This window comes from Rhinolophus sinicus, chromosome 4 (genome assembly GCF_057876585.1).
Source record: "Rhinolophus sinicus isolate RSI-liver-muscle chromosome 4, RSI-T2T, whole genome shotgun sequence".
Classification (NCBI taxonomy): domain Eukaryota; kingdom Metazoa; phylum Chordata; class Mammalia; order Chiroptera; family Rhinolophidae; genus Rhinolophus; species Rhinolophus sinicus.
In genome coordinates, this window is record NC_142504.1 from 49,388,821 (window position 1) to 49,460,909 (window position 72,089).

The window sequence follows — 72,089 nt, forward strand, 5'->3', positions numbered from 1 at the left end:
ATTTTAAGAGTCTAGGTATATATTGCAAAATAGCCCAGCAGAATATGGGCTCCTGAATTGCAGGAATAGTACACGCATCATATCTCTCTGTCTTGCATCTAACAGAGTGCCTAGCACTTAGCAGATATTTAATCAATGTTTGTTGGATGAAATTGTTTTCCAGAAAGGTTATTAGCTATTTGTGTTTCTGCTTTAAATGTTATGCATTTACTTGTTTAATAAGTCTGAAATTTATTTTGAGAAATTGTATGAGTCTCACATGTTTTTCCCTAAGTATCTAGTTTTCTCAATACCAGTTATAGAATGATGCTTCCATTATCCATTGACTTCTGACATTTCCTTTTATTCTAAGTCATTATTTTTAAATGGTATATTTCAAGGCTAGTTACTGTATAATATGTCATAAATAAACTGCTTTTATTTTTTATTTACTTATTTTTTTAAAGATTTCTTTTGTTGGGGGAAGGGGAACAGGACTTTATTGGGGAATGGTGTGTACTTCCAGGACTTTTTTTTTCCAAGTCAAGTTGTTGTCCTTTCAGTCTTAGTTGTGGAGGGCGCAGCTCAGCTCCAGGTCCAGTTGCTGTTGCTAGCTACAGGGGGCACAGCCCATCATCCCTTGCGGGAGTCGAGGAATCGAACTGGCAACCTTGTGGTTGAGAGCCCACTGGCCCATGTGGGAATCAAACCAGCAGCCTTCAGAGTTAGGAGCACGGAGCTCTAACCGCCTGAGCCACCGGGCCGGCCCTAGTTATTTCTTTTAAAAGTAACAATTACTCCTCAGCTCAAAACTCTGCAAAGGGTTCTTATTTCACTAAGAGTAAAAGCACAGTCCTGACAATGGCCTTATATAAGACACCTTATGACCTGGACTCCAACATACATCTCTGATCTCATCTCTTACTACTTTCCCCCATGCTCACCCAGCCTGGCCACATTGGCTTTCTTGCTCTTCGTCGTTGTGATTTTTAGTGTCAACTTAGTAAAATTTGAACTACATGCCTCAGAATTCCCTTCTCTTCCGCTTGGCAATGGCCTCAAGGGAACTTAGTATGGTATCTGCAAGGCAGCAGTGAAACAGCCACCAGGATGCTGTGAAGGGAGGTGTAGGGTGCCAAGCCCCGCTGCAGCTCATGCGTGTTGTTGCTGACCAGCTGGCTCACTTTGTTGATGTGGGCCAGCTCCTCCACCTGCTGCCAGATTTCCTTCATCTTCTCTGAGTCCTGAGTCAGGTGTGTGCAGCTCTGCAGTGAAGGCCAAGGCTGCCTCTGCAGCTCACCTGTGCAGCTGAGGTAGGAAGAGAAAGATGGGGTTCTGGTTTGGCTTTAGATTCCAGTTGTTCTACTGTTTCCTATTTCTTCTGTTTCATTTCTTCAGCTTTCCTTCCCGACTACTGGTCCTGCTGTTCTACCATGACTTCATATCTACCGCCAGATGCAGAGGCAACCTCATTCCACACGTTTTCATCAGCTCTCAAGATTGCAAGAGGCCCAATTCTTTTAATAAATCCCGTATTCCATATCACTCATAGTGGTTCTGTGTTTCTGACTGAACTCTGATACTTATACACGTGAGACATGTTTCCACCTCAGCATCTTTGTTCTGGCTCTTCCCTCTCCTTGGACGCTTTTCTCTAAGACAACATTGTCACCAACAGCGTCACTTCCTTCAAGTATTCACTCTCCCTTTCCAATGATGCCTGTCTTAATCATCTACTCAAAATTTCAGTCTCTCTTCTCCAAACCTTCCTCAAACTCTCGAACCTTCTTTTTTCCTCCTCTTTTGTTCCTGTCATAAAATATTACACTTTTTTTTTTTTTTTTTTTTTAAGATTTTATTGGGGAAGGGGAACAGGACTTTATTGGGGGAACAATGGTCAAATTGTTGTCCTTTCAATCTTAGTTGTGGAGGGTTCTGTTCAGCTTCAAGTTGTTGTTCTTTCAGTCTTAGTTGTGGAGGGCGCAGCTCAGCTCCAGGTCCAGTTGCTGTTGCTAGTTGCAGGGGGCGCAGCCCACCATCCCTTGCGGGAGTCGAACCGGCAACCTTGTGGTTCAGAGGACAGGCTCCAACCAACTGAGCCATCTGGGAGCTCAGCGGCAGCTCAGCTCAAGGTGCCGTGTTCAATTTTAGTTGCAGGGGGCGCTGCCCACCATCCCTTGCGGGACTCGAGGAGTTGAACCAGCAACCTTGTGCTTGAGAGCCCACTGGCCCATGTGGGAATCGAACCGGCAGCCTTCGGAGTTAGGAGCACGGAGCTCTAACCGCCTGAGCCACCGGGCCGGCCCTATTACACTTTTTTTTTAACTTACTGAGATTATGTGTGTTCTTTGTTGTTTGTCTTTCCCTCTAGAATGTAAGCACCATGAGGCACTTTATCGGTTTTGCTTATGGATGTATCCCTGGCACAAAGCAAATATTTAATCAATATTTGAATATATTATTATAGTATATTTACATTTTAAATAATTATGGGGGGCATAAAAAACATGTCCATTACTTAAAAAACAAAAAGCCACAACATTTTAAAGAAGACAATGATTGGTTGAACAAATCAGTACAGGACTTTTTCCTCTCTGTTCCGTATTTCTTCTGATAAATCATCTAATCACCACAGCCAGGTAGCATAATTAACTACAACTAAAACCTCACCCATATGTATAAGTAATTTTTCTTTTTTTCTCTTCAGTAAATTACAATGTATATGAGTATCTTTTGCAGGGGGGAGGGGTGGGAAAGGAGTGATTGTGATTTTTTTGCCCCTGAAGGCAGAATTCGACCCATAGAGAACGGAATAATATGTGTATATGTGATGGAGGAGAAGGCAGAACTAAGTTCCTGCTATGTCTAGGCAGTCAGAGAAAACACTGTAACTCAATCCAAATGGCAGGGACAAGAGTGGTTTGGGTAGTTACAGGGAGGGGGACAGAGTAGAGGCAGGAAGGCCATTGGAGGATGGCCAGTACCTTGTCTTGAACAAGGCGATGGACGTAGAAAAGAAGCAGAATGGTCTGCATGAGCAGGACAATGTTAAGTAGATAGTAAACAATGAGGTAAGATTTGTGATTACTGTAAACAATGAGTTAAGCTGAGAAAAGCCATAGGTGGGCATTGCCTCCATTCATGGCAGTTGTCTACAAGTCTCATTGGGCATATGTTAACCACGTATTTTAATTTTGCTTTTCTCCCCTGAAATGTTTTTATTATGTAATATTTGATACATCCCAAAGAGTTTATGTAACATCTTTCATTATGAAGTATAACAATAAATCAAACACAGATGAACCCACCCCCAATTTATGAACGAGAGCAGTACCAGAGCTTTTGAAACCCCCATGTGGTCCTTCTAGGTCCCAATCCTTTTCTCCCTCCAAGGTGAGCATGCTTTCAATTTTATGTTTATTATTCCCTTGCTTTTTTAGAAAAAAAGTTTTTAACCAAATATCAACATGTATCTACACAATAGTTTGCTTTGCTTCTTCTTGAGCTTAATAAAAACAGAATTATATTATATTTAGTTTTTTGTAATTTGCTCTTTTCACTTAGCATTTTTTATGAGATATATGTGTTGTTGCATGTAGATGTAACTTCTTCATTTTCACTGCAGTGAAGACCTTAACTTTCATCTAGTTGATATAGTTGAATTTGACAATTATCTCATTTGTCCCAAACAAGGTGAACTCAAAAAGGCCCACACCAAGACACATCATAATTAAAATGTCAAAGGTTAAAGACAAAGAGAATCTTAAAAGCAGCAAGAGAAAAGCATTTAGTTACCCACAAGGGAGCTATCCACTGATTTCTCAACAAAAACAGAAATCCTTCCTTACCCTAAAGTCTGAAAGATACTGTTACATAGTCTGTTTAAAAATTTTTTAAGTTTTATCTTTCACATTTAGGTTTCTAATTTATCCGAAACTGATTTTAATTATGGTTTGATGGAGGAATCTAATTTTTTTAATACGCATAACCAATTGTCCAAGCATCAAGTATTAAAGAGCTTATTCTTTTACTACTCATGCATTTATCCCAACATTAATTCAAAAAAATGTATACCGAACACCTAGTATGTACTAGGCACATTTTAGGCACTGAAACTGCAATATCACCTGTGTCATGTATCAAATTTACATATTTACATAGGTTTCTTTCTTAAATATTTCTCTTATTTCACTGGTCAGTTTGTCTCTCCTTCACATTATACCATATTAATTGTATTATAGTTTTAGTGTTGCCATTTATTAGGGCAAATCCCTCTACGACCTTCTTCTCTAGGATTGTCTTGGTTATTTGGGGTTTTTTACTATTCTATAACATAAGAATCCATAACATAAGAATTAGCTTGTCAAGGTTTTCCAAAAACTTTGGAATTTTGATTGTAATTCAGTTAAACCTGTAAACCAGATAGAGGAATTTTATAGTATTTTTAGTAACAAACTTGTGTATTTTATTAGCTTTATTTCTTGCTTCCTAATCATTTTTGTTCCTTTAGATGATATATTTTCTTAAATTGCGCTTAATAACTGTTCTTATATAGTATATTGATCATATCTTCAGCTATCTTTCTAAATCATTAATTTTAGTACTTGGTATATCATTTTCGATTGTCTATGTGAACACATACTATGTGTTAATAACAATTTAGTTTCTTGCTTTCTATTATTTATGACATATTTTGGTCTTACTGTGTCGGTTAAGATCGCCAGTACAATCTTACTAATTTTCATGAGGTCTGACAAGTTAGCAAACTTGTTGCAATGATGTTGCTAACGTTTTTTGATATCAGAGGTATTATTCATTATGAATTTGTATCAACTGGACAGTTAACCAAGTTTACTATTTGGAAGTGCTGAAAAGGCTGCGTGAAAAAGTTAGACAACCTGAACTTTTTGCCAACAATTTATGGCTCTTGCATCATGACAGTACACCAGCTCACACGGCACTATGAGGGCATTTTTAGCCAGTAAACAAATAACTGTATTGGAACACCCTCCCTACTCACCTGATCTGGCCCCCAATGACTTCTTTCTTTACCCAAAGATAAAGGAAATATTGAAAGGAAAACATTTTGATGACATTCAGGACATCAAGGGTGATATAACGATAGCTCTGATGGCCATTCCAGAAAGAGTGCCAAAATTGCTTTGAAGGGTGGAGTAAGTGCTGGCACTGGTGCATAGCTTCCCAAGGAGAGTACTTCAGAGGTGACCTTAGTGATATTCAGCAATGAGGTATGCAGCACTTTTTCTAGGATGAGTTCGTGAACTTAATTGTCAGACCAAATGGAAATGCATTCCATTTTATTTGTTCTCTTCTATTCAAAAATCTACACTTTCTCTTTACTTATCCTCAGTTGATGACCTTGCTTATTTTGCAAAGAAAACAGATGCAAAGAGAACTTTCTTAGTCTGATTACCACCACATCTGCAAACAAACCTTTAAAAGTTCTGCTTTTCTCTCCTTAAAAACATGCTATCGTAGCTTAAATCTTAAAAGCACATGGAAAATGCCTCCCTTGACCCCAACCCACATCCTCCTTCAACCCTTCAATTCTCTGCTTCACTTTACAGCAAAATACCTCAAAAGTCATTCATACCTGTGTTTTTTCAATTTCTCACCTCAAATCATTTTGTTGGACTTCTTTAATTAGGCTGTTGTTCCCAGAATTCCACTGAAATAGCCCTTGTCAAAGACAATACATTCCACATTATCAAATGCAATGGTTGATTCTCAGTACTTAATCTCTCAGCAGCATTTGACAGAGTTGATCACACGTGCATGTAGGAGAGGTAAATACATTGGGTTTGTACATTAATTCATAATACATTTTTTCAGAGGTACAGGTAAAGCATTTCATTGCATAATACAGATAAACCTCTGTAAACTACTAAAGTATTTTTTCTGTTATTTGCAACATAATGCATTCCCTACTGATTTACCATTTCCCCGAAAATAAGACCTAGCCGGACAATCAGCTCTAATGCATCTTTTGGAGCAAAAATTAACATAAGACCTGGTATTATATTATACTATATTACATTATATTATATTAAGACCCGATCTTATAGTAAAATAAGACCAGGTCTTACATTAATTTTTGCTCCAAAAGACGCATTAGAGCTGATTGTCTGGCTAGGTCTTATTTTCGGGGAAACACAGTATAAGTTTATATTATCTTCCTAGAAGTTCCAACAAAAGAAACCCTGTTATTAAAGCATCATGGTACATCAGGGGGGAAAACTGAATTGAAAGTCCAGGTTTACTTCCCATTTGGGACTAGACTGAGTGTTATTTCCACTCAAGCTTGCTGTACTTCAGATCCCATTTGTAAACTGAGAAAGTTATAGCTCTAATAAAATAATTTTTTAATTTTTCAATTACAATTGACATACAATATTAGTTTCAGGTGTACAACCTAGTGATTAGACATTTTATATAACTTCCGAAGTGATCACCCTGATAAATCTAGTACACATCTGACACCATAGTTATTACAATATTAATGACTATATTCCCTATGCTGTACTCTACATCCCCATGACTATTTTCTAACTACTAATTTGTACTTCTTAATTCCTTTTCCTTTTACACTCATTCCCCCAAACCTCCTCCCATTTGGCAACCCTCAAAATGTTCTCTGTATCTATGAGTTTATTTCTGTTTTGTTAATTTATTTTGTTCTTTAGATTCCACATGTAAGTGAAATCATATGGCATTTGTCTTTCTCTGTCAGACTTACTCCACTCAGCACAATATTTTCTAGGTCCATCCATGTGGTTGCAGATGGCAAGATTTCATTCTTTTGCATAGCTGAGTAATATTCTATTTATATATGCACCACCTCTTCTTTATCCATTCATCCATTGATGGAGACCCTGGTTGCCTCCACATATTGGCTATTGTAAATAATGCTGGAATGAACATATGGATGCACATGTCCCTTCAAAGTAAGGACATATACCGAGAAGGGGGATTACTGGGTCCTTCTTTGTCTCTTGTTATAGGCTTTGTTTGGTAGAAGTATTGCTACCTCAACATTTTGCTTATTTTCATTTTCATGAAATATCTTTTCACCCCTTTACTTTCAGTCTGTGCATGTCCTTCGATCTCAGGTGAGTCTCTTGTAGGCAGCATATGTAAGGGTCTTGTTTCCTATCCATTGAGTCACCCTATCTTTTGATTGGTGAATTTAATGCATCTACATTGAAAGTAATTATTGATAGACATGTAGTTATTGCCACTTTATTAATATTTTGTTTTTTCTTCTTAAAGAAGTCCCTTTTGGGCCGCCGGTTGGCTCAGCAGTTAGAGCGCAGTGCTCATAACACCAAGGTCGCCAGTTCAATTCCCACATGGGCCAGTGAGCTGTGCTCTCCACAACTAGATTGAAAACAATGACTTGACCTGGAGCTGCACTGCGCCCTCCACAACTAGATTGAAAAACGACTTGACTTGGAGCTGATGGGTCCTGGAAGACACACTGTTCCCCAATATTCCCCCCACCCCCCACCAAAAAAAACTAAAAGAAAAAAAAGTCCCTTTAACATTTCTTGTAATACTGGTTTGATGGTGATGAACTCCTTTAGCTTTTTCTTGTCTGGGAAGCTCTTCACCTGTCCTTCAATTCTAAATGACACCTTTGTTGGGTAATTTTGTTTGTAGGTCCTTGTTTTTCAGCACTGTGAATATTTCGTGCCAATCCCTTCTGGCCTGCAAAGTTTCTGTTGAGAAATCAGCTGACATACAGCTCCTTTGTAGGTAACTGCTTTTCTTTTGCTGCTTTTAAGACTCTTTGTCTTTAACATTTGGAATTTTAATTATGATGTGTCTTGGTGTGGGCCTCTTTGGGTTCATCTTATTTGGGATTCTCTGTGCTTCCTGGGCTTGTATGTCTATTTCCTTCACCAGGTTAGGGAGTTTTCAGTCATTATTTCTTCAAATAGGTTTTCAATTTATTGCTTTTTTCTCCTTTCCTTATGATGCAAATGTTGGTATGCTTGATGTTGTTCCAGAAGCCCCTTAAACTATCCTCATTTTTTTAATTCCATTTTTTTGTTTTCATTCAGTGTTTTCTGGTACCTTATCTTCTAAATCACTGATTCGATCCTCTGCTTCATCTAATCTACTGTTGAAACCCTTTAATGTATTCATTTTTGTATTCTTCATTTCTGACTGGTTCTTTTTTTTGTTTTGTTTTCTATCTCCATTTTTATGTTTCCTATCTCTTTGGTGAAGTTCTTACTGAGGTCACTGAGTAGCCTTATAACCAGTGTTCTCAACTCTGTATCTGGTAGATTGCTTGTCTCCATTTTGTTTAGATCTTTTTTCTGGAGCTTTGTTCTGTTCTTTCATTTGGGATGTTTGTCTATTTTGGCTGCCTGTTTGTTTCTATGTATTAGGTAGAGCTGCTATATCTCCTGTTCTTAGTAGAGTGGCCTTATGTAGTAGTACATGTCCTGTGGGGCTCAGTGGCAGTCTCCCTGGTCACCTGAGCCAGGTGCTCCAGGTGTGTCCCTTGTGTGGGTTGTGTGTCCTCCTACTGTAGTTGAACCTTGGTTGCTGTTTGCATGTCAACAAGAGGGACTGACCCTCAGGCTGACTGGTTGTGAGGAGTGGCTGTGATTAGTGGAGGGTCTGACCCTACAGGGAAGGATTTGCTTTATCAGGTCTCTTGTGCCTGGCCAGTCTGCCCTTTGGGTGTTTTTCTGTGGAGGCTGCTGGATGGGGCCAACTTTAGCTGCATCCAGTGCCCTGACTTGGGACACCTACTGTATTTTGCCATGATGTGCTCCCACGTATAATGCACATCAAACCATGTTTTTGGCCCAAACTTTCGTTTTGGAAAAAAAATTTTCGTTTTAAGTTTTTTTTGGGGGGGTACTTTTCACTTTATTTTACTTTTTCTTAGCCATTGCAGTGTATTGAATTGAGAATCCCAGTTGTGCAAAATCCCTGTGTGAGAAACGCAATGTGTCAATCTGGCTAGTGGGGGGGCTGGCCAGTCTGAAGCGAGCAGACTTGGAGGGGCTGGGAAATTCAAATGAGTTTTAGCATATCAAGTATTCAAAAAACCCTCGTTTCCCAAACCAGCTCCTTGGATGCTTTTCTCGAACAGGGCGTTTTAAGTTTTTAATTCAAATTTTTGTTTATATGTCGGTACTTGTTTTTTGTATTGTAAAGGAATTTTAGCATTATTTTACTTTTAACTCATAAGCATATATAAAAGAATTAAAAACATCTATATAGATATGGAATTAGTACTACCCATGTATAATGCACATCCTTATTTTCCCTGACACACAAATTTGGGCAAAAAATGTGCATTATACATGGCAAAGTATGGTAGCATGAGCCACAAAGCAATCCGCAGATGGCTGCTACCTGCGTTGGGCTTGGAGGTCAAGACTCAAACTGGCGGCTCACCAAGAGATATGGGGCAAACTGAGGCCAGATGCTGCTTGTTTGGGGTTTGTGAGCCTCTGAGAGAGTTTAGTAAAATTTGCAGCATAAGCCAAAACAGGCAGTTTGTATGTAAAAGCTACTGGAAGCAACTTGTGTGGGACGCAAGTTGGGTGGGTGGGGTCTCAGGAAACCACCAGGGCGGGCCAACATGTGTGAGCCACATTGATGATATGGTGGCCACCTGCGTTTGCACACTGGGTTGGGGGAGGGTTCAACAAAGAAACAATAGCTTCTGCTAGCACTTCTGTCTGGGAGAAGGGATCTCATGCAGGAATTGAACCGGCAATCTTGTTGTTGAGAGCTCGTGCTCTAACCAACTGAGCCATCTAGCTGCCCCTCCAGAAGCTCAGTGGCAACTCATTGTCCACAATCTAGTTGTGGAGGGACAATCAGTGGCCCATGTGGGAATCGAACTGGCAACCCTGTTGTTCAGACTGCGCTCTAACCAACTGCGCCATTTGGCCACCCAGTTTTTAGTTATAATTTTGATGTGTTTGTGAAAGGAGGAAAGCACAACATTTACCTATTCCACAATCTTGACTGGAAATGTAATAAAATGATTTAGATCTCCAATTATCTCCTTTCAGATCATGGCTAACATCAGGAGCATGGACACAACCTCTAATTTAAAATGAAATTATAAATGATTATTTTGGCTTGAGCTCCTGGAAAAGGAAAAATTTGTGTTAAAACAATTTCCACACTTTAATTACTATTCTAGTACTTCTGACCATTGTACTAAGCAGGAGGAGTACGATGATTGAGAGCGAGAGAACAGTACATTTTCTCTACTAAGTCTTCCCTTCCCTCACTGACTAAAAATGTAGTTGGGCAAATAACAAAATGCTGAATTCTGCTTCCTAACATGTGGAATAGATGTACTTTTCCTTATTTCTCTCTTTACAAGAAAAACCTGAGCATTATTTATAAAACAAACGTAAGGCGTTTCTGAAAGGTGGAAAGATGAAGCAAGACTGGTTAGGGAACTTAAGACCCAAGGGATACACAGCATGGTGGTGAGTTCTCTGGATTAATTTTTCACCTCATAAATCTCAGAGTTGGAGCTGAAGAAGTTGGAATCTGGAAACACCAATTGGTGGGGGGAAAAAACAAAACCCAACAAAACAAAGCTGCACACCTGTCAGAATGGCTATCATCAATAAATTAACAAACAAGGTTGGCGAGGATGTGGAGAAAAGGGAACCCTCGTGCACTGCTGGGATTGCAAATTGATACAACCACTATGGAAAACAGTATGGAGGTCCCTCAAAAATTAAAAATAGAACTAGCTTATGACCCAACAATTCCACTTTTGGATATTTTTCCAAAAATTCCAAACACTCATTTGAAAAGATATATGCACCCCTATGTTCATTTCAGCATTACTTACAATAGCCAAGATATGGAGGCAACCCAAATACCCATCAATAGATGACTTGATAAAGAAGACATGGTACACATATACAATGGAGTATCACTCGGTCACAAAAAAAGAATGAAGTCTTACCATTTGGATGGACCTTGAGGGTGTTATGCTAAGTGAAATAAGTCAGACTGAGAAACACAAATGCCGGTATGATCTCACTACGTGGAATCTAAAGAACAATATAAACGAACAAACAGAAACACTCATACATACAAAGAACAAACTGATGGTTGCCAGATAGGAAAGGGGTTGGAAGACTGGGTGAAAAAGGGATTAAGTATAAATTAGTAGTTAAAAAATAGTTATAGGGATATAAACTGTATCACAGGGAATGTAGTCAATAATATTATTGTAATAACTATGTATGGCGCCAGGTGGGTACTACATCAGGGGGATCAGTTCATAAGTTATATAAATGTCTAACCACTATGCTGTACGCCTGAAATTAACACGTTGCGTACGGCGGGGTTTAAATCCCTTGTGAAGATTCTCGTGATCCACACGCAACGTGCTAATATAACATTGAATGGCAACTGTAACTGAAAATAAAAGCAAAACAAAACTGGCTCTCTCTAGTCACAAAACAAGAGACAGCCTAGCCAAGACAGAAAACTATTAGAAAATAACTACTCCATTCAAAACACCATTTTCTAACACCACAGAAAAAAGTGGCCCCTACTAATACCCACACCAATAAATGCCAATGAAGAGAGTGGAGTTCCCACCATGTGAGGCTATAAAGAGGCGGCCTTCCCCCTCTCAACTGGAGTGGAATCAGAGATGACCTGCTAAAACAGAAGGGTTAAGTCCCAGAGTCTCATAATACCCCAAATTTGCAGTTTTCAAGTAAATAATCACTCATCATACCAACAGCTAGCTTCATACTGTGGATTTCTCCCTTTGTATACTCAGGTGTTCCTATGTTGGATATGTAGTAGATACAGTTGTTATATCCTTTGGTGTTGATCTCTTTATAATTATGTAATATCCTTTTTAATTTAGTTTGTTGTTTTAGTCTATTTTGTCTGATATGTTTTTAGGTAATTTTTATAGCTGTCCTTTCTTTCTTCTTTTCTTGATCTCTTCCCTTGCTATTTTGACCACTGCCAGATATTTTTCAATAGAAACTGATTTACACGTCTGTCTTTTGACAGCATGTACTGATCTTTATCATCAGAAGCTGAGGCGGAGGCTATCTGACCCTAGCAGAGATCTGATCACAATATCATCCTGAAAAACCTGGGGAGTACTCTGCTTTTCCTTATCTCCATTACACTTCATTCACTACCTGCGTAACCACACCTTACGCCTTCTTACCCTAATTGCCCCTCTGAACTCTTTCTGACCACAAGTCATTCTGGTAGTTCCCATGTATCTGTTCTTTGAATTTACCAGCATTGCTGGTCAGTCTCCTTCCTGTCTCCCCATCTCGTCTGGTTTCACTTTCCTCCCTACCTAGCTACTCTACTTCCATGTCAATATTCTCTACTTCCTTCCTTGCCTAGCAGAAACCAAACTTTGTTTTCTCAGTTCCTACATTCATTGGCTTAAAGACCTAAAAGTGAAAAACAAAACTAACATATTCAGAAGAAAACAGAGATGCATATCTTTATGACACTGAGAAGGACTTCTTAAGACACAGAAAGCACAAACCATGAAGGAAGATGAATGGGCAATACAGAGTATGGGAAACCTATGTGGCCAATAAATACAGAAAAGATCACTAACCTCAGTAGCCATCAGAAGCATACAAATTAAAAAACATCAAAACACGATTTCAAACCCATCAGATTGGCAATAGTCCAATAACATCAAGTATTGGCAAGGATATGGGGACCAAAGAGACCTTTACATGTTGGTGGAAGACTAAATTGGTAAAGCGCTTCATTGAAGAATTTTCTAATACCTACATTACAACTGAAATGTGAATATCTCACATTCCAACAGTTCCACTTCTAGTGATAGTCCTAGAGAAGCCTTCACATAGTTCACCACAATATTTCAGTGCTATTTGCAATAGTGAAAGGTGAGAAAAATCTAGCTGTACTTCAGTAAGGAAAAGGCTGGATCTATGTTTCATTTTCTGAAAAAGACAAAACCAAAGCAAATCTGACACACAGAGAACAAAATGTTAACATCTGTTCAACTCAGTGGTGAGAACTTGGTTATGTATTATTGTTTATACTTATCTCTCTGAAATACCACGTAATTAAAAATTTAGAAATTAAGTGTGAAACAAAGTACATAACAAGCAGCACTGTCCTTAACATTTACAGCAGGTTAATAATTACTTTAAGTATCTTTATCCAAGTGACTTCAACTAACAAAAATATTAATAATGATGCTGTTTATAAATAACCTGTCACCTAGTAAGTTCAAAGCTTCTATTGCTCCTGTGCTGCAAACTAGCCTATAAATTGCTTAACCTTGTAATGTTGACTCAAAATCAGGGAGTGAAAAGGCAACAAAATAAACTTTTCTAAATCTACTGTAAGCTCATTAATATTAACTTAATGTCATTAACTTTATGTACATTTACCACCAACAGAAAATTAAATCCAGAAACATCCCGGACTCTCTGAGGAATATAAAGGGAGACCCATGTAATCGAGCCACCCACCCTGCCTCTCTGCCCAAGACCCTTCCCCTTTCCAGCCCCATGGACTCCAGGTTAAGAGTCTCTGTATTACATGCTATCAAAAGTTAGTATTCAATCAACATTTATAAAGTGCCTACTATATTCTGAACACTGTTTCTAAGGACTTTATATTAACTCACTTCAGCCTCATAAATACTGAGGTCAGTAGTATTCTTAGTCAGATTTTTCAGATAAGCAAATTGAGGCATACAGAGGGTAATTTGCCTAAAGTTAATTAGCTAGTTAAGTGGTGAAGCCAAGATTCAAATTCAGACAGTTTGGCTCCAGAGCACACACCCTTAATCAAGAATCTGTGTGCCCAATTGAATGGACAGTCAATTAGAAAAGGTTTACAGGAAAACCACCTGAAAGTTACAAACAAGAATTTTAAAAATGAGATTGAAAGAAAAAAAGGATAGAAACACAACCTCCAAAGCATTTTCTGTCTCTTTTATTCCTTGCCAAGCATTTAAAAGAACTATTGTGATATTCTATTTCTTGCTTTGGAAATTAATTCCATTTTGCATTGCTCCTGCCTTTAAGATGAAGATTTCTTTGTAATATAACAATCAATGCACTCTTTCTTTTAACTTCTTTATTAAGTTGGTTGCATAAAAGATATACATTCTCATACTGACAATTCTTGTCATAAACAAAATCAACAAAAATAAGGCACTAGCAAGATGTGCTTCACATATGAACAATCATGTGGTTAAGAGTAGGATATCTGGCTCTGTACAACCAAAACATTAGAAAGCAAATGTGAATAAGCTCTGTATTCAGAACATACCTAATGTGTATGCAAAGACAGTACATCCATAATAAAGCTACTTAGGCTCCTTGTTTATGATGCATAATTCCTTAATCCATTTGTGAAATAAGAATGAACATTAAGAAACATGAAATCCGAATCTCATTTATTTTCACACTATCAATGTTCAACTCAAAATAGCAACTTCATTGAATCTAAGTCTTAAATGTTTCAAAAGTAAAGCGCAATCTTAATTTTTTTAACTTTCTGAATACGGTCTGCAAAAAAAATGGTGGGTTATATTTTACTCTACTTGCAAGGACACGAGGTCTCAGCTGGCACTTAAGTGGTAAGACCAACAGAGGACAGCAAACAACTATTACTAAGAATAATGCCCATACATATCAAAAATCTAGTTGAACCATGTTCTTTCTACTTATATAGCAAGTCTATTAAACAACCAGCATAATGGAAGCTTACATCTCATGAGCTGGAATTACTAAATTACCTATACATCTATCAGAAATTTTTAACCCCACTCCCCAAACAACTTTAAGCACACCTATTAAGTACTGTAGGTCATTTAGAAAAACAGAAATAAAACATACACCCAGTCTTTGCCATTAAAAATTTTTCATAACATATAAACAATGTTCAGATATAAATTCTGAATTAAACGTTTCTTCTAAATATGACTTATGTAATCAAGGCTTTCTTTAAGACAGGTCTTAGGTATATGATCTGTACAAACTTACAGAAGTGTATATATTCCAAATACGGATTTTCTTCCTATTATATGACAATATAACTCTTTTCTGAGTGAAGATATATGTTAAGGCTTAAGGTGTAAACATTTTGGAAGGCAAACAACTTAGTGAAGAAATTATCATTCATTTAAAAATGTGCATCATCTCATAATAGGCCCCTGAATTTTCAAACTTACATGTGAGAATACATTTACATCTTCAATTTCCAGGAGAGGCACAGGCTTTATGTAAAAAAGCAGCAAAATTTTAAACCCACCAATTTACTGAAACTGCCATTACTTTTATTAGAAACAAATAATGCTTCTCAAGATGTTGGCAAAGTATAAACATATTTCATACAGTGTACTTCTCCCTTCAGTTACATTCCGGTAGGAGGTGAAATACCTCCTTGGGTATGGGAAGCAGAAGTATTTGATGGACTGTGTAAGCTGGTCTCCTTGTACACAAACCATGCATTTCCTCCCCAAAGTATCATATTCAGAAAGCCAAAGATCTAAGAAAGAGAAAAACAAACATGACAATCTAGTATCTACTTAAAAATTCTGGCGCATTTTAGTTTTTATTTAAACATTTAATATTTCCAGGAACTATAGTATTATTTTGTTTCAAGTTTAAACTACATGTGAAGTGGAATAAAAAGACTTTACATTTCAATGCCAAATTTGGATATATAATGACTTATTCACAATGAAATAAAGCTAAATGTCTAAATTTGTAACATAAAATTATGACGAAAAGAAATCTTATTTTTACATGCTTATTGTTACCAAAAAGATGGTATTAAATTTGAGAAAAGTAACTAAAACCCACATTTTAAACTGCCTTGTATATCTTTTCCTATTTCCCTACTTCATCACTCCACTACCTTTTTTCCTACTCCAATAGCTTCAGCCAGAAAAGAAAAGGAGTCAGAAGAACTTTATTTCACATCTTGCATTAGTTAACCTAAAAGAAACCAGTCTTCTCAGGTATAAATCTGACAAGATGAAAGTCTCAGAGATGAATTAACTGCAGCTACACTACTTCACAGTTTTGTATAAGAAATATAAATATATTCTTCTAAGAAAGATAGTAACAATAAAGTAAGAGCGGGATAAGAAGCTTGAGAATACTATCGTATTACTGAAGGCCAAATGCCTGACAGCTCTTTGTATATTTGCATACGATAACATTTCTGAAACTGTCCATCTCAGACATTTTCAACATAAATACAAAAAAAGGGTGACTTTTAAATTATAATTACAAAGTTATAAAGCAAAAACTTGACCAAGTCACTTTATAAGGTAGTGCTGACTTCATTCATGCACAGGAAAAATAACTTTCTTGAAAAGACACGAGACCTCCCTAAACATAATATCCTCAGTATATTGTTATATATTTAATATATTTATCTGTAGTTTGGTAAAATAGTGGACTAATAGATAATTTATATAGACCTGATTTTTTTTTGTTATTTAAGAAACCACAAAAGTATTATGGAAAGAAAGACTCAGAGAAAGTCGGATTAGAGAATGGGCTCTAAAGTCAGATCTGGTTCAAACCTTGGCTTGCCAACTTACTAGTTGAGTCAACTTAGGCAAATTAATACAAAGTACATTTTTTCCCAATTGTAAAATGAAGATGATAATACCACTTCCCATACTTCTCTTAGGATTGTCAGATAACATATGAGTGCAATGGCTTTAGTGTAATGCCTGGCATATAAATGTTAGTGACTACTATTAGTGTCTTCCAGGTAAAAGTCTGGACCAGTCAATTTTAATAAAAAGAAAAGACTCAATTACGATCTTGTTCAAACTTGTTTCCTAATTTTCTTAATAAATTTTTCTTCATTGGTATAAAGGTAAAGACTATATGGTAACTAGGATTCTGACAGTGCAGTAAAAATAAAAACCAACATATTCATCTAGAGATTATTAAAAGTGATTGTTTTCTTAAATTACTAGTAAGGTTTTTCTAATAAGTGAAATAAAATATTTTATAAATACGGCATACGTACCACAGATACATTTAGGGATCCCATACTAGTCACAGAGCCAAAAGAACACGTCGCCGCCTGTTTACAAGGCGCGAGCTCCTGGATGATATTGTGACCTGTGGCTACTTTAATGTCCGTAAGAGCTTTGGCCCAGGCTGAAGTGCTCACCAGCCACAAGAAAGTGGCCACGAGAGTAACAACGAAGTCCTAGAGCAAAAGAAAGTATGAGTTAATAACGAACAGTTGAATGACTTTGGGTGCTGAGCACACAATGTGACAGATAGATGATGTATTATAGAAATGTAAACTTGACACCTATGTAATTTTGCTAACCATTGTCACCCCAATAAATTTAATTAAAAAAATATCATTGGCACCAAATAATAATAATAATAATAAACAGTTAATTTAAAAATACTAATTTTAAATCCATGATGAAGGAATTGAGATCACACTGGACCCTATAGTACTAAGAAAGAGCCTTCATGGTATACTTTATTAAAAAAGCCAGGGTCAACACAGTAAACTTGCTGTTGAGTATTACTAGCTCAGTGATAATAAATAGCTATAATACTAAACAAGTCACAGTCATTTCTTTAGGAGTCAAAGATATTTACAATAGAAATCAAGGATTTACATGGCCCTTTCCACAATCACACCTAAGCCATCCACTCCTGGGATTATACCTTACATGCTGCTATCACGGATAACTGTATCCCTCCACAATCTCTATTTCAATCATCCCACTCCCCAATATCACTTCTCTTTCCAGCTCCCTCCCTCTGGCACCCCAACCTCAAAAATCTGACCGTACCACTTTTTTTTTACTGTCTCTCAACCTCACACTCTCATTTCCCTCAATTTATATTCTAAGGTTCTTCATTATAATCCCTCACATATACTCTCAACTCCCTTACCCTTTTACTTCTTCATATTGTTCTGGCAAACTCTAACTTTAATTAAATCTAGTTCTCTGTAATACGGATAATGAAATGGTGAAAAGCATACATCCAGCAAGACTTGTCTTTTTAAATTCATGATGAAAGAATTTTAAGAATGCTCATTATAAGAACAAAAGAAATCTCTCTGATATCTTATCACTAATTTTCTACTAAAGTCTTTTCTACTTATTACATGTTCAAGAATAGAACTGTTTTTTATTATTTTAGATAGTTTCTTATTGAACTAGTAAGATGAAGAAAGGAAAAAAAAATATTCTCCTTAATCTATTCTACTGGGAAACTAAAATTCTGTCAACTAGTATTGTTACAAAGATCTAAAGAACACATTTTTAAGGTATGCATTTGTATAATATAAAGTGTAAGTCCCACCTTGCTTGGTCCTCCTTTAAATTAATGACCAACGTGGGAAAAGTGTAAAATTTGTATCTTTTAATGTTATGTATTGAGTATCTGGGTATAATCAAGGTTATGAGTTTGTACACAACTGCAGAAAAACTCTGTCCAAGCTCAGAAATGGTTCTGGAGCTTACCACTGAAGTGTTTTGTTTTTAAAATAAATTTAATTGGTTTTTAATTACTTTTGCCAATGAGCTTTTCTTTTAGTTCTTTATTTAGGATAAACACCAGTGACCACTTATGAGATATAGAAACTGTGCTATATATAGCTTGTCTACCTATTTGAATAAATATCTTGAATAAATATCTTGTGATTTCAGAACCAAAAAACATGATTAATTCTATTCTATAACATGGAGGTATTTGCATTTTGCACTTGAGCTCTCCACTGTTACTGGTCCTCTTAAAAAAAAAAAAAAAAGTAAATCAAAGAGAAAAGGACAGAAACAAGTTTAAATTTTTGCACTGAGGGAGTACTCTCCTTTTTGCTCTTGTACTCCGCTATACTTTTTTGCTGCAGTAGACACTTCCTGAACACTTGCTAGAAATACAATGCTTTTTGGAGAGCTGATAAATAGTATGAAGTTATCACATGTTAAACAAGTTTTCTCTGGGCTAAAATTCACAGCTTTGACCAATGTATGTCAAATCCTTTTAATTTTCAGGTTTCTTCCTTCCAAATTCTTAAAGAACATCCTGCTTTTTTTTGATTATTCTCTTTAAATCTACTTTGCTTAAGAAATGACATTCTTGTATTTCAAATGCAGGTTCTTTTCCGAAAATGAGGTACAGGGTAGCCTTAGGGAGAGGGGGAAACATGGACCTCTGAAGACAGCCTTTGTCCTACTCGGGACGCTAGGTAACTGTACCGCGCACACCCGGAGTTCTGCACTGTGCAACCTGCAGTGGCCTATGGCAGCTCTGCTCCTACCAATAATCAAAATATGATCTATAACAGAGTTTTAAGATATGGTACTTCTGATTATCCACATGACCTAGGACCCTTAAGCTCCTGCTAGTTACCACAAAAAAGTGGTACATTTACTTACAAAAGAACTAAAGTCGATTTAAAATATCAAAATCGCAATGTTCCTAGAAATACCTTACCAGACAACTGAGAACACTGCAAAAATAAAAGCATGTCCTCACTAACAAATAGTACGCTAAACAATCTCTGTATCATATTTGGCTATACTTAAAAATTTGGGTATCTCAAGAAAACTTTTTATATTTTATATTTATATGGCTAAAGGCAGAATTCACAATTTAATTTAGAAGCGGGACTTTCACAGAAAAGTGTCCATTATATATTACAGCAATAAAAAAAACCACTTAAACTAATTCTGGATTTTCTCTCTGAATGACCACTAATTGATCACTCTTGAGGTGGAAAATCACTTTTGACTATATCAAATAATAATGCAACTATATCAATTTTATAGTTTTATTAGACAAGAAAAACCCTCTACAAAAAAAAAAAAGATTTGACTGTTGCTTTTTTAAAAAAGTGTGGTAATTTTAAAGCTTACTAAATAAAATGAGAAATAAAAAGCTCACTAAACTTAACTTAAAAATTTGTTGATATAATGACAAAATGGTAAGAAATGTCTTCATTTAGAATTTATAAATTAACTTTAACAAAATATAGCATCTGATCATCACAGTTCCTTTCAAAATAAGGCTTGAAAAGTCTGCAGAAGTTATAGATTCCTAATGTCACTTCTGTTGATTAAGCATTGAAAATTAAATAATGTCTGTTTTTTTGAAAGGTACCTAACAACCAAGAAATATTTTACAAAAACGTCAGGATTAAAAATCTCTTCTCAGATATAAGAAACGAAATATGAAGACAAAAGACTGTTTTATTCCTTACTTACCATTTGCATTCTTATGATCCACGCAGCAAAATTAAAAATAAATAAATAAATAAAACCTGTTATCTTGCTAATTTTTTCACTTAAATAACCTTCCCTTTAAAGTAATTTCACAAATAATTAGCATATATCAGTATTTTCTCAAGATAATAAATGACCAGTATCCCAAAAACACCCCTGTTCTCCCTTCAAGTCAGTAAGACTACCGCTGACTCTGTCCTTTTGTGGTGGAGGGAGGTCCATCTTCAAACCAGGACTTATCTTTGGATCTGCTGCCAAGAATCCCAGGCAGATTCTACTAACTAAATATCAGAAATTATTTTTATTTTTAGCTCAGTAGACTGAAGCCAAAAGGTGTAAGAATTCAAATCCAAATCCTTTGTTGCCATCTCTAAGTTTCAAAAATAGCTCATGAATGGTACTATTGCTGAAATCTTTAATTGTTATAGAATTATCTGGGTCAGATTTTAAACTAAAAAAATAATGAAGACCAGGAGTTAGCAAACTTTTCCTGGAAAGGGCCAAATGTAAATATTTGTGATATTTGTCACAAATAACTCTGCCACTACAGCATGACAGCAGTCTTAGACAATACGTAAATGATTAGGTATGGTTGCCTTCCCAAAAAACTTTATTTAGAAAATCACAGAATGAATTAGATTTGGCCTATGGACTATAGTTTGCTGATTCCTGATATAGACTACTCAGCTCAGTAAGACAATGCAGAGGTATAAAGCGGGCCTTTGAGAAAAGAGGAAAAAGGTAAGAAGTAGAAACACAAGTTATGAGACTACTAGCATGATCAGTAATTCCTCAAATCAAAGGCAGTAATTAATTTCTACTTCAGTTCTCTGCTACTTGCAACCTACTACAGTCTATCACATATTTGAGTTTTTCCCAGGTTAAAATAGTTAGAAACAAACCTCTGCACTCACTAGAGTGCAGAAAAAGTGCTGCAAACAAGCTAAAAGAATTGGCTTAAACATGACAACAGGACAAGGCTCAACCTTATGGCAAACACAGGTCACGATATATTGAACTGGCTTATGCTAAGAATTTTTATTTCCAGTGTATGAAAATCTACGTTTAACTTCAAATATAATGTACACTTATACAAATTATTTTTTATAAAAAGAAAGTGATTACTTACAACCATGGTAAGTTTGCGACTATCCCGATACAGGTTTGTGTAACCAACATAGAGCAGAAGAGCAGCAATGCAGTACAGGAAGACAAAGACTGCAAACGTGACGAAGAATTGCGCAGAAGAAGAGTAATCTCCAATAAGGACTTGCGTTTTCCAGTCTATACCACACACATTTACATCTGGTAATGCCTTAAACGATGCTTGATTCAACCTATTAAAAAAAAAAAGGCTCAAATAAATTTATGAATTACCTGGACTCTCTCAAAAGAGACATACAGTCAGAATACTTAAATGACATTTCAAAAAATACTCCCCAAATGTATTAAAAACGTTTTCCTTTTGGGGAAAAAAAATGGGAAATTCAAATTATTTGAGTAAATTTAAAATTTCCTAAGATATATACATAAATTATACCTGGTAACTGATTTGTGATAGATTGAATATAGACTGAATTAAACACTTTCAAGACCAGATACTATCTTCCTGCAATAAAAATTTAGCAAATTAAGAGGGCCGATACAAAACAGTTTACAATTTGAGACCTGATAATCCATTCTAGGAGACAGTCTGTGACTAGCACCACAAAAGCAATTATAATGATTCACATTTTAACCCTGGATTAATTAGCTACTAACTTCACATTGTCTTTAATTTTCCCTATCCATAAATCACACGAGCATTTATCACTACGATGCAGTAACAGTTTCTTGTACTGGAACTTTATAGAGGGGGTGGGAGATGGGAGCAATGATACCAAGCACTACCTATCTGACATAGCTTTAATGTGTAAGATTTTACTTAATCATAAAAACAACCTTAAAAGGTAGTATTTCCAATTTACTGAACAGAAAAATTGAGTCCTAGAGAGCTCAAGGAAGTAGTAAGTGGAAGATTCATACCCTGGCTTAATTAAACACAGGACACATTCAATAAACTGTTCAATAAATACTAAAGTCAAACAGAAAAACTGACAAACAAAATATTCATTTTAGTTTGAATATTTTGTTTGAGAGTAAAAAAAATAAAGTTTTATGCTAGTGAAAGAAGCACAGGAACTCTTCATATAAATACATGTCCTAAAACTATATAAATAATACTACTATTTAGTAATGGCAAACACATGAGAAATTTAGATTTTTCATAAGTTGCATTTGCTCCCACATCATGGCTTCTCACACTGCGGTGATGGAGCAGCCTCTGTATTGTTTTCAAAATTTCTAACGCACTGTGGGATGACAGAATAAAGATGTCAAATAAAAGTTTCTAAATGCTTACTCTCATTTTCTATCCTATTTCATCACAGATCAGGAAAACAGTTTGTAGACAGACACTGGTCTATGTACGACAGTCTGAGGAGCAGTGATCACCATTTACAAATGAGGATGCAATTTAAAATTTTCTACCCCCCAAGATTAATAAATTCCTGGAAATCTTAATGGCTCATTATGAAAGTAAAAAGAGTTGTTAAACCATAAAAACAAGTAACTCACCTGAACGGATAACCAAAAGAAGCTGTAATCGTTTTATTTTCAGGACCTTCTTTAGGACAACCCACTAGAATTTCTGTTTTGCCCTTAAAACCTCCACAGGTGGCAAAAGCAAAGATAGAAGCAATCTACACAAAGTGAAACCAAAAAAAGGGAAGAAGTATTACTATACCCAAAACATGGGTTCTTAAAACCTTAAATATTGGTTATTAAAAACTGGCTCACTAACTATAGAAATACATGTTATAGAAAATATACATTCTTGACCAATGATGTGAATGGAATGCATCTGAATAAAAATTATGATCAATCACTGTTTGAACCACTGAGGTCCATTGCAAAAAAAAAAAAAATAGACACATATATATAAATTCTTAATTACAAATTAAACATAGATGGTGAAAAACATTTAAAAGCTTACTTGCAACTCTCAACAAATGTGGTTTTATTTTCCCTTGAATATAGAAATTGGTATACCAGCCAATATGAAAATTCTTTGCTCACAGTACCTACTAAACATTAGCATGAAACTCAAAGGAAGTCTTATTTATTACTATTAAAATCAAAAGGGGTGAATTGGAGGAATATTTATTTAAAACACAAGAGTAACTGTAAAGCCAAAAGATGCTATTTCATGAGCTTAGCAAAGGCCTCATTGAGGGTACTCCAGGTCTCAAAAAGTAGTTGGAAATTTGTTTTTCTGATCAGGTAATATGTTTAAGAAAATGTGATGATGCTCTCAAATGCTATCCATAACAGGAAAAAACTGGAAACATCCTAAATGTTGCCAGGGAACCAAATAAACTATAATTCATTCATACAACGAAGCATTATGCAGTCATTACAATGTTAGGGACTATCCAATGATATAGAAAAAAGTTCATTAAATATAAAGTTTGTTTAAACAATCCATTGTGTATGTGTCTACATCTATGCATTCACACATAACAAAAACTAGAAATGTTATGCATCAACATTTTAACAGTGGTCACCTGTGAACAGAAGACAAAAGATAATTCCTTTTTCTATTTATATATTATACATTTTCTACAAAAACAAAACAAAACAAAACAAACAACAACCCAGATATGGTGTAGTGACCAAGAGATCAATCCTTCAGCAAATGCTGATGGCTCTATTTAAAAATGTATTTGGATCAAATATATGGTGATGGAAGGAGAACTGACTCTGGAGGGTGAACACACAATGGAATTTATAGATGATGTAATACAGAATTGTTCACCTGAAATCTATGTAACTTTACTAACAATTGTCACCCCAATAAATTAAAAATGTATTTGGAATTGTGATCACTTCTCACCACCACCATCACAACATCCTGACCTAAACCACCATTAACCTCTTGCCTGAATTATACATTAACCAAAGAAACCAAAGTTCATACCATGGTCTTCAAGATCCCTTCCTCCCTTTATTTCTGACCTCATGTTGCTACTTTTTCCTTGCCAAATCTCTTTACACAAAATGGTCTCCTTGGTATTCCTTAAAGACACTGGATAAACTCCTCTTTCAGAGCCTTTGCAATGGCTATTCCCTCTGCCTGGAATAAAGTAGTCTACCCTTATCCATGGTTTCAGTTACCCATGGTCAACCATGGTCTGGAAATATTAAATGGAAAATTCCAGAAATATTAAATGAAAAATTCCAGAAATAAGCAATTCATAAATTTTAAATTGCGTGGCATCTGAGTAGTGTGATGAAATCTCGAGTCGTCTCATTCCACCTGGGATGTGAGTCCTCACCTCTCTGTTCAGGGTATCTTCACTGTATCCACTACCCACTGTATCAGTCACTTAATAGCCTTCTTGGTTATCAGATCGACTGTCATGGAATCACAGGGACGGTGTTCAAGTCACCCTTATTTTACTTAATAATGAAGAGTGATGCTGCTGGGCAATTTGGATATGCCAAAGAGAAGCCTTCAAGTGCTTGTTCCACAGTCAGAAGGTCAATAGTAGCCTAAGGCTCCATTACACACCCAAGTCACTCGCCTCACTTCATCTCATCACACAGGCACTGCATCATCTCACATCACCACAAGAACGGTGAGCACAGTACAACAGATTTCGAGAGAGACCATATTCACATCTTTTATTATAGTATACTGTCATAATTGTTTATTAGTTATTGTTGTTAATCTCTTACTATGCCTAATTTATAAATTAAACCTTATCATAGGTATATACATATAAGGAAAAACAGCATTTGTAAGGTTCAATACTGTCTGTGCTTTCAGGCATCTACTGTGGGTCCTGGATTGTATCCCTGTGAATTGTATCCCTGTGAACGGTTGAAACTACTGCACTGGTTCACTTCCGACTTCACAGCTCCCTGTTACAACATGGCCTGACCACAGAGGCCTTTCCTTAACCACAGCACATTGAGTAACAGTGTCCCCAAACCCACACTACCTATATTCCCTTTATCCTGCTCTATTTTTCCTCCATTGTAACTACCATTGTCTGACAGTATTATTTGTCTTGTTTTTCCCTAGAATGTAAACTCAAAGAGGTCAGGGACTTTGTTTTGCTCAAGGTCACGCATATCCAGCAAATAGATAACATTCAATGCAGGTCTGATATCAAAGCCTATACTGCTGAACAGTGTTATAATGCTGTCCATGGACTAACCCAGGGCCTTGAATCCAGCCATAACCAGGATCATAACTATCAAGGGATATTTTGTCCATGAAGAAGAGATACATGAAACACAATCTGGTTACAGATATGAAGAGTCTGAGATAATGTCCAGCACATAGTTTGGAGTCTTCAGTTAAGAGTTAATAGGTTAAGATAGAAGAATGGATACTCTCTCAGCATGAATGTGTAAGGATACGCAGAAGGATAAACAGAAGACCAGGAAATAAATCTTGGGTGTGTACCCACATTTAAGATTAGAAAAAAGCAGAATATACAAATTAAGCCAATGGAACAGAAGAGTTCAGAAACAGATTTGTGTGTATAGACAAATTGTATCTCAGAGTTAGCACTGCAGATAGCCAAGGAAAGGCATGTGGTGGTTTTAAAGACATGTCTACAAATTCTTTGATACTCCTCCCCTCAAGAGGTGGAGATTAGTTTTCCACCCATTAAGTGTAGACAAGACATAGTGACTACTTCTATTGAATAGAACACGGTTGAAGAAATGGAATGTTGTTTCTGAGAGTAGGTAATAAAGAGATTACAACTTCAGTCTTCCTTTCTCACTCTCTTGAGCCATTGGCTCTGGGGGAAGCCAGCTGCCATGTTGGGAGGATAACTCAGGCAACTTATAGAGAGACTCACGTGGTGAGGAGCCCAGTACTATTAGAAAGCATGTGAGTGACCTTGGAAGCTTAAGGTCTGAGGCTTGCCAACAGCCATGTGAGCAAGCTGGAGGGCGTGGGATGACTGCAGCCTCATGGGAGACCCTCAGCTAGAACCACTCAGCTAAGCTGCAGCCAGAAACTGAGATAATAAATGTCTATTATTTTACAGGCTAAGCGTGGGGCAATTTGTTACGTAATAATAGATAATACAAGAAAGAACTGTTCAATAAATGGTTCAGATGAACTAAATATTTAAATGTAAAAAAGTGAATCTTTAAAAATTTATTTAAAGACAATATAAAAGAAAATCAGTGACCATAGAGAAGGGAAGAATCTCTAAGATTTTTTTAAAAAACCACAAACCATAAGAAATTGTTAATTAGGTGAAAGTATTTGCAATAATGTCACAAAGGATTAGTGTCTGCTATTAGGTTGGTGCAAAACTAATTAGTTTAAAAGGTAAAAACAATTGCAAGAACCGCAATTACTTTTGCACCAACCTAATAGTATATAATCTAAGAGAAACTCTTGCTCATGTGTCCTGCAGGACAGACACAACCATGTTCATTGTGACATTGTTTACAGTATCAAAATATGGGGAGGGAGGAAGCAATAGGAAAATGGACAAAATATAGTGGTATATATTCACAAAGGGAAGTTATATAGCAATAAAGATATATGAACTACAGCTACTCATGTCAACATGGATTAATCACAGAAACCTAATGCTAAGTGAAAAGAAGTTACCTAAGATTACATTGAGTATGATGTAGTCTTTTCAAAGATCTGTTTACTTGTCTATATCACTCCTGCCACTACTTTTGTTCAGACCCTCACCATTCTTCACTGTGACTAATCCAACAATCTTCCTCCCATTTCTAATTTCATTCCCATCACCATTCATCTTCTATACTGTGGGTTCTAAAGTTGCAGTGTCCAGTGAGGTAGTCACAAGTAACATGGCTATTGAGTACTTTAAAAATGGATAGTCTGAATTGAGGTGGCTGTAAGTGTAAAACATGCAATGGATTACAAAAACTGCATGAAAAAAATGTAAAATATCTCATCAATAATTGTTTATATTGATTACTTGTTGAAGCAATATTTTGGATGTGTTGGATTAAGTAAAATATATTATTAAAATGAATCTCACCTGTTTCTTTTCACCTTTTCAGTGTGGCTAGTAGAACACTTAAAATTACTATGTTGCTTGCATTTGCAGTTTGTATTGTGTATCTATTGGACAGAGCTACTTTAGTGATGTCACACTGATCTGAAATAAAAATTTGGTTATATCACCCCCATTTAAAGACATTTCCTCAATGGCTTCCTTAGGTCTGGCTTTCCAGACTTAAATTTAAGAAAAAAACCCTAAACTTCTTAATTTGGCACAGAGGTATGGTCGAGGTAGCTTCAACTTTGTCTTTCTAGATTTATGTGCACTATACTCCCTACCATGTACTGTGCGACTGTTCCACCCTGTACTACCTACAGTTCCTGAAACACACCATGTATTTATGTCTTGGATGTATAGTTTCTTCTGCCAGGAATTGCTCACCTCCCACCCCCATTTTCTAACAAGCTCATCCATTAAGACCCTACCCATTCCTTGTGGTAGAACTATTCTGTCTCCTGGGCTGCCACAGACTTGGGCCATTAATTCTATCATAGGCATTTCCCTTGTGTATCTTGCTTTGTTTAAAACAAAAAAACAAAAAACTCCAAAACAAAAATAAAATCTAGGGCCAGCCGGTGGCTCACGTGGTTAGAGCTCCATGCTTCTAACTCCGAAGGCTGCCGGTTCGATTCCCACACGAGCCAGTAGGCTCTCAACCACAAGGTTGCCAGTTCAACTCCTCGAGTCCCGCAAGGGATGGTGGGCTCTCTCCTCTGCAACTAAGATTGAACACAGCACCTTCAGCTGAGCTGCCGTTGAGCTCCCAGATGGCTCAGTTGGTTGGAGCACGTCCTCTCAACCACAAGGTTGCCGGTTCGACTCCCACAAGGGATGGTGGGCTGTGCCCCCTTCAACTAACAACGGTAACTGGACCTGGAGCTGAGCTGCGCCCTCCACAACTAAGACTGAAAGGACAACAATTTGACTTGGAAAAAAGGCCTGCAAGTACACACTGTTCCCCAATAAAGTCCTGTTCCGCTTCCCCAATAAAAAATCTTTAAAAAAAATAAAAAAATAAAACCTAGTTTCCCACTTAATATAAAAATTAGTAAATAAATGGCATCCTGTACTTTAGCTTATTGCTTTTTGAGCACTATGCCTTTGTCTTTGCACTTGGTCTTACACAGGATTTTTAGTGCCTAATTATCAGGCCTGGCACATACCAAATTTGCACTAAGTAACTATTTAATAAAAGAAAAAAGTCAATTTCCAATAATCTACAAATAAAGCCATATTTTAACTTTTACATAACCATCATTTAAAAGCTGCCTTTTTGTTACGAGGATAAATAAATGTCATGTTTGTGATTCTGGTCTTTACTTATGAAAAAAAGGACAAGGACACACTTTTACTAAATGGAGTACAAAACAGTCTGAAGGTAAATTATCCAATCATCTCACCTCTCCCATTCTACTACTATTTTGATTTAGATTAGTAGTTATATACTGGTAGCCCATGGGTGAAACCTGGCCTGCAGATATATTTGTGCGGCCTTCCCAGTATTCATAAAAAATGTGAATTTGTTATCAGTATTTTGTTACCATCATACTGTACATAAAAATGTGGATTTCCCGCTTTTCCTGAGTGGGTGTGCGGAAACTGAAGATTTGGCAACATCGGGCCCACATTCTCATAAAGCAACAATCACATGGAATTGAGTGACATCACCCTTAAGTTAGGGCATATGCTTTCCAGATTGTCACCACTCTCTAGTGTCTCAACAATCGTCAGGATGTGTGTTAGGGTTTACAAGTTAACAATGAACTTATAATATTGTTTTTCTTCTGAACAGCTTGTTTCAGTCATTTACTTTATGAGAGTGGTTCCTATGAGCACGTCAGTGTGTACTCCTCATCTAAAATGAGGAGTACTGGAATGCTAATTTATGTTTCTTGTCATTTGTGAAATTCATTTTCCATCCCTCTCTACCCCATAAAGAATGACTGAAACTGCTGACATGAAATTCTTGTCTATAGAGTAACAGTAAGAATCCAGGGACAGAATGACAACAAGCTTCTCTTCAGATCAGAAAGGCTCCATATTCATTATGACAGCCTCAAGTTACCAGACAGACAGTTTCACTTATCTCCTTGTCTACCAGGCCCATACCAGAGACACGACAGATCCCTCACTAATTAAGAGATCTGTAACTCTGGGTTCTTCAGACCACTACTCTCCAAAACAGACTGCAGAACTCAGTTAACTGGTGTACAAGAAGAAAATATTGGCCCAGCCTGGTGGCTCAGGTGGTTAGAGCTCCATGCTCCTAACTCCGAAGGCTGCCGGTTCGATTCCCACATGGGCCAGTGGGCTCTCAACCCCAAGGCTGCCAGTTCAATTCCTGGAGTCCCGCAAGGGATGGTGGGCTGCGCCCCCTGCAACTAGCAACGGCAACTGGACCTGGAGCTGAGCTGCGCCCTCCACAACTAAGATTGAAAGGACAACAACTTGAAGCGGAACGGCACCCTCCACAACTAAGATTGAAAGGACAACTTGACTTGGAAAAAAGTCCTGGAAGTACACACTGTTCCCCAATAAAGTCCTGTTCCCCTTCCCCAATAAATAAATAAATAAGATCAGTAACCCCCCCCCCAAAAAAAGAAGAAAATATTTGCCCTTCTATTTATATCTACTTTTAGACCTACACAAAGAATCAAAGCTTTACTGAAATGAATACACCACTGAAACCAATGCTGGACGTGCATGTCAGAGAATCACGTGTCAGCATGCGGGTGTCCTGAAGGTTAAGGGGAGTCCCACCACATGGAAGCACAATGACACCTTCACCTCTTCTTTCACTTGTAGTGTTCAGGTGCTACAGCGAAAATGCGCCTGGCCAAGTGACTTTATGGAATAAATTACCTACTTTTAAATAAAATTTCACAAAATAGACCAGTGGCTTAAAAACGTCTTCACAGAAAACTAGACCAATAACACAAAAACTCACAGCCAAAACAGAAGTATTAATACCCTTATGAGCTATATTCATCAGCCACATTACAAGGCAAAAAGACTATTCAGATCACACAAAGGGGGAGGGGAATTAGGTATTATAAGAAGAGTATCTGAAGTAAAATTTAAAAATATGAATGAAATTTACCCTCAATGTATAATATGCCCTAAGATACTGACATAGTAAAATATGTATCTAAGTTATGTAGATGCGTATTGGAGCTCTGTGCATAAAATTTTATACTGCTAGGGATTCATGATTGTTAAAAAGGTTTGACGCCCTCTAGTATTTTCAATAAGTTATTTATCCTACAGCCAGTGTCCCAGGCTTCACTCCTATTCCTAGAGCCTGCTCAGCTCAGAGGGTTCTATTGGGGAACACTGGTACTCATCTAATTTATGGGTGTCTCTTAACATGTCTCCAGTTGCAAGATCCTCACTGCTATTTAGTTTCATTATTAATCTGACATCATCTATTTAAATTTCTTTCTGTCCAAGGTTTAGCTTAGGAAAATGATATTATAGGATAGTTTAGGAAAATGAAATATATAATTAAAATCTTCAGAAACAAAGTATACTGTGCATGTTTATGTGCAAATCCAAATGTACGCTTTTACTAAATCAAGTCATCATTTAGTATTTAACATGAACTATCACATCATGTTTGCCTTTATAATTAATAAGATTAGAGCCTAGAGCCAAGATATTTATTTTTGAGTCAAAGTCTGAAGCATTTAGTAAACACATTTATTTTTAAAAACATTTTGTTATTGATGCTAACATTTCAGTTAATTTCCACTGAGCAGTGAAGTCAGTTACCAGGGCTTCAGTTTCCCCCTTCTACCATCTCCCATGTATAGCTTAAATCTCCCTCTGCTAAAATACAATCACAAAGTTCTAAATAGTACAGTTCCTGCTAGTACAGTTCCACAATCCTTAAGAATTTGGATCAGGCAAGTAAACTTGAATTCCTGCTGAAATAAACAGCTAGAAGTTTTCTGCTAACTCTTAATAATTGTATCTTGAAAACACCTATGTCACCTTTATTAAATTATTAACCTGAGTATGGTACTAGAAATCTCCAAGGAACCTATCCTTATTTTAAAATCATTTCAGACTACTCTATTATTTTTATGTCTTTTGGAGTGAATCAATATCCTTATTGTTGAGCTGGCTGGCTGTCTTAAAGTAAGTCTGTCATTTGTTGCCAGTCATATAATTTGAGCTTTTAAGTGAAAATTTTCTTCATGTGTTTTAGGATATATGATGTAGGCTCAACTTGAAAATTTGTTTTTCCCCCCTTTCCTATCCCTGTCAAGTAGTTTTATAGTCATTTCCTTGTCTGCTAGTTTTATGGCTGTTTCTACCTGGCCTTCTGAGTCACCTAGCCCACAAACACATCTTAGGATGGGACCCCCAAATTACCAACATATGAAAATAATATTTATCAGAAATCCAGACCTTAAGTGGGCAGGTAGATTGATTCAGGTCTTGGTTCAGAGGCTGTATCTCTTTCTACTTCTTTCAATACTCAACTCTATGTAAGTCATAAATCCAGACAACAGGTTAAAATCTTTTTCCAGATTTCCCAGAGCTGGGAACCATCCTTCTCCCACCCATATTTTCTGTCCCATTCCTGGTCCCCAATGACGTCACCCTATACGACAACAACAATTTTCAACGTGTGGTCTGTGGACCCTGGGAGTACCCAAGACTTTCAGGGAGTCTATGAGGTCAAAAATATTTTCATGATTTTTTTTTAACTTTTTGTTTTTTAATTTTATTGGGGAATACTGGGGAACAGTGTGTTTCTCCAGGGCCCATCAGCTCCAAGTTGTCCTTCAATCTAGTTGTGGAGGGTGCAGCTCAGCTCCAAGTCCCGTTGCTGTTTTCAATCTTTAGTTGCAGGGGGCGCAGCCCACCATCCTATGTGGGAATTGAACAGGCAACCTTGTTGAGAGCTTGCCCTCTAACCAACTGAGCCATCCGGCCGCCATCATAATATTATTAACACATTATTTGCCTTTTACACTGTGTTGACATTTGCACTGATTTGAGCAAAAGCATTGGTGGGCTAAACTGCTGGGCTTTAGTAAGAATCAGCAATAACACCCAACTGTCACGCACTTCCAGTTAAAAACTAAAACCAGTTTCACTTAAGAATGCCTTTGATGAAACAGTAAAAATTATTATTTTATTAAATCCTGACACCTGAGTCTTCTTAATATTCTGTGATGAAATAGGATGTACAAATAAAAACTTTCACTGCATACCAAAATACAGTGGTTGTCTCCAGGGAAAGCATTTAAACAATTGAATTATACGCTGAACTAGTTACTTTTTTTCTGGAACACCAATTTTACTTGTATGAATAAGTCACAAAATACAGTTATTTAGACTTGGATATTTGACAGACACTTTTCTCAAAAACAAATGAAGTGAGCCTTTCACATAAGGAAAACTGGCAGGATTTGTTGCCACTGATGTAATTCAAGCTTTCAAATGATTTATTATTTTAAAATAAATGTTTTTACAATGTATAGCTTAAATTTTCCAATATGGTAAATATCGATATACAATCCACATAAACAAAAGCTCCTTGAAGTCCTCAATATTTAAGAGCATCAAGGAGTTCTGAGACCAAAGTGTTAGAACCATTGTATGAGAGCATCGCTCTGTTATCTTTGATGTTTTCCCTTTCATATTTTATCAGAGATTGCTATTTGTATGTGTGTGTGTATCTGTATGTGTTTGTGTGTTCTGAAAGCACTCACAACACATATATTTTGTCTATGAAAATTATATCTGATCCACCCCATGAAAGTGAGAGGACTCCAGGTAGAAAAAAACAAAGCAAAGGCATAGAGGTGTTGTCTATAAGCCTATTAACAAGCGTTAAGTGTATAGAAGAGTCCTGGCAGGCACCAAATGCTACTTGAAATCCTTTTCCTCTTTCCTAATAGGGGGAAAAAATGAACACAAATGGCAGGGTTTCCTAAAAAGTAGTCTGTGTTACAGGCTGACAGCCTAAAAATGTAAAAACTAAGCAAATGGATGAGACAAACATCAGTCTACATATGCTCCATCACCCACACTCCGTAGTACAATTTTTATTATCTGTGGTGTTCCTCTGTGCTATACTGTAAACCACAAAATTAGGATAAAACATGGTCCCTGTTTGCAGAAATCTTGAAATCTACTTGGGATGACTAAACTTTAAGTATTTTACGTAAACTAATATATTTCTGAAAGTTTGTGGTTTAAAGAAATTGATATATGTAATGCTCAAAGGCTTACAGGTTTTCTTAATTTTTTAACACTAATTTTCCTGAATAATAATTTACTCCAAAGTAATGTTTTTAAAATCAGAAAAAAACTTCAAACTTGATAAATGAATCAAGACCCTAACTGTTTTTAACTGAAGATCTTATAAACATGCCATCTAACAAACAAGAAAGAAATTACTTCAGATACCTTGCTTTGTTTTTTAAGCTTGAAATTTTTGGTGATCTTTCCAACGACTTATTAAAAGACCAATTAGAAACATAAAAGTAAATTATCAAAACGACTAAGAACAGACAGTTAAGAGTCCTTGATGTAGTAACAATCATAGGATATTGGGTAAATTACTTAAATTTCTCTAAATTGCAGTATCATTGAGATGATAACCCTCACAGGTTTTAAAGAGGATTAAATGAAAAAAATACAGGTAAAGACCTAGCACATATAATGTATTTAATAAATATCTCTTATTAACAAATAAACGTGACCAGCAGACAAAATTATTCAGACATGATTAATAATTCTAAAATTCAGCTTAATTAGTCTGTAATTCCTTATGTACTCCCCAAACAGTGTCTCTTCCATAATTTTGTGTGTGGAATCAGAAAAGCATTATTACTCAGATTCAGTGTCTACTCAATGCAAGATAGCAACATGAAAGCCCAAAACACAGTGTTCAATATTAAAAGGCAATAAAATCATTTTAATGAAAAATTGTGATCTAAATAGTAGCGATAACTGACTATAGAGAACCAAATTAAAATTTACCAGAGAAATATTAAATACTTTAAAAAGCTGCTTTGGTAAAATTAATCCTTGACTTTTACTTCCGTGTTCAACTCCTACACGTGGGTCATCTACTCTTATGTAAATTTTATATTGTCACCTTGATAGGTGACACCTTGATGAGGCTGCTAAAGGCAGGAAAACATGCAGACAAATGAGAAGCATACAATATATCATTTCTAAAGTTTAAACTATCTAACAGAGAATTTAGTAATCTTGAAGGACCAGGAGACATGTCAGTCATAGTGCTGAATTCTACCTGCCCTCTGGGTCTAGTCTTCTATGAACACAGGATTTCAGTCCTGAAGAACCAACTAAGAACTGTTCAAGTACATTATCAGTGACATATTTATATGCTAACTTAATCATTCCAACAGCACTGATATTCCCACATAAACGCAACAAAAATTCAACCTTTACTGAATTACATAAAGAGAACTAAAGCAATGCCACTGCTAGGCACTGTAACTAGGGACCAGGAATAGATTTTTAAAAATATTACACACACACTCAATATGGTGGCTGCAGTTTAGAAGCAACATAAAAATGCTTCTGCTTCAGCAACTGTATTTTTATTCTGTCAATAAATATTTACTGGGCATCTTGCCTTCATGTCTGTGAGGCATTCAGATTTGTAATCCATTGCAAGTTACATATTATCAGGTTATATCTCTTAGTCTAACATCATTGAGAGCCTTGCTAGAGATAAGCTGATTTGGGGAATTATTAGGTTTGTTTATAACCTTATTTATTGACTATTTCTAGAAGTAACCCTCCCAACACACCTCAATCAATGCCTTATGAAATTTGAACTAGTCATTCAAAACATTTTAAAATTCCTACAATGGGCCTTTCTCCCCTAAACCTTCTTTTATCACTCATCCCCTCTGCCTGTTTTTAACCTCTAACAATTCTATTCATAAGTCTCTTCTCTACAGCCCACAAATGGGTTACCACCAAAGTGCTCCCATTTTCAACCAAGTAATGGCTTACTCTCACTGTCTTCACTTTCTTACATCTGTTTAGCCTACCACCATCTGGTTTCTGATTTTACTGAAACTGCCCTTATTAAAACCACCAATAGCCTCTTAATTACCAAAACCAAAGTATGCATTTTAGTCCTTATTTTACTTACCCTCTCTTGCACCTGATACTGCTGAGTACTCTCTTCTTGAAATTCTAATAGCGACGCCAAGGTGTTTTTTCTCTCCATATTATAAACCACTCCTCTTTGCTGGCAGTTATCTGTTGAATCTACCCAACCCATATTTATCTTTTAAATTCTAGATCCATGTATCTAAATGCCTATATACCTCCACTTATATCATCTAAAGAGACAAACTCAATACATCCAAAACATTATTTACCCTCCACTAAAAATTTGCTTCTTCTCCTTAGTGATCTATCTTTGATAGAGCTGTCACTACCAACCCGTCAGAAATATAGCAGCCATGTTAGAGTCCTCCCTCTTCTTCAAATATATTCTAATTTCTAAACCTCTCTTCTCTATTACCACTGCAATTAATTCTAGGCCTTCATAATTTCTCAAGCAACAAGTCTCCCTTCCTTCAATTATGACCTAATCCATCCCCTACATGGTTGACAAAACACAGTATTTTAAAGGCAAATCTAATCATATCATTCACTTGTTAAAACCCTTGAATGAGTGAGTCCTCACCCTATGGTAGGAATTCTGGGTATAAATGGAAGCTCTCCAATAAATTACCCAAAATTCTGTACCCAGCACATAAGCATTTTCCTAAGGAAAGGGCCCAGAGGGTTTAAAACCATAAAAACCACTGGCCCATAGAATAAACTCCGAACTACAGAGGGTGCCAACAAAATGTATATACATTTTAAGAAAGGTAGAAACTGTATTAAAATTTAATACTCAATATATACCGGTAACTATACATTTTTTTGGCCAAATTCTACAAGTTCTCAAATAGGGCTATGCTGCTTCAACTTTTCACACCACTGAACATATGATTCCCTTTGCCTGGCAAGCCACTCCCAAGTCAACAAATACTCATCTTTCAAGTGTTCTTTCATCTATGAAATCCTCCCTAGTTCCTCTAAGCAATTGAGTTCTCCTTCCTTTCCCCTACTACACTTTGCCTCTACCTTCATTATAGTATTCATCATATGCATTTTCATATTTGTTTTCTATCTCTCTTAATAGTTCATGAGGAAAAGTCCATGTTGTATTCATGTTTGTATGCTAGTGCTTACTTAGCTCACCACCTGTATATAATACATACTCAAATACTAGTTGAATATTCATATCATTAACAATTAATCTTTTATCAAATGATTCTCCTGTGTAATAAGTTGTTCAAACAGTATTTTCTTAAAAAGATTATTCAAAATATATGGAAAGTACAATCACTAATAAATGTAGTTATTTCAAAATAGTAACAAAAAAGTGAAGTCTGTCTTTTAAAAAAAAGACAATTATCAACTGCCTCTTTGTTTAAGTGAAAATTTAAATTATAAATTTAATTATAATCCTAAATGAGATTAAATCTAGTAGGTATAAAATTTCTTAACTTTTACATTAAAGAAAATTTCTCTCCTGTAATTTTACATACTCAATAATTTTCTTTATGGTTAAATGCGTACCTAGGTTTACAGAACCCTTAGTATATATATTTATGTGTCTTTAAAGTAGTAATTTGTGTGAAATTAGTACGATTTCAGTTTTCAGAAAACAAGTGAAATTTTGAGCGAAAGGTAGGAAACTATGTAGGTAGGAGATCAGATTGAGTACCCATTAGAGAATTTGAGTTTGTGTTACTTTAAAAAACATCCTGGGTGGGTTATTTAAAACAGGAAATAGTAAGTTCTTACTCTTCACCGCTACATCACTAAAATATAAAGAGTACGGATGTAAATTTTGCTCGCTATAAAAACAACTGGCCTGCACACGCTGGACGGATGCCAGCTGCCTATTAATGAGACCTTGGAAATCAACACTAAAATATGTACTAGGCGATGAAGTCTGAAGGAAATCTGCAGTGCCTGGTGTGAATACACTAACTCCTCCAAGTGACTGATCATTGCCAAGGTCGAATTAATAAATCTCCTTTGATGTTAATGAGTGTTCCCAGGAAAGGACTGAAAGCTGACTGTAGGTTGTTGCTTGGAAATACCTAAAACAAAAGTGATGGCGATTCCTCGCATGTGTTTAAGTGGATCCGGCTGACCAGATCCCCCTCCCTCGCCACCATCCCCGCCCGCTACCCTGACCCACAGTTTATTTTTACCCACTTTTAGCTTGGAGCCAATCTTAAAAGCAAATTAAGAAGTGAATGCCCGTCAAATCACTTGGAAAAGGCACAACCAGCTTTCGAGGGAGCGGCCTCGAGTCGGCACAAGACAGAAAAGCTCGGGCGGGCCCTTGCCACACCACGCGCCGGCCGGGGCGCGACTCGGGCCCTCCTGGTTTCGGTTAGACCGCAACAGGAAGTTTTCTCTTCACTTGCGGGGAGCAGTGAAGCCAAGGAGAAATCTGAACTCCCACCGGGGCACCGAGAGGTGAGCTTCGGTGTGGGAGGGCGGCTCCGCCTGCGATCCGGCAGCGGAGGGACTAGTGAGTCAATGCCGACCGCGGCGTCCTCGCCCAGCGCAGGCCCAGGCCGCGGCCTCTCGTGCCCTCCCTGCCCACCCCGTCCCGTCCCGCCCCGGGGAAAAGCGACAACCTCGGGGCCCGCGCGAGCCCGGCCGCGCCCCCGCTTCCGGGGCTCCCGGCTCCCTCGCCGAGGGCGCTGGCCCGGCCGGAGAACGAGCCGGCGCTGCGTCGCGGTTCCCGGCCTCGCCGGTGCGGGCTGCACTCACCCACTCGAGGACCTTGATGAAGCCGAGCGGCTCCTTGAGAGGGTTGAGGTTGAGCTGGAAGGAGGACATCCTCTGAGGGAAGGAGGGAGAGACAATCAGGACAGCAGGGCGAAGGAGGAGGGGGACCGACGAGACCGTGCAGCCCAGCGGCGTGGAAGGGCAGGAGGGGCGGGCTTCGGGAGGCGGGCCCCGGAGGCCGCGGGGCGGGGCGGTGGCGGTTGAGCCGCTTGCCCAAGCGTTGGGGCGGAGACGGAAAGGAGCGGCCACGGGAGGTGAGGGGTGAACAGGAGGTGTGAAGGGGAGGAGCCTCCCAAGGCCGCACCTGGCCGAGCCGGCTAATCCTCTGGCGAAACAAATATACATTGGACGCCATGCTTCGTGCACCGCTCCCCCTTCCCTGAAGTCCGGCCCTCGGCGCTCCGTCTCCTCCCACGCATGCGCGCGTCTACCTCCGCGTCTGCGCAGTGAAGATCGGTGTCCAGCGCAAACCTCACGCACGGGGTTTGTTTGGCTCCCACGGGGTGGGGCAACTATCCTATTCCACCGGGTTCCGTTCACAATTCTCAGTTTTTAGATAGATTTGTACAATATTGATACAGGTGAAGCCGCGTTTCAAGGCTGTTGGAGGCCTTTTATTAAAATGGTGGAGAGTTATTGCACAACAACGGATTTGGACGACCACGATACGATGTAGGTATTTCAGCGTGTTTCACCAGTCTTACGGAAATTAAAGTTATTGTCAGTTATCATTGGAGTCAGGGCTGAAGGGTGTAGGAGAAAGGTTATACATAATGGAAAAAGGCTTGTCCCGACAGGTTCCTCCTGATCCCCCACCCACCTTTCCTACCCTCTTTTTTGGGGGGGTAGTATTGGGGAACAGTGTGTTTCTGGAGGATTCATCAGCTCCAAGTCGACCTTCAATCTAGCTGTGGAGGGCGCAGCTCAGCTCCAAGTCCAGTCGCCATTTTCTATCTTTAGTTGCAGGGGGCGCAGCCCACCATCCTATGTGGGACAAGCCGGCAGCCCTGTTTTTGAGATCTGCTGCTGGAGCCATCAGGCCTCCCCTCGCCTACCCTTTTGTACCTGTCCTCTACTTGGGGCGCTCTTAGTGTCTTTCTATAGAAGACTAATTCCTGCTCTCCCTTAAAGATTTAGCTTAGGTGACACTTTCCTCCTGGCACCCAGTTATCGGAGACCCAAGGTAGTGATCACCTTATAGATTTCCCCAATATCTTAGAAGTTCTTGGAGAGCTGGAATGGTGGCTGTTGGCACGTATGGTAAATAAGGTGGTTAACACCATGTAACACTTAGTAAATAAGGAGGAAAGGAATTTAGCACAGTAAGATCTCAATACCATGTTCCAAGTAATTGCCTATTATACTAACTGATTTTCCAAGCACTTACCTATGAATTAGCAGGTTCCTTGCCATTGAAGTTATTCTAGGAGGGTTTGATAACTGTTATTGAAGGTCGTTTTGGAAGCTAACCCTTTCTCTTTTGAGACCTATTTACCTCCTTATCTGCTTGCCAGAGAGTGCAAAGAACACATTTTAGTTTCCTTGTTGACAGAGACAATCTTTTTCTTTTTTATCCTGACTCCCACTCCTCAGTCCCTAGCACAATGCTCTCTGTCATTGGGCGCCTTGTGGATGATTGCACATTCCTCTTACTAAACAAAAAGGCATCAGAGATGCCACTCAGGGCTACATCAGTGGAAAGTGACCATGCATTTGATATCCAGTGCACCTGAGACCACTATAAGGAATACTCCAGGTCTTCCTACTTTCTTTCTTTCTTTCTACTTTGTTTTTGCACCTTTTCTCCCAGTTATCAGAGTCCCAAGATACTGATCTCCTTATAGCTTTCTTGCTACTCTTCTCTTTGTATTCTCTTTAGCCTATTTTTTCCTAAACTTTTATTCCCATTCTGTTAAGGATTTGGGGCTGGGCACCTGGAGGTGAGTTGTGGGTACTAGTGCTATTTGATTCACAAAGAATCAAATTAGACTAATGTTACTTCCAAATGAGACATACACTGCCAGATTAGAATGAGGTTCACTTTGCAATTTACAAACTAAAAATCTAATTCTGAATCTATTTATAACTTAAAATCTAAATTCTGTGATTTAGTAACCCAGTTTTGGCATTTCTCCATTTTTTCATGTTTTGAAGGTCTCAGAAATTGGAATTGGCCAAGCCCTTTCTCACATTCTGAGATTAACTTTCTATTTCCTCTGTTCTGACTCTCCTGGCTTTCTCTCCTGTTGTGCTTGTTCATGCCAGCCAGTGGAAGGCATGGTTGTTTCTCCTCTGAAAACCTTTAGTGCTAGAGTACACGCCTTGAACTTTATAAAAAGTTCCCGTTCTTGATCATGTGCCAGTAGTTTTTAAAAGATAGAGACCACTTGCAGTGAACAGAAGAATAGTATCTGGTCACCTGTCAGACTCATGCACAGGATCTGATTGGGCAGAACAAAGTAGGAGTAAGCTACAGCTGTTACCTTCAGTTACATGTAGCCCAGCATGTAACTGTCAGCTGAGCTGGGAGGAACTCCTACTTTCCTGAGGAGCTGGTAGTGGCTGGCAGAGCAAGTGAGATCTGATTAGGCAACCAGAGGGTTGTGAATCTTTTTCATCCTAAAAAAACAAGGGTGTTTAAACAATAGCATCTCATTGAAGGCACAACTGTTCAAAATCTGGGAAGAATGTTCAGATGACTGTATCACATTGACTACAATACTGATTATTTTCTATTTGTTTTTCAAATCTGAGGAAAGAGCCAGAAGCTTTGGGCACAACATGTTCCACTCTCTCCCAGGGCTGTTATAGAAAATAATATTTGTAATGCAAAATTATCCTATCTGAGGTATTATAATTCAGTCCTATGTGGTAGTATAATTATAACTAAGTTACCTACCTAATTTGTCATTGTTTTACTTTCTCTTTGCAGTTTATAAAGCATATGCCAGGTTAAGATACTTGGCACTTAAAGATGTGCAAGAGGTCAGAAGGAAGCTGTGTATAGGGAAATCGTATCATTGGCTAACTACAACATTCTTTTGTGTTTCTCAGTAGTAATACAAGGTTCTATTCATTTTGTTGGGAAGATAAGACTTTAGAACACATTCCTAACCAATATTTGTCTTTTTTTCCCCCCCTGGAAAGATAGTATTTAACACCAATGAGTACAAAACTTGAGTTTTGCCTATAAACAATTCTTTTCATCGATGAATGCAATAGTCATTTTAGAAATATCTAAAAATGACTCTAAATTTAGGTTTACAGAAAAGTTGCAAAGTACAAAGAATTTCTATATACACTTCACCCAGTTTCCCCTTTTGCTAACATCCTCTATAACCAACATATACACGTATTTGTCAAAACAAAGATATTCACATTAGTATATTACTATTAACTAAACTACAGAATTTTTCAAACGTCACCAGTTGTCCACTAGTGTCTTTTTACTGCTTCAGGATCCAATTCAGAATACCACATTTAATCTAATGAGGTCTTTTCTGAAGGCATGTTCAGGAGTGGAGGGAAATGAGTAAGACAAAGTCATGTTCCATTCTGGTGAAAACTGAACAAAATGCATGAAAAGGATTGAGTATGTGGTAAATTGTTTTGACGCCCGTAGCCCCCTCCTCTGTGGTTGCTGCCTGGGTGTCAGCACCTGCTCCACCTTGGTTCCCTTAGGTCTTGGTGTCCCAATTTGGGACAGAGGCCTACACATGATTGTTTCACCCAAATCCTGGTGTCTGCTCACACAGCCCTGGGACCCTACCACCTGCACTAAGCGTAAGTTTTCTGGAGAGCAGGGGAGCCCTGTCATTGCTACACAGTCCCTTAGAGCTGGGGTACACTTCAGTGGGTAACAGTGGGAATATGTTGCCAACTTTGGGTAAATCCTGCCTCTACTTTGTGACCTGCAGCAAGAGGTTTACCCTCCTAAGTTTCCATTTTTTTCATGCCCATTTTTCAGAGAAGTTTGAGAGTTGTAGTGAGGTTTAAATTTCATTATCTTCAGAGATCATACAGAAGAGTGCCTGGTACAGAGTTAAACACTTAGTAAAAGTTAAACCTGTTATTATCACTTTGTTCCAGAAACAGTGCGTGGATCAAGCTCTGGATTGGGTAGTCAAGAAGTAACAAAGACTCAATGCTACAGCAAAATTCATTTAAGGAAGTCAAACTTAAGGAAGACGAGTCTGTTGATAGAAGGAAAGAAATATGAAACTTGGAAATAGAATTCTAGAAAGCAAATAAAATGCAGTTTTTCACTACTGAAAACTCATGTGGGGCAAAAGGTTATTCTAATCCCCTCTGTATGCGTCCAATTTTAATCTATTTTTGGCTGAAGTGAGCATCGTTCTCATCACCATTTTAGCTCACATTTAACCAATGAGTGAACAAGGAAAAATGTTTTAATTGGTAGAAGTTAATTTTATAATAATTTTGTTGATGAATAAAACATCCAGCCTAAGAGAAAACTTACAAGAGTTTATTTGAGACAAACTGATGACAATTGCCGGGAAGCAAAATCTCAGTGGATTGAGAAAATGCTCCGGAAAATGGCAGTTTTGCAACTTATTTTATACTTTAGAATCAAAGGAGGAAGGTTACATGAAATCCATTGGTGGTAGATTAAGGGGGTGGGAGAAAACAAAGTGGCGCAATCTCTGGGATTGGATAAAAAATAAATTGGGGAGACAGAGACTTCTTTTACATTGGTGGGTACAGGATAGTTAACAGCATTTTACAGCACATAGAGATGAAATCAAGGGACAAGAACAAAAATGAGGGATTCTGGGGGTGGCCGATTAGCTCAGTTGGTTAGAGCGTGGTCCTAATAACACAAAGGTTGCAGGTTCAATCCCCACATGGGCCACTGTGAGCTGTGCCCTCCTTAAAAATAAATAAATAAATAAACAAACAAATAAATAAATAAATGCTGGATTCTGTAGTTTCCTGCTCTGGTGCGGTGGGTTGTGCCCTGAGGGGTCTGGAAAAAGGACTCTGACATTCCAAGGGTATGTTACCTTAGATGCACAAAGACAATAGAGGGGCTCACTTAAGGTAAAGATTGACCTTTGTCAAGGAAGCTACAGGCCAAGGAGTTGACTACGGGCCATGACCTATTAGTTAGCAATTTTTGTGTTCAGACCATCCTATGTGGTTACTTTCAGTCTCTGAGTTTGTAGGGCCTCTCATGTGGCCTCCCCTGAGCTTGTCAGGTTTAGTATGCAGCACTTTTTTGTCCACAAGCTTTGCAAGTACTGTAATTAGGTTTCTAAAGAAATAAGGTTCATTGTATAATTACTTTTATAATAGCATAACTTGGAGTTGTATAGCTACTGGCATTTTTTTCAGAGACCTGTCATAGTTTTCTCATGTGACCCTTGGGTTAAGAGAGGCTGTATGAATTATTTTCCACATTTTGCTGCGAAGAAAGCTCAGTGGGAAGAAAGCATCAGGAAGGGCCTCCTAGAGGAAGTGACACAGCAGTGACACATAAGAGATGTGAAGGGGGTGCCCCACGTGGATGGGGGGTTGCTGGCAGAGATGCAGCAGAAAGTAGGGCATGGTGATAGAGGAGACGGGAGTTCTTTCGTGGGGCCAAAATCAGTATGTCTGATGCTTTGGGTAAGGGGAGCAGTATAGAGGCAGAACTTTATATGCCAGACTAGGAGTTTGCACTGGAGTCTCTGCCAGTGAGTTGCTTTGAGACAAGAGAGCAGTAACATGATCAGATTTCAGTTTAGGAAGATCATTATGGCAGTAGTATAGAAGATGAACTCGGAAAATCTTTAGTAGATAGGGTCAAGCTGGTTGATATTTTCAAAACCTGTTGGACATGAGACCTCAGGTCCCAGATGTGGCAAGGAGCAAGAGGGGACAGCCAGTTTGGCACTCACTAGCAGCACAATACTGCCTGCAACAGAGCACGAGATTTAGATGCAGAAACCCGGGTTCCTGCCCTGGCTTTATCACATCTACATTTGTCTTGGAGCATTATCACTTAATTTCCTTTGGCCGCCTCGGAGTCGGAGTGTTTGTGTAGCACCAGCTTTACATATGTTAATTAACATGATGGAGTACTTCCGGCAACAAATCAGGATTTGGGGATTAAGACAAATGTGAAGAAGTTACAAGATGGTCCCAGAATCATATCCAGGGGTAGAGGGTTCAGCAGGCTGCCTAAACTTATGTAGCAGGGTGGATATGGGGATTTTAGAATCCAATTTTGAATTGCTTCTATCATAAGTAATTATTCCAAGGACTTCCAGGTTTTATTGTCTCCCTGGAAAGCAGAGTGTCCCTAAAGATTTATACAGAGATTTCAAGTTTATTTTATTATACTCAGGACTCTCTCTTGAAGTCAGGTGGGAAGCAAAAAAAAATGTTCACTATTTCTGTCCGAGTGGTTTGTTTATTCTATTTGCTGGTATGGAGACTTGACTTCCTGCCAGGAAGAGAACAGGGTGTGATAGATCTGGGATCTTTGACTGAGTGTTGAAGTGCTTTGTTTTTAGCAGGCAGTACAGGATCTCCCCAGGATCTGAACTTCCTGTATTTAACATAGGAAGCCAAAGAAAGGCACAGTAGCCCTTCCCTCCTGATTCTGTAGATTTTGTGTCAGGACCCCTATGATCTGGGTGACAGTATAGCATTTATTAACAGAAAATAGATCACTGAAGATGAACATTTTTAATGTTGACGAGTCACATGTCCAGGAAGTCTATAATCTTATCGAAAATACAAATCAATCTTCTAACATGATAGGAAGAGAGGAAATAAAGAAATGCCTGAGTAGGAGCTGGCCAAGAAAATGCTGATGCTGATAAAATGATGGCAATGAAGTTTGTTGTTAATTTCTCTAGCAGACGAACGTTTATACAGTAGCTTGGTCTCTAGAAAGTTAACTGTAAAGGTAATTTTTGCAAATGGAATTTCATTTTAATACTTTTTAGGAATTGGCCATTCATTTAAAGGATTCTTTTGGAGAACCTCTTTGTGATCATTCTTTAAGCTTCGTAGGTTTGTATTTTTTATATCTCCACCCATCCCAATTTGTTTACCACAACAATCATTTCTAATTTTTTCACAAGCTAACTAAATTGGTTTTTGCTTTCTGAAACAATTTCTTCGATTATTTTTGTTTTTTCTACACAAAAGCAAGTTTTTATTTGTTGTTGTTCATTTGTATTTAAACTCCTCTGCTTTCTTTTTTCTCTTCATTGTTTTTCTTTTTTTCATTTCTTAGAATGACCAAATGACAAGAAGGCGGGCAATTTGTTGACTTTGACTTTGTTGTCAAGGTATAACCTTGAGAGGACAGGGAAAGCCCCAACCATTCCACCACCTGCCTCTGGAAATACACATACATCCCACTGCACTGTCACATGAATCCTGAAATGCCATCATACTGCGTTCCTTGTCTTAGGTGAAGAGCTTCATGTTTTAAAATACAAACATACTGGAAAATTATTGCATCCAATGGTCTATTACAGTATAACATTTAATGGAAAATTATCTTACTTTTTTCAACTGGCAGTGAGAAAAATGGGAGTTTTAATGGAAGTGTAGGAAAAAAGGAATAATCTTGGAACCTGGGGTACCATTGCAGGAGGACAGCCTTAAGTAAAGGAAAAAGTTCTGGGCTGCCAAAAAGTTGCAATAAGGATAATGAATGCTTGGGAAATACTGCGAAGAAGCCTCTCAGGACTGAAGAAAAGGGAAATGGGAAGCAGAAATAAAGCAAACTTGGATTCTTGCACAATTTAGGGAAGACTGAAATTTCTTAGCATATTTAATCAATGATTGCCAATAATCTGAGAAGAGAGACCTGAATACAGCCCTATTCCTTCCAGTATTAATCGATCACCCATATGGACCAGGTATTTTGCTAAGTGCTAAGCATACAAAGTGGAACAAGATATTCGTCCTCAAAGAGTTTACATTCTAAGATAGACCAAAGGAAAAAAAAGATAAATGAAAATATATTTTCAAGTTGTAATATGTATAATGAAGAACACAAAACATACACTTTTTATATTTTTGTTTTCTGTGCTACTCTGCAAAAACAGGTAAGTTGGCAACGACTGCAGTCTTCATAATCTACAGAATCAAGTACTGTTGACTTAGGTCTTATGTAAACAAATGAATTACACTAATTCAACAATGTGGATAAATCCTACTAATGAAACAATAAAACATTAAATGAAGAAAGTAAATGCCCACAATATGTACAAAATGATATAATTTTATAGAGTTGAAAACAACTAATATAAGAATATACTTTATAGAAATTATATATATATATATATATATATATATATATATGCAATTAAAGTATATATTTTAAAAAGCAAAGGACTTCTGGATGTTGGTTATATTGTGTGGAGAGAGGTAAGAAATGGGTGGGAAATGGGTGGGGATCACTTGTTTAGATGAAGGTTGTGTCAAGGTTCTAGCTTTTGTTTTGGGTGGTAGTCTTGCAGATACTTATCACATTGTTAAGAATAATGAAATAAGTAAAAACAAAACTAGAAAGCCTGGGTTCCCTAGGAAAGAGCCTGAGGCTGGTGCTTCATTTGGAAAGTACAATCTCCGAGCAATGGTGATGAGGAGGTCCTAAGTTAGGAGGTTCTGTGTAAGAAACTATGTAGGATTTCCAGGGATAATCTTTCAACATTCTCAGAACCCTTTGAAATTCTCAACATCATAAACACCGAGGGGCTCCTCAGAGCCAATTCTACTTAAATAGGTGAGGTTAATCGCTGCCTGTGAATTTTGGTTTTAAGACATACTTTCTATTTGCTATCTCCTTCCCAACACAATGCCCACCATCTGGCTACTTTTCCAGAAATTCCAGGATTGAGAATTCTAATACTGTGTTTCCCTGAAAATCAGACCTAGCCGGACAATCAACTCTAATGCATCTTTTGGAGCAAAAATTAATATAAGACCCGGTATTATATTATAAAGACCTGGTCTTATTTTACTATAAGTCTTATATTAATGTTTGCTCCAAAAGACGTATTAGAGCTGATTGTCCGGCTAGGTCTTATTTTGGGGGAAATAGGGTATACTGGTCTAAAGAGACGAAAACAGAGAAAGGTGATTAGTCATGGAATTGCTGGTGATAGAGGAAAAAGGGATATATCCAGAGCTCCAGAAAACTAACAAGAGTACTGACTGCAACTAGTCCACATACCCAGGAGAGTGAACTCACAACAGTTTCAGATCAATTACGCAGGAAAAGCGAGGAGGCAGAGTGGGGAACAATTCCTCCTGAACTTAACAGTGGAGAGTGGGGAGCCACTTGAGGTCCCTGCTTGCTCGGTTTTTGGGGAGACTGTAAATATATACTGCACACAGTCCTAAATATCCTTTTCTGCCTGTGATCACTAAGGCCACTAGAAGCAGGAAGTCAGGTATATGACTTACGTTATTTTTATATTACAAGGATAATTGTGCTGTAGTTGATAGAATCCTGAGGGGCAATGTAAAATGTATTTACGCCTTGTTCTCACATACCCACTGTCGTGCGGGGTCTCAGCTCCTGCTCCCCACATAAGAACGCAGGACATGGTAAGGCCAAAAAGGAACACCCACGGAGCCATAGATAGGGGAGTCACACCACTATAGTCTCACTGGCGGCTGGGTTGGAGACACAGGAAGCAGGAGCCACACTATCTGCAACCTGCCGTCCACTTCTCTGCAATCCGCAACCCACACTCCGCCGCCTGCTAGCTTAGCCACGGCAGTTATATCAGTGGCTAATAGCTAACCGGTAACAGCTGATGGCCAACTAGTCACAGCTAATGACCATCTACTTCCCGAGCCAGCACCTTTCCATGTGAGGCCGAGAGCCTGGAAACTGCTCTCTGGGACTCTGTCTCCACAGCCACTAGTGAAAGAGGTAATAAGAGAAACATGAACTAGAGCAATCAAGTAAAACTATCTTCTTGAGCCTTTTTTGTGTGTGTGCCCAGCATTGTTTTGGGGGAACACATCCCCCACCCTCATTTCAAAGTATTCCTGTTCCAGCGGTTTGGCCCCAGGATGGGTATGTGATCCAGAATCTGTCAGAGTATTTTATCTTCCTAGTGACAGTGATTGGTTCATGAAAGAGTATGTGATATAAGTTTAACCAGTCAGACGTCTCTCTGGGCATTTTATCAGCTCTCCAGAAAAATACCCTTTCTCTAGGATCATAGGCTCTAAGAACTCTAGCGGTCTGGGGCAGCCAAAGTCCATCTTGCTGCCACATGGCGTCAACTGGAAGATGCAGACAAGCAGAGACAAATAATGGGTAAGGAGTGTGGAAGAGAGGTCCCAAATAATACTATATCTGTTCTAAGAGATCCTTGTGTCGATGCAGCTGAGTGGGACAGGTTTCTACCAGTCTCTGAGAATGGGGCAATCAGGGTTGTGACTCATTAGAAACAATCGTCCTTGTCAGGAGGAGCCAAGCTTTCCCAGGAAATTCACAGTGGAAAGGGACTGATCATAGCAAATAACCATACTGGGACTTCTTGAAGTTATTTGCCTTTGGGTAACTTCAAGGTTATAGCATCCCACGCTCCCTGAAGCCCTCCTGTGTGCCCTGCTGCTTATATTGACCTGAATCGCCCAATTCACCTGGGAGAAAGAGTGAAGAAGAAATAGCATCCAAGTTCAATATAATTAGTCTTCTTGTCTTTCTCATGCATCAGACTTTCAGATGTTTGAAGGCAGGTCCCGTATCTCCTACTAACTACTGGATTTTCAGGTGTAGCACAGTCCCAGAGCTCAGTAAGCCTTTAAATGAAGCACTGAATAGTGAATCTGATATGGCATGTAGGTATGGAGGCCTGAAATATTCAGTCTGAGAAATTCATTGTTTTGGATTAAAGCACTGCCTCTCCAAGCATCCTCTTAAAAAATGCAAATACTCAGAGGAGACATAAGGCATTTTTTGTCACCCAGCAATTCTTATGTTTGGCAGCTATCAGAACAAGGGCAACTATAAAAATTTGATTTTAGAGAATAATCTTAGTGTGATAGAAAGGATACAACTTGGTGTAACTATTTTGGAAAACAGTGTGGCATTACCTCCTAAAATTGAACATTCATATACATAAGACCCAACAATTCACTTTTGAGAAATTGATCCAAGGGAGACGTGCAGGTATACAACAGGAGATGAGTAAGAATGTTCATAGCTGCAATGATCACAATGCAAAAACCCGGAAACAAGTCAAATGCCCATCAGGAGAGTGGATGGATGAATTGTGATATGTTCACACAATGGAATATCATGGCAATAAAAACAAATGAACTACACTAAGTCACAACAATGTGGATAAATCCTAGTAATAAAACAATAAAACATTAAGTGAAAAAAGTAAATGTCCAGAATATATACAATATATAATTTTTATAGAGTTGAAAACAACTAAATAAGAATATACTTTATAGAAATATATAGATATATATGCAATTAAAGTATATATTTTAAAAAGCAAAGGAGTTCTTGATGACAGTTATATTGTGTGGAAAGAGGCGGGCAATGGGGTGGGGATCACATGTTTAGATGAAGGTTGTGTCAAGGTTCTAGCTTTTGTATTGGGTGGTAGTCTTGCAGGTATTTATCACATTATTAAGAATAACGAAATAAGTAAAAACAAAACTAGAAAGCCTGGGTTCCCTTGGAAAGAGCCTGAGGCTGGTGCTTCATTTGGAAAGTACAATCTCAGAGCAATCATGGTGAGAAAAAAGTGAAGGAAGGCAGGGAAGGATGGGAATCAATTCCAGGGGACACCTTAACGTTGCTTCACGAGGAGCTCTGAAGACACGGCCAGTATGTGGGCAGTTGTGTCTCTTCAGCTACATGGAAAGTCTTCATGGAGGATGTCCAGAGCGACCGTGCTTTGGAGCAGTCCTTGGGAGGGAGGAGGAAGAGGAAAATTGTGGTCTCTCCAATGGGAAGTGACTTTCCCTGGGAACCACTTCTGGGTTGCTTCTCTGGCTTGCCTCTAGGTGGCAGAAGCAGATCCCACAGCCTGTTTTAGGTAAATCCAGAATGGTGGGAGGAGCCAAAATTTCAGGGCCTGTAGCTTTATCAGGCCAGCTGTCCCGTGGCAGCAAGGGGAGGGTCCTGACCCTCCCAGGCAAGACTCTGGTTGGCCCGCCATGCAACAAGTTCCTGGGCTGTGGAAGCAACTGAGCCAGAGCTGGTGGCCAAGGGTCCAGGCCAGAATGGCACGGAGAGAATGTAAAAGGTGCATAAGATGTGTCCCGTGTGAGTAGGGGCTTGGGAGTCGAAGCCAGGTTTAAAACCCTTTGTGAATCTGGATAAATTCCTTAACTTCCCTTAAGCCTCATGGAATATGAGAATAATGATAACTGTTGTGAGAATTCAAAAGAGATCATGTGTATAAGGCAATATGCAGAGTCTTTGGCACCTAAGCAGTTCTCAGAAATGGTATTCCCGTTTGTCCTACCCCATGCCATGAAGCATAATTAGACAGTACTGGGATGGGGGAGCAGGTCTGACTTCTTTCCCCTTCTCCTCATTCCACCCCACCCTCTACCTGACCCTGGGCAGCCTAAGGGCACTGGCACCGGTGTTATCAGATGAAAGAGAAAAGACAATTTTTACCCCCTTCCCAACATTGATGGCCATGGGCTTCTACCTTTCCTCCGCACTCTCGGTTTGAAAAACTATTGGATTTAAAGAGGCATCCCAAACACAGATGGGTATTTCAAGCAGGCAGATAATTTGCCACCCACTCCAAATGATATTCTTCAAATATTTGTCCAATATTTATTTTGCTTGGCGACAGAGTTGGCTCCAACATGACAAAGGCCCCTTTCATGAGTGTGGTGGGAGCGAGCATGGGACCTGAGGTCACCAACGGCAGATTTCCAATTTATTTCAGGGATGTGTTCGCCATCCCCTTTATGACTTGCTACTGTGGCCACCTGTCCACTTGGTCATTCCTTTATATTTTTAGAACTTCTCAAAAGGGCAACTATGTCAGCCAGAACTTTTGGTAGCTGATAAATATCATTTTAATTCAAGACCCCCCTTTTTTTGGTCATTTAAAAATATCCATTTTCTGATTTGCCTGCCTTATACAATTAAGTGCCAGTGCCGTTCATAACACCTCCATAGGCCCTTATGTTTGCATACATGCCAGGAACTAAAATAAATGCATACGGCTATTTTGCTGATGAAATGTAGTATTGTGTACAAGGTCTGCCAATTAAGTTTGCGAACTTGCCACTGTGCACTTACATTGGCTGCACTGTACAAACAGCTCGGTAAGGTTTCATAACCTTGATATATCAGTGTCTCACAGCTGTGTTCATGTTGATGTGTGGCGGTGTCTTGCGGAGAGGCGTTCATTATTGTGTGTTTTCGTGTGCCGTCGTGAGAATATTTGAGCTTGAATTAGAGCAGCAAACTAACATTAAATTTCTTGTTAAACTTGGCAAGAGTGGAAATGAAATCAGGGACATGTTATCCCAAGTTTATGGGGATAATGCCATGAAGAAAATGGCAGTGTACAAATGGATTAAACGTTTTCCTGTGGGGAGAGAACGCTTCACTGATGAAGCCAGGGCAGCCACTAATGAGCAGAACTGATGAAAACATCACAAAAATTCTGTGAATTGTGCGTCAAAATCATCGGCTGACTGTGAGAAGCATACCAGACCAGTTAAACATTGACAGAGAAATAGTTAGGAAAATCTTAACTGAAAATCTTGGCATGAGAAAGGTGTGTGCAAAAATGGTCCTGAAGGAGCTCACCAATGAACAAAAGCAAAGGAGAGTCGAAGTTTGCCAAGACCTTTTGGAGAGTCAAGATGATGCTTTGGGCTGTGTTATCATTGGTGATGAAACATGGGTGTACCAATATGACGCTGAAACAAAGCATCAAAGTACACAATAGAAGTCAGCCAATTCTCCACCACCAAAAAAGTTCTGTCAGTTCAAATCAAGAGTCAAAACAATGTTGCTAACCTTCTTTGATATCAGAGGGATTATTCATTATGAATTTGTACCAACTAGACAAACAGTTAACCAAGTTTACTATTTGGAAGTGCTGAAAAGACTGCATGAAAAAGTTAGACAAAAACGACCTGAACTTTTCTCCAAGAATTCATGGTTCTTGCATCACGACAATGCACCAGCTCACACAGCACTGTCTGTAAGGGAGTTTTTAGCCAGTACATAACTGTATTGGAACATCCACCCTTCTCACCTGATCTGGCCCCCAATGACTTTTTCTTTACCGGAAGATAAAATATTGAAAGGAAGACATTTTGATGACATTCAGCACCTCGAGGGTAATAGGACGACAGGTCTGATGGCCATTCCAGAAAAAGAGTTCCAAAATTGCTTTGAAAGGTGGACTAGGCGCTGGCGTCAGTGCATAGCTTTCCAAGGGGTGTACTTGGAAGGTGACCATAGTGATATTCAGCAATGAGGTATGTAGCACTTTTTCTAGGATGGGTTCGCGAACTTAATTGTCAGACCTCATAAGTGTGGGTTTTAATTTTGTAGTTTTAGATGAGTGACTTAAAATTTTCTTTTCTTGTTCGTAATTTGTTTTCTAATGGGGATAAAATGAAGTTATGTGGGGGCTGGAAGAAACTCTCAAAGTCGGCTCTCCTTATCATTAACGCATATTTTCCTCATGCCCCAGCTCCAAGTTACTCCTCCTCAGAGCCTTTTTGGGGACAGAGTACATTCCTAATCCCTAGGTTTCCTCTCTTTCCTTTGAGCTCATTGCATGGCCTTCACAAACATGTAAAAAATTCTGAAGGAGTGACACTCCTGCACACTCTTGGCACATTTCCTTTGGCTTCCCCCTTCTGGCTCACTTCCTATATCCACGGATCCAGCTGGCCCCAATTTCTTTCTAGTGGGCAGTGGGCAAGAGAGTAAGAAGTCATTTAAAGACTTCACACCCCTGACTCAAGTATTACTGGTGGAATGATTTTCTGCCTGTCCCCCAGGTGCAAAGCCTGGAATTCTACTACTGGAACTTCTTTCCTTTGGCTAAATGTTGACTGTCCCTAAAAGATCAATGTACTGGAGGACTGGCGTTGAAGGTCCTAAGTCACCCTTGTCTTTGTTGTGACTGGAGAGCTGGTTGGGTCAGAGGAGGCTCTGAGGACAGCTGGGGGGTGGAGGAGGACGAGATGCTGTAATTAGGTGGCTCAGGACGCAGGGAGAGCTGCCACTTTGATAGGAGCCACCTGGGCTTGCTTACAGGTGGCACATATCATTTTGTCCTTGATTTCTCCCTCTTGCTGGCATAGCTGCTCCCTGCCTTTAACTTTCAAATTCGAGATGTTTATTTATGGTAGCAAGGGAAAATACTGTAGGTTACCGAAATCAGCAGAGGTTAGAAAATCCATAAAAAATAAATAGCAGAAAAGTGTCACCCAAAACTCAATATTTTTTTTAAAAAGTTAAATATTAAAAAAAACGTGAGACCCAAGAAAAAAAAGGCTTCTCAAAGGAAGAAAACATGTGTTTTCAAAAGAAACATATTTTCTACCCTGTCTTTTTAATTTTTTTTCTTGCTCTGTGACATTAGGCCATCTTTTATGAAGGTCATCTGTTATGAAAATCAATAACTTTAACTAATGTTAGTATGTCTCCTGAGGCGATGTGAGATAATATGGTAAGTAAATAGCGGAGTTGCTGAATCAAAGGAAGGGATCATTCAGGACCGCAATTAGCCCAGCATGGTGTTCCCTTTTAATCAGATTCCTCACTCTGTGGGGCTTGCCCTTTGGCCTGAACTTCATTGAGCTGCTGGATTAAAGGCGTGAGAGTTGAGCTTCATTTCCTTCCATTTCTACTCTTAGAGCATCCATTGCTCCTTTTATCGATTGTCAGGACCAGTCCTAGAAAATGCTGAGAATTGGGTGTGAATAATAATTACTATTATACGGTTCTCTGTAGTTTGCAAAGCACTTTACATGCTGTGGGGGCAGAGCCTCAGAAAGTAGTTCCCAGGCTTGCGGCCTCACATAGACAGGTGCTGGCTCAGGTAGTAAATGGCCAACTGTGATTGCATGGCCATCAGCTGTGGCTAGTTGGCCGTCAGCTGTAACCAGTGAGCCATTGGCCACTAATATAACTGCTGTGGCTACGCCAGCAAGAGAAGAGAGAGAAAAAAGAATGGGGGCTAGCAAGAAGATGGCGGCTGGGCTGGCAAGCGTGGATGGTGGTTTGCGGACAGTGTGGATCCAGCCTCCAGTGAGAGTATAGTGCCGCCAGAGAGAATATAGTGATATGACTCCCCTACCTATGGCTCCGTGGGTGTTCCTTTTTGGCCTCACCATATCCTGCGTTCTTGTGTGGGGAGCGGGAGCAGAGACCCCGCAGGCCGCCCTGCACGACAAATGGCGCAGCGAGCAGGGTCTCCCGCATGACAAATGGCGCAGCGAGCAGGGTATGGTGCCAGCCAAAGCTCTCCAAAGGACGGTGGAGCAGTTTGTGTGTATGGACACTCAGTCTCAGGAAGACCAGGAGGAGCAGCTGCCGGAGAGCTGGACCCCCGTGGAGGGGTGGGAGGACGTGGACGGTTCTCCCACCAGCACAGGAAAAGCCATGCAGCTGCTGGAGAGATGGAGCCCCTTGGAGAGGCGGAAAGATGTGGACGGTTCCCCAACCAGCACAGGCCGGAGAAAGCGAAGGTCGTTGCAGCCCTGTGGGCCGGGGAAGTTCCTGCTCAGGCAGCCCGGATGCAGGACTTATAGTCCCAGGAGGTAACGCTTGCTGAGTCCTCCGTGGGAGATGAGGGTGAGGTCAAGGTCGTCACTCACCCCCAGGACAGCCCTGGTGAATGACTATGGACTATGGGGAATTGCCTTCCATCCCTAATTTAATGGACCGCTTGACTGTTTGTTTGGGAACTGTTGTTAGTGGAACTGGGGGATATTTGCTTTTGTCTCTTGACTGGCCACCATTGAGAATATGTAAGCACCTTGATTGTGAGTCGCTGTTGTTCCAGCAGGGTACCCTGAGAGGCACAGAGAGAGTGGCAGTGCCTTGAGAGCCCTGGCTGAGTCCAGGAAGTCTGGCTGAGCCCTGAAGATACCCTGGCTGTGCCCAGGAAGTCGGGCTGTTCCCAGAGAGAGTGGCAGTGCCCTGAGAGCCCTGGCTGAGTCCAGGAAGTCTGGCTGAGCCCTGAAGATACCCTGGCTGTGCCCAGGAAGTCGGGCTGTTCCCAGAGAGAGTGGCAGTGCCCTGAGAGCCCTGGCTGTGTCCAGGAAGTGTGGCTGTGCCCACAGAGAGTGGCAGTGCCCTGAGAAATCCTAGCTGTGCCCGGGGAAACTAGTGGTACCCTAAGAAGTCCAGGAAGTCTGGCCGTGCCCAGAAGTACTGGTGGTGCCCTGAGAAACCCTGGCTGTGTCCGGGAAGACAGGTGGTACCCTAAGAAGTCCAGGAAGTCTGGCCGTGCCCAGAAGCACTGGTGGTGCCCTGAGAAACCCTGGCTGTGTCCGGGAAGACAGGTGGTACCCTAAGAAGTCCAGGAAGTCTGGCCGTGCCCAGAAGCACTGGTGGTGCCCTGAGAAACCCTGGCTGTGCCCAGAGAGCCTGGCTGTGTCCAGGATATTGCATTGACCCCCAGGCTCCTCGCACAGGGCCCCTCGCGGAAGACGCTTGTCGCGTAGATTGTGAGGCGAGAGCCTGTAGGGGTGGAGTGTGGGGGCAGAGCCTCAGAAAGTAGTTCCCAGGCTCTCGGCCTCACATAGACAGGTGCTGGCTCAGGTAGTAAATGGCCAACTGTGATTGCATGGCCATCAGCTGTGGCTAGTTGGCCGTCAGCTGTAACCAGTGAGCCATTGGCCACTAATATAACTGCTGTGGCTACGCCAGCAAGAGAAGAGAGAGAAAAAAGAATGGGGGCTAGCAAGAAGATGGCGGCTGGGCTGGCAAGCGTGGATGGTGGTTTGCGGACAGTGTGGATCCAGCCTCCAGTGAGAGTCTAGTGCCGCCAGATATGACTCCCCTACCTATGGCTCCGTGGGTGTTCCTTTTTGGCCTCACCATATCCTGCGTTATGAGGGGAGCGGGAGCAGAGACCCCGCAGGCCGCCCCGCACGACAAATGGCGCAGCGAGCAGGGTCTCCCGCACGACACATGCTTTATTGCATTTAGTCCTACCAATCACCCTGTGAAGTAGGCATTATTATTTAATTATTATTATCACAATTTTGCAATTGGGTAAACTGAAGCTTAAAGAAGTGATATGACTTGTCTAAAATCATAGAGAAAGGGAATGGCTCTAAACTCAGGTTTTCTTGCCCAAGTCCTGTTGCTCCACAATTCACAGTGATTCTGAGGAGATGTCAGTTTTCCACCATGCTCCCCTCATTCTTTATTAATAATGACAGTGGTAATAGTGGCTAACATTTGGGGTTAGCCACATGATGCCAGGCACATCTCATTTAATCCTCATGCCAATCCCATGATATAGAGTTTATAACTAAACTTATTTTACAGTTGAGTAGACTGAAGCACAGAGAGGTTAGGTGTGTTATCCCAGGGTGCACAGCTAGTAAGTGACAGAGACAGGATTCAAACCCAGGCCTGTTTGGTTCCCCAGCTCTTAATCACTCCACTCTATGACCCTGTTGTGTCCTTTGGTTTTTCTCTCAAGGCTTCCAGTTCCTTCCAAATGTCTGATTCAAAACAGCAGAAATACATAGGGTGCTTTCAAGAGCAAAAACCAACGTACAGGCTGTGGGAGGACACAGGATGAACAACGGGTCCTCCCAGACTTACCCCAGCGGGAAACACAGCTGACCAGCAGAGCAAAGCGATAACACATGTGTTAGTGAGGATGGGCATGGAGCCGGTGGAGAAAACGGGACTGACCAGCTGTCGTGCAGGGCGGCCTGCAGGGTCTCTGGTCCCGCTCCCCACATAAGAACGCAGGATATGGCTAGGCCAAAAAGGAACACCCACGGAGCCATAGGTAGGGGAGTCATACCACTATAGTCTTGCTGGCAGCTGGGTTGGAGATTTAGGAAGCAGGAGCCACACGATCCACAACCTGCCATCCGCTTCTCTGCCAACCAACAAACCCCACTTGCTAGCTGCAATCTGCTGTGCAAACTGCAATCCGCTCTTGCTAGCTCAGCCACCATCTTCTTGCTAGCCCCCATTTTCTGCTAGCGTAGCCATGGCAGTTATATTAGTGGCCAATGGCTCACTGGTTACAGCTGACGGCCAACTAGACACAGCTGATGGTCATCCAATCACAGTTGATGGCCATTTACTATCTGAGCCAGCACCTTTCCATGTGAGGCTGAGAACCTGGAAACTGCACTCCTGGCTCTGTCCCCATACCAGCCCACATTGAGGCATTAGGTTCCTCACTAAGGGACTCAGTACAGACCCTCTGCTCTAAATCACTCACATTTTATAGGAGGATGGAGGCTTAACACCAAGGCATCTGAGGGGACAGAGCCAGGAGTACAGTTTCCAGACTCTCGGCCTCATGTGGAAAGGTGTTGGCTCAGGTGGTAAATGGCCATCAACTGTGATTGGATGGCCATCAGCTGTGGCTATTGGCCATCAGCTGTAACCAGTGAGCCATTGGGCACTAATATAACTGCTGTGGCTATGCTAGCAGAAAAGGGGGGTTAGCAAGAAGATGGTGGCTGAGCTAACATAACAAGAGCAGATTGCGGGTTGCGGTTAGCACGGCGGATTGCAGCTAGCAAGGCGGATTGCAGCTAGCAAGTGAGGTGGGTTGGCAGAGAGAAGTGGACAGCAGTTTGCGGATAATGTGGCTCCTGCCTCCTGTGTCTCCAACCCAGCCGCCAGTGAGACTATAGTGGTATGACTCCCCTACCTATGGCTCCATGGATGTTCCTTTTTGGCTTCACCGTGTTCTGCGTTCTTATGTGGGGAGCGGGACCAGAGACCCCGCAGGCCGCCTTGCATGACAGCCTCACTGTGTCCTGCGTTCTTATGTGGGGAGCGGGACCAGAGACCTCACATGACACCCCGCGTGACACCATCCCTTACTACTGAGGACCTAAGGCACAGCAGAGGGTGCAGTGTCACCAGGTGGGTGTGGAGGCAGCACACACTGAGGATTATAAGACCTTCTGGTTAGTTGCAAATGTTCCCGTTCTGAGTAAATCCTAAAAGATAAATTTCTTTGAGGTAAAGGCTATAATACACTTAAGAGCTACTTCAAGTTTTGCTTCCATTAAAAACAATAAAAATTCCCTAGCCATGTTTCTGAGCTATTGAGCTGATTCCTGTGCTGGCAGAGAGATGGGGGAAGTTGGTGAAGGAATGTCTGGAACGAGATAATTTGTCCAACCCCATGAAAGGAAACCCTTTGAAGATCTGGAGGAGGCAGGTGGGAGAATCCACGTGTCTTTCATCTGCCACCCTTCCCTGGGGAAACAGTAGAGAGATCATTCTCCTTGTCATGGCTCATGGTTCTCAGTCCTGGTTGCATATTAGAACCACCTGGGAGAGCTTTTTAACTCTACCCCTTCCTGGGACCCCCCACCCACGAATCTCTGGGGGTGCAGCCCAGGTACTGTAATTTCTATAAGCTCCCCAGGTGATTGTAGAGCACAGAGGGTATTATTGTTCTAGAATTTCAGAACCAGAAACAATGAACTCACGCAAGTATCCAATTAAACTTTCCACTATTTTGGTGAGTTTGGAAGGGAAATAGGCATTGCAGACCGAGTTTAAAGAGAAGAGAGGCAGAGGGAGGAGAAGCGATTTGCCAGGCCAGAGGGCTGGTGAGGGCAGGGTTGGGGTAGGAGGGAGCCTCCTTTGCTTTATGTTCTCCACACCCTTTTTTTCTGGTAGTATATTACAGAACCAATAGTTCTGGAGGCTTAGCTTTATAGGTACACAGGCATGAGATTCCCTCTTATCTGGGACAGCCTTTCCAGTTAGATCTATACTATGTTTTAATGTGTTTTCTGGTATGGAAACCTGAATCTTTCACTTGGAATTCTTAGCTCTTTGCAAGCCAGAGAGATGGGTCATGAGATTCTCGCGTGCATTTAGAAGGAGCCAGGACCCTGTTTGGTGCTTTCTGGATAGAGCATAACACGTGCAGGTGCAGTGAAAACGCATCAGTGGGGGTAGAATTCAGACCTAACTCAGTCTCGGATTTCAATCCAACTGTAAACCCAGCATGTCCGCCACTGGATCTACAACAGTTAATTCTTTCAGAACACAGAGCTAAATCCCCATGGAGGCCTGACCTGGAAAGGCCACCTGAATTGCTGCCTGTTTAAAGGTGCACTCATGTTTCTAGATTTAACTGGGTCAGTTAGGCTGTTGAGTTTTGCCATTTGATTTCAGGGCAAGGCTGGCTTCAGTGTACTGGCAATTCCCGGAGACTGCAGGCTCTGAGTGACTGGGGCAGGTGTTCAGAAACCCCCAGTGACTTATTTAATTTTGTTCCTCCCCCAGCCTCACAGTGTATGTCTGAGTTGTTATGTGACCGAGTTCTATTTTTAACTGCAAACATGCTCTGTTCAAGTGGAATCATGTTCTTTAGACACTGCATTATGCAAGCTGGCTCCAAAGTTTGCCAGGAGTGCTAAACTAAACTGTGACAATTCCCAGTCATAGCCATTGAAACCCCCACAGAGAGCAAACAGCATGCTTACTTGCTGCAAGACAGAGTTTCAGTTGTGTTAAATAAATGTCTGGTGCTACCTGATGAGAAAGCCCTGTCTGGCCACTTGCATCAGCTTCTCTCATCTTGTCTCCAATCTAATCCCAGAATAAATCCAGTGGGCCTTGGGGGGGTGCGGGGCGGGGGTGGGGGGAGATGTGCATTAAAAAGGCTTCTGGGGTGACGATTAACTTGAAACAAGTCATAATGAGGTGAAAGCAATGTAATGCTCATTGTACTGTATCTTCTCAGGTCATAAGCAGGAGAGGAGAAAAGCTGGTTTAGATTGAGGGCATCCAGTTGAGAAATCACTCTTCTGCAGGTTCGTATTCCATTGAACCATTCGTTCTCCTAAAGTGAATACATTAGAGAAGTCCACTGGTGGGTCTCAGGTTTTCACTTGAGGTAATCATAGAGAAGTGGCTTTCAAGAATTGCACGGGGTCTTTTCCTCTGGCGTCTTCTGGGGGACTGGCATCTGGCTTATCCAAGATGAGGCAGCGAAGGCGCAGAGCTAGCTGTCTCTGAGGGGAGAAGGTTAGTATCAGTCAGGACTCTTTGGTGGCGAGCAACAGAAATCAACTCTTTTATAGGAGTTAACCTACTTAAGAGGGACTTTTTAGAAAATAAGGGCCATGAAAGCAGGGCTAGTTTGTTCACTGCCATTTCCCCAGTAGAACACTACCTTGTGTATAGTCGGCTCTTAGTAAATGTTTGTAACTGAAAGAAGATATAGGGTGGATCAAAGAATTGTTAGGAGGGCTGAGAACCAGTTTCAGAAAAGAGTAAGAATGAGAGTATCTCTGGAGGTGGTTTAGGTACCAGGATCTGGCTTCCTGACTGTCTCATCAGGGATGCTGGAATGAATACTCAGTTATTCTTGTATTCTTGTGTTTATATTCACGCATCAAAATCCAGAGGAGGAGCTTCCCTTTGGGCATAAGTATCCTCACGTTATTCTTCTTCCCTGGGCTATGTTCTCGGAAGTGACTTACCTAACTTCCCAGTGGGTATATTAGGGTTCTCCAGAGAAAAACAGAATCAGTAGGAGATATATTTACATCTGTATCTGTATCTATATCTGTATCTGGGTCTGTATCTCTATATGTATTTAGAGAGACATAGAGATATTGATTTACTATAAGGAATTGTCTCACACGAATATGGAGGCTGACGAGCCCAACCTGCAGGATGGGATGCAGGTTGGAGCTGGAGACCCAGAAAGAGCTGATGTTTAAGTTCAAGGGCTGTCAGGCAGGAAAGGCTGATGTTGCAGACGAAGCCGAAAGGCAGTGTGCGGCAGAACTCTCTTCCTTGGGAGGGTCTTTTTGTTCTATTCTGTCCTGTTCAGGTGAAGACCCACCCACATATGGAGAGCAATCTGCTTTACGCCGTTGATTAAAATGTTAATCTCATCCAAAAATACTCTTGCAGAAACACCCAGAATAATGTTTGACCAAATACGTGGACACCCTGTGTCCCAGTCAAGTTGACACATAAAATTGATTGTCACAGAGAGGGAGAAGGAGAGCACGTCTGGCTGGGCTTGAGTCACGTGACATCTCTTTAACCAGTAGAAGGCAGCGTGTTTTGTTTGGAAATTCCAGAAACTTTCCCCATGGGGAGCTGTTACCAGGAGAAAGGGGAATGGGCAGCCTCACGACTACAACTGGCTCTTGTGCCAGGAGAGCCATACTTCCTCACTTGCTTCTGTGTGGGTTGACATCACAGCTTTGACTGCCTCTTCCGGCTCCTCTTCTCTGTGTGAAAGGGAGAGCAGCCGGGATGGGGAAAGACATAATTTCTGCTCCTTTGTCCCTTCACCTCCAGTCATGAGTAAAAGTGACTGTTCGAAGGTACACCATCAGCTCTGGGCCCTTTCTCTTAGAGAGGTTTGTGTTAACGATTCAGCACTCAAACTCTGGCTCCCTCTGGAATGTCCCCCTGCACTGTACAGGGCATTCACAAGACCTCTCCTCCCCGGAAGAGTTTGAATCTATTGTACTTTGTGCATTTTCTTCTTTTCCATTCTTTACCTACTAGACGTGTCATGTAGCTGTGGCTGCTGCTAGCCCGCAATGCCTTTGTGGAATGAAAAAGGCACCCCTTCCTCAAGACACTTTACATTGGTCCGAAATTGTCATAATGTACTGATTTTGTTAGAACGGGATGCTACTATATACCAGACAGTTGTCACAATAAGTCTACCACATTTACAATGTGAATGATGTCTCCTTAGGTATGGTATCTTGTGCAGTGTACAATCTGTCTACCTGTACATGGCAGGCCTGAACTACCAAGAGAGAGGGAGCCCACCAGAGGCCAGGAAAGCACAACTTGTTCAGTGTGATGGGGTGATGGTGTGTATGTGCAGGAGTGTGTGGGGGGTTCCTGTCTTTTGGTTTTGACCAATACCTGGGCTGCTGATCAGACTGAAGACAGAACTGCGAGTCCAAGACTCCTCTAGTATGGAAAATCCACCAAACTCCCTGAAGAAATTGCCTGCAAGGAATTACAGACCACTACTCTCTGCTTGGGGGAATTCCTGGGAGACACCCATAGCTCAGACCAGACCAGCAAGGAGAGATAGTGGGGAGATGTTGCCACTTCAGGGTACATCTGCTGTTGTCTTCAGAGGTTTGTGCCCTGACTTCTGATTAGCACATTGTATAGAACTGACTCACTGCAGATTCCATGGATCCGTGACGGGGAGACGTGATCACAATGGGGTAGTCGAAAATGAAAACAGACATGATAAAAATAAATAGAAATTCTTTTGTTTTTTTTTCATATATCTCAGTGGATCATGTAAGACACATCTGGAGCAGGCAAAGCCCACTTTGTCGGCCACTGTACTTAGGGCTGAAGACTTGATTAATTTACGTTTTAATTTACGTGCTGGATTTCTAAGGAGACTAAGCACCGTTTTGTTTGTTGGCCACCTGATTTCTTCACTTTTGATGTGCCTATTCAAGGCCTTGCCTATTTTTGTACTCTATTGTCTCTCTTTTTCTTACTGGCAAAATAGCATATTCCTTTTGCATTTCTGAGGTGCTGAGGGGGAACATAGTTTATGTTCAGTTTATTGGGGAAACAAAATGAAAGAGCCCAGTGGGATGAAGCAATGAGGGTATACCTCTAACAGACTGGAAAGCAGCTAGGGTGTAGGAGTTATTCTTCTAATAACACTGATGTGTAGAAGTTATTTATTCCAATATGTGTTGAATATCTTCTCCCATTCCGTGGTTTGACTTTTTACTTTTGTAAGGATATCTTTTGATGAGCTGAAGTTCTTAACTTTAATATCCAATATATCAGTATTTCTGTGACTTTTCTAAGGAAACTGCCCTACCCTGGGGTCAAGGAGATATTGGTTTTGTCCTCAGTTGCCTTCATAATTGGATCCAGAGTACCCCTGGGAGAGTTTTTGTGCATGGGGTGAGTTCCAGGGCAGACTTCATCTCCTCCCCCTAGGACCCCACAGTGCTGCCTTCATCAGAAGCCAAGGGTCCCTGTGTGTGGAGGGGATCTCTTCTATCCACTGGTCTATCTTCTATCCTTGCACCAACATATTCTCTTGGTTACTATAGCTTCATAATAAGTCTTGACATACAACTATGCAAGTTCTTCCTCTGCACTACGAGAATGACTTGGCTAAGATTTTGACATGTTACATAAGAACAGACTCTAACCTGGAGCTTCCCTTTTGGAATAAGTATGCTAGGGTAATTATTCTTTCCTGGGCTATGTTCTTGGAAGTGACTTATCTAACTTCCCAGTTAGTTCTTTCCAGGGGCTTTCCCATCCATGGCTTAAATAAAAATCTGATTTGAGCCCATGCAAGTCTGATGGAATCCCCATATTTATTACGTTCTACTTTTGGAACAGGCTAAAGTATAGAAATTGAATCTGAAATAGCCGGTGACCTTTTTAAGACAAATTATCTGATTTTTGGAAATGGGTGGCTGACTGAGTGATTAACCCTTCTCTGGGGGCTGCACCCTGAGGAGAGAATGAGCTCTGCAGTTAGATTTCAGGTTCAATTCCCAGATATATCAACCAGTAGCCATGTGACAATGGGCAAGTTAGTTAACCTCCCCTTCCTCAATTTCTTCGTCAGTAAAATGGGATAATAAGAGTATCTGCAACATGGGTGTTTGTGAGGATTAAGTGCAATAATATATGAACTGGGCTTGGCATGGAATATGTACTTGATAAATGTTAACCATTATTGGAAGAATTCCTCTTCCTTCTAAGGGTTTGGAGACTCATCTAGGAGAATGGCAAAATAGCATATTCCTTTTGCATTTCTGAGGTGCTGAGGGGGAACATAGTTTATGTTCAATTTATTGGGGAACCAAAATGAAATAGCCCAGTGGGGTGAAGCAATGAGGTTATACCTCTAACAGACTGGAAAGCAGCTAGTACCCTAGAGTGTACTGGGTGGGCTGAAGGTTGGAGAGGAGTGGAGAGTTGGATCCTATGAGAGTTGAGGGGCTGGGGTGGGGGAACCGCATGGGGTAGTTGGTGTCAGCCAGAAAAGTCTGCATGCCCAGGGGCAGCCAGCCAGTCCACCACTGTCCCAAGCCATGCCAGCTGATTACAGTGCAGAGAAGACACTGTGACTGCCCTGGCCTCAGTGCCGTTCTCTGAAGATCCCTTGAAAGCCCTTCTAGAAACAGAGAGAGAGGTGGCGTATGGGAAAAACAGTCCCAGGTCCAGTACCTGGGTGGAGCTGGGCAGGGGAAAGATGCACTTGTTACACTGAAATGGAAAGATGTTTGCATGCACTATAAAGGGGTGGCAATACCACAATTACAATACCACAATTGTACCTATAGTATGATCTCATCTAATAATAAATGCGTATATGTATAGATATCTGTCTAAAAGGATCTGAGAGGTTATTTCCATGGCATTAAAGTTGTCTCTGGGTGGGATTATTGGTACTTTTTCATGTCTTTGTGTTCCCTGTATTTGTATTATGGATCTACAGAGTTTTCTGGTTAAATGAGTTTTAATGTGACTTTTGTAATTAGAATAAAAAGAGAAGGAACATTAATATGTTTCCTTTAGCAAGTCAGGGATGGGAGAATGGAGGTGGATTTGTGGATTCCCATGGGAAGAGTCTGCTCAACAAGACGGTTCTTTAGCTGCAGTTGGTCAGCAGGGATCTTCTCCAGTTCACCTTAAGGGCTCAGGGGTGCCCACCTGCTGCTGGGTTGGCATCTGTCAGTGGTGTGCAATGATCTCAATGCGGATGACCAAAGCAAATTTAGTACAAGAGCAGAGGGTTCTAATGTGTCACCCCCCGGATTTCTCTCTATGCCCATACGGTAGGGCCCACTGGTGGTTTTTTGACAGTTACTAAAGTCGCAGACATGGTTGGCCTTGCAGTTTTTAGAGGGAATCCTACACCCTTCTGGGGGTAGGAGGTCCTGGAGCAGTGAGACCCAAAGACTCCCAATGGCCAGAGTTGGGCTTCTTGTAAGAAAAATGCTTAGAGTAAAAGTCGTGGAATTTCCTTTTTAAACATGTGCTCCTTAAAGTTTGGAATAAAATATGTTTTCTAGCCTGAAACAAAGATGGTCTCTTTCCAAACCTTAGTGGGTCTGCTTTAACTAGAAAGAAACTGCTGACTGGAATTAGGTAAGGCAGACGAAGTAAGTCCACAGAAGAAAACAAGGCTGCCTCAAAAATCGGCGCCACTTTCAGAACGGAGAGCAAGTTCTCCTCGGAGAACTCCCAGAGAGAAACATTATTAAGAAGGAAGGTGCTTTTCTTAGGAGGCCGATTTTGAGTTAGGAGGAAGGTTGCCATAGGATATTTCATAAAAGAAAATGGAGGCCTCTGACCCCCCCCCCCCCCCCCCCCCGGCCCCTACAGTCTGAACTTTGAACAAGTGCAGATCCCATCAGGGCTATGGCCGCTTTGAGATCCCAGAGGCGTGTGGAGCATTCTAGCTCTGCTTATTTTCTAACTCTGGAAACGTTCTGCCCTAAAACGTGCGATTTCCCTGGGTCCACCCACTCTGACTCAGCTCCTAAAAGCCTCCTGCGGCCCGAGCAGGTTGCCGCCCTTCCCTCGGCCCTCTGCTGCCCTCTGCTGGAAGGGTGCTGCCAGCACCACTAGAGTTTATCCTCAAAGCTTTCTGGGGCTCTTGGCCAATTCTTGATACTCCTTTTTGGTCGGTAACAGAGAAGCTGACAAGCAAATGACAGATTTTTGCGACTTATAACCGAATAGTAAGTAAAATCAATGCTTTATTATCACAGACTGAGCAACGTTATTGTTAAAAAAAGCAACGGATGGAAAGAATTAATTACCAACCAAGAAAGGCAAGACAAATTTCTTCTTAAAAACAACTTATCAATGACTATACTGTCCAAGATATTGTGCTCATCCTTAAAGCCATAAAATGAGTTATACAGTTTCTCTTTGCAGTGAGTTTATAATCGTATCATTCAGGAGGAGGGGAAGTCATTATAAATTGAAATGGATCAAGATAAATCCCATGGAGCAAGTACCCAATAGTGATGGGACTCCGATAAGAAAGAGCTCCGATTCAGGTGGAGATCAGGGTGGGTCTCGGAAAAGCACAATGCAGCTTTGCTGTGAGGAGTTCTGTCTCTGAGGGAATCCTGTTTGGAATCAGGGAGTTTTCAATTGTGTCCCGAGCTTAGAGTGCATATGGAGTGACAGGGAGAAGCTGGGGAAGGCAGGGAGAAATTTACTTCTCTTTTCCCCCTTTGTTCTATGTTCTGATATTGTTTTAAATTTATGGTTAGGAAACGAAATTTACTTACTATCATGCTAACTATCTACATATATATATACACAAATGTGAAAGACCTATATGTATTTGTACCTATATGTTTGTAAAAGAGTGGTATGAAGTTTCCTTGGGTTTCTTAGAAACTAATCCTGAGAGCTATTAAATGTGCCATGTGGGATTGAACCAATAAGACTATACATGAGATAATATTTTGATATATGAATAATTTTCCCTGCCTTTGTCATTTTTTTATTGTAAAATTCAACCAGATAAGAAAATAATGCAAAAGTATACCTTAGTGAATTATTATGAGGTGAACATCCATCTTGTGTGAACATCCAAACACAACTGCTTCCCTCTCCCCAAAAGTAACCACTATTCTTTTGCAGCAATTACTTTCTTGAGTTTCTTTCATTTCTTTCTAGGTGGTCTCTAAGTGTGCAATTCTAGACACTGTAATTAAAAGTGTTCCCCCTTATAAAAATGATTTGATATATCCCTCAGGTAATTTTTAATCTACAGACCCCCTGCCATCCCTTTCTTTTCTTTAAAATGTATTGGTTGCCGAGCCTGGGCCACTTGACCTGGAGTTTGGATCTTGTGATTGCATGCACTGTAAGAGACTGTTAGCATGAGAACTGCTACTTTAAGGTTAAAGTAGGGTTAAAGTAGGGTTAACAGCCCTGAGCTTAAGTTAGCATGAGAACTGCTACTTTAAGGTCAAGGTAGGGTTAACAGCCCTGAGCTTAAAATAACCTAATGGCCTAATTGTTAATTCCAGGATGTGGGCATAGAGACCAGATGTCTAATAGCTTATCTCCTGCTCTCTGAAGCTATGGAGGCTTTTGTAGCTTATCTGTAATCTCTTTGAAGCATAGCTCAACTTGTACTCCCTAAGCATAGCTCAACCTGTACTCCCTAAGACTATGAAAAATTACTAAATGCCTTAGCTATGTGAGAATTGTAGTTTAACTTGTACTCCCTAAAACTATGGAAAATTACTGAGTGCCTTAGAAACGATATGAAAACCCTTAGCTTTAAGGGCTAGGGGTCCTTGTTAAAACCCGCTGCGTCGGGCAGAAACGGGGACCCCAGCTAGCTGGAAATAAACCTCGCTGTGTGACTTGCATTATTGTGTGTGTCCTCTGTCTGTCTGAGGGGGGGACGATTCCAGGATTTAACAGCACCTGTCATCTCTTGTGTTCCTCTGACCTCCATGTTCCCTGCAGATTGGAAGCTGGATCCAGAGGCTGGACCACACTTGGGTTTGAGCCCTTCGGTAAGATGTTAGGTGATGAGACTTCTTTTATCTCAAAACCTCTGACTATGCGATGTCAGCAGCCATTGATTCTCAGTGTCTAAATCTATTAATTAATTGGGCATTGAGAAATGGTCATATTCTGAAACTATCATTTCTTTTTCATTTCATTTATTAGTTAGACCGCATCTATAAGGAGATGCTTTCCCATGGCAGTGTTTCTTTATAGAAAGGTAATGCTAATATCTTACGCAGTCCTGGGATTCTCAAAGCCTCCTAAGCATCACCCCTTAGTAGTCAGTTCTCACAGGACTTGGCTAAGCACAAGCTGGCCCCAGAAACACTGGCCTGCTTATGCTGGCACTGGCCACCTGTGGACCAAGAATCAAAGGACCTTTGCTCATTGGTGACCCATTCTCCATGGGGTGAGATAGTTGTTTTTGTTCATATGGCAGATTAGATATTCTAAATGATCTTCCAGTTGAAAAACACCAAAATGCTAGCTAAGTATTTAAAAAATATATCATCGAGCTTCCCTAAAATAAATATGCAGATGTTGACAAAAAGAAAAGAAAGGAACACCTGTAACTAATCTAAAATAATATCTATCTATCTATCTATCTATCTATCTATCTATCTATCTATCTATCTATCTATCTATCTATCTGGTCACAGATGTAAAGTACAGCATAGGGAATATAGTCAATGTATTGTAATAGGTATGTACGATGTCAGATGGGTAATAGACTTGTTGGGGTTATCACTTTGTGAGGGGTGTAAATGTCTAATCATTATGTCATTTTGTATACCTGAAACTAAAAAAATGAAAGAAAGAAAGAAAGAAAGAAAGAAAGAAAGAAAGAAAGAAAGAAAGAGAAAGAGAAAGAAAAGCAGGAATCTTGTAAGATAATTGAATGACAAAGCTGGCTTTTGCACAGAGGGTTTCTGCTAAAGTGTGGAGACTGAACTACCTCTTTGCTAGTTGCTAGGGACTCAGTGATAAGGGATGAGGGTAGGGCATTCCCAATGGGGAAGTTTATGTTTGGAGACCCTTCCGCTGAGGATGGGAATCCAATAGGTTACAATCTGAGGGTTGGCATGAGCGAGCAATGAATCTGACATGCTGCAGAGGGCAGCAAGGAGTTCATTGTTTCAACCTTGACACCAGATGGAAGCGAATAAAAAAATCTCCCTGAAGAATTTGTAAGGACAAGCTGGCTGTCTTAGAGTTGTGGTCCAAATTTATGTAATGTGTGTGTTGAAAAAGACCTCAAACAGATAATTAAATTTAGGATGGTTCTCAGTTGATAATGCCTCCAGGAAAATGGCAGAATCAAACATAAACCTTTTCTGGAGGAATGCAACCTCAGCAACAGCTTCAGAGATTGTCTACAGAGAATGTTTTCACTTCCAAGGAAGTGAACAGTTCAAGGTAAAAAAAAAGTTTGAAAGGGAAGAGGAAGCACATGACTGAGGTCCAGTTGAAAAAATAGGTATCAGAAACAGACCCTAAAGACTTTGGATATTGGAATTTGCAGATGCAAACTATAAAACAGACATAGTTCATGTATTTAAATAAAAGCAACTTGAAAATATGATTGGAATAGAGACTGTAAGGAATGTCCAAGTAAATTTGAAAAAAATAGAATTTCAACTAATAAAAAAGTAATACTTGAAAATAAAAATTACAAGCATGATTTAAATATCACATTTTAGATGAAACTTCAGGGAGAACTAATCAACTGGGAAATAAATTCGAAGAAATTATTTATAATGCAGATCAGAGGGACGAAAACATGAGAAATGAGAGCGGTAACAAGAATGGAAAGAGACGGGATCTACCAGATGACCAGCTAGGGTTCTAGAAGGCGGTGTCAATGAGGCAACATTCAAAGAGACAGTGGCTGAGAATTTTTCAAATCTGGTGAAAGCAACCGTTTCTTATATTCAGGAAGCTCAAGAAATCCCAATATAGATGGAAAGAAATCTACTGAGATACATCTTAACCAAACCACAGAACACTAATTTAAAGAAAATATCTTAAAAATAGCCATATTAGAAAGGAACAGTAATTAGAAAAGCCTGATTTTTAACAACAAACATGGAAGACAGAACACAGTGTCATAATAGCTTCAATTTGCTAAAAGAAAAATTTCGCACTAGAATTATATACTCACGAAATTTTTCTCAAGTATTAGGACAAAATAAAGATATTTTCAGAGAAACAAAATTTGAGAGTTTACCAGCAGAACTCCACTAGAAGCAAATTAAAGATGAACTTCAGGAAGAAAGGAAAGTTTCTAGAAATGCAAAAAAGAACAATGAACAAAGATTATGGTTAATGTGTGGGTATATATGAACTAATATTGACCCTTTAAAATAATGATATTAATAAGTGTATATTTGTGGAGGTAAAACAAAATAGTCAAAATACTGAACACCAATAACATAGGTTATAATTGTGTGATTGAAGTTAAAACAGTCTGTTCTTGTATTATTTGGGAGGTTAAAGGTGTTGATTAAGTTCAGTCTTTGTAAAAATATGCATATTAAAATGCATCTTAAATATCTAGGGGTTTTCATTAAAGGAAGACAGGGAGAGAGAAAGAGAGAGAAGTAAATGGACTACAATCTAGTTAAAAGATAAAGAACGTCAGACTAGATTTAAAATAAAATCATGCTGTTAAATGAGACATGAGGATGCAAAAAGTCAAAGGATAGAAAAGCTGGTTAATGCATAATGATTAAAAATCTACTTCACTGGGAAGTTATAATAATTCTAAGCTTGTATGTACCTGGTAGAACAGCATCACAATATTTAAAGCAAAATGATAAATCTACCAGGAGAAAGTGACAAATCCATCTTTATAGTATAGAATTTTCACACATCACTTTCAGTCAGTTTTGGGTAAAGCATACAACAATCAGTGAGAGATGTAAGATTTGAACAGCACAATTAGCAAGCATTGTATAAAGAACATACACGAACAATTGGAGAGTACACATTTTTGTTCTTAGAACATATAGAATTTAATAAAATTGCCCACATGCTAGATCACTAATCTAGCTTTTATAGATTTCAAAGATTCAGTATCATACAGAACATATTCTCTAACAATCCAATTGTGAGACACACGAGTAAATAGTGAACACCAAAAACAATCTTCTGTATCATTCAGCATGCAGTGACTCAAAAAATCTCGAGTAATTTTAGGCAAAAAAGGAATTAATACTGGGAACTAGGCAATTACAAAATTGTTGGAAGAGACAGAGAAGTGAACTTCTTAGGTGAGGCTTCCAGAGATTTCCAGAACAAATGTCCTGAGTGTAACTGCTTTGACCTCCACCACAGGCAGTAAGATGGGAACCAGAGGCTGTGGGGGGAGTGGGGGTGTGTGTCTTGTGGCAGTCTTTGGTGGCACTGGGGCTTTTGAGTTGAAGACAGACCACCAGGCTACAATCCAGGGATCAGGAAGCAGCCTTCCTCACCACACCCCTGTCTCACTACACCCCTGAAGCCAGGGACCGGACTTAAGTTTCTGGAGATTAGTGCTACCACTCTCAAAACTAACTCTCAACATTCGAAAAGATGGCGATGAGACACTGCAACGCTGCTGAAGAAAAGCCGCAGTTCTATGACCTTGTTTTTCAGCAGGATTATGATGTTTACTTCTTTTTAAAAATGTAATTGACATATAACACTGTGGAAGTTTAAGGTGTACAGTGTGTTGATGTGTATATTGCAAAATGATTACCACGATGGCCTTAGCTGACGCCTCCATCACCTCACGTAACTACCTTTCTTCGTTGTGGTGAGAACATCTAAGATCTACTCTTAGCAACTTTCAAGTATATAATACAATGTTATTAACTATAATCACCATGCTGTACGTTACATTCCCAGAACTTATTCATCTTTGAAATGGAAATTTGTACCCTTGGACCAATGTCTCCCCATTACCACTCCCCGGCCCCCAACCTCTGGTAACTGCCATTCTGCTCTCTGTTTCTACGAGTTCAGGTCTTTTAGATTCCACATATAAGTGAGATTATGCAATATTTGTCTTTCTCTGACTTATTTCATTTAGCATAATGCCCTCAAGGTCTATCTATATGGT

The 72,089-nt window shown here is 39.9% G+C and overlaps 1 protein-coding gene, 1 long non-coding RNA gene and 1 other non-coding gene across 4 annotated transcripts; 2 read left to right on the forward strand and 1 right to left on the reverse strand.

The window, feature by feature from the left end:
• Window positions 1-14,103: 14,103 nt before the first annotated feature.
• Window positions 14,104-38,680, reverse strand: SYPL1 (synaptophysin like 1). 2 transcript variants are annotated; one of them, XM_019745376.3, is made up of 6 exons: window positions 38,570-38,680; window positions 38,248-38,319; window positions 22,889-23,013; window positions 21,402-21,609; window positions 17,041-17,226; window positions 14,104-15,534 (listed from the first exon to the last, which is right to left on the reverse strand). In XM_019745376.3, the coding sequence occupies exons 1-6, from the start codon at window positions 38,618-38,620 to the stop codon at window positions 15,400-15,402; spliced, it is 777 nt and encodes a 258-aa protein (XP_019600935.2). In that variant the 5' UTR covers window positions 38,621-38,680; the 3' UTR covers window positions 14,104-15,399. The 2 variants fall into 2 exon arrangements, with proteins under 2 accessions (XP_019600935.2, XP_074196683.1); XM_074340582.2 differs by lacking the exon at window positions 22,889-23,013 and having other exon boundaries at window positions 38,570-38,674.
• On the forward strand, window positions 23,148-23,221 carry LOC141567013 (small nucleolar RNA SNORD113/SNORD114 family). The gene has a single exon (XR_012489414.1). It is a non-coding gene; the product is annotated as a small nucleolar RNA SNORD113/SNORD114 family (small nucleolar RNA).
• Window positions 38,681-38,725: 45 nt separating the features above from the next.
• Window positions 38,726-42,540, forward strand: LOC141573185 (uncharacterized). The gene is made up of 2 exons (XR_012498854.2): window positions 38,726-38,937; window positions 42,355-42,540. It is a non-coding gene; the product is annotated as an uncharacterized LOC141573185 (long non-coding RNA).
• Window positions 42,541-72,089: the final 29,549 nt, after the last annotated feature.

Coding starts and splice junctions, on each gene's coding strand:
- SYPL1 (XM_019745376.3), bottom strand. CDS start 38,620: ATGGCGTCCAATGTATATTTGTTTCGCCAGAGGATTAGCCGGCTCGGC. Junction 23,014..38,247: donor TCATCAAGGTCCTCGAGTGG/GTGAGTGCAGCC, acceptor CACTTTGTGTAG/ATTGCTTCTATCTTTGCTTT. Junction 15,535..17,040: donor GATCCCTAAATGTATCTGTG/GTACGTATGCCG, acceptor TCTCTTTCTTAG/ATCTTTGGCTTTCTGAATAT.